The following is a 71053-nucleotide window of genomic DNA, read 5'->3' as shown; positions in this document are numbered from 1 at the left end:
TGTCTCTTACTTCACTGCCTATGGGATTCTGTCATGTTGTATATATGATTTACATGGGACAAAAATTCCAGTCCTAGTCACTACTCCGAAGTTCATACACAAAGGTGTGTATTTTTTGAATGCGTGCTGAGTGAGTAAATACCCTGAGCAACCTCTGTTTTCTGTCTTGTTTCAAAGAAAGAGCATTTAGGAAGTGTAAGCTCTTCCCTACATCTGAATGCTACTACTTTCATTCATTTTGTTTTCCATTTTCACCTAACATGTACATAATGAATTTCTACATGCTAGATCTTTATCACATCACCACCCCAATCCTTATGGGGGAGCTTGGTTTTTTTTGTATAACTGATGGCATATGCACTAACAAAATGCCCTTTCTGGAGAAACATAAGATTACACATTATGAGAAGGGTTTTTTTGTATAATGTTTATCTTCCATTCCTCTCTCTTACATACATTGCCTCCATTTCTTCCTTACACACTTTCTTCACATCTTGCTATTTCCCCCAGCCCATGGGCATCTTCTCCATCCTGGAAGAGGAGTGCATGTTCCCCAAGGCAACTGACACCTCTTTCAAGAACAAGCTCTATGACCAGCACCTGGGCAAGTCCAACAACTTCCAGAAGCCCAAGCCTGGCAAAGGCAAGGCTGAGGCCCACTTCTCCCTGGTGCACTACGCTGGCACAGTGGACTACAACATCACTGGGTGGCTGGAGAAGAACAAGGACCCCCTGAACGAAACGGTGGTGGGGCTGTATCAGAAATCATCCCTGAAGACCCTGGCCTTACTCTTTGCCTCTGTTGGTGGGGCAGAAGCAGGTGATTTCTTTAAAATCAGTTTTCCCATAATGTATAGGGGAAAAAAAAAAGTAATAATATTTTACAATAATACTTACATTTCTAAAATTGAAAACCCAAAACCTCATCTACTTTTTGGAACTCAGTATAACAAAGGATATTACAATTCCCTAGAGACCTTAATAGGTCTGTAGGTTTTAAAACCAGACCGCTCTACTACAACATTACCCAGACTAGCTGAGAAACCAGATTTATGCAGTATGGGCCATTCCCAAATACTTCAGGGAATACAATCAAATATATCAGCATGCTGCTGAATATATGCATACCCTTAGCTGTAAAGATACATGAATACTGCATTTGGTGTATTCACTAGCTATTAATTTAATTCCTTAAATGTCATTCTATACAAAATGTTACATGTTGTTTCCTGATTGCATTTTCTGAACTTCGGCTTTAAGTCACTGATTTTCATTCTTCTGCTATCTGAAAAAAATTGTCTCCCATTATAACTTTAACCACTGTATGCATTTGCAAATTTTGATCATATTATTACTTTTACTAGATTTTTTAAGATGAACACACAAGGTTTTTCAGATTCTTTGTGCTTTTGTTGTTCATTTCTTTCTAAAAAATATATTATTTTTTAGAGAGTGGTGGTGGTGGTGGCAAGAAGGGTGGCAAGAAGAAGGGTTCTTCTTTCCAGACCGTCTCAGCTCTTTTCCGGGTACTGTAGAATAATCATTCTAAATTTACCACATTGTGAAAAAAATACAGAAAATTTAATACAAAAAAGCTTTAGATTGATCTAATATACAAAATCTTTATGTTCAGAAGGATAAACACATGTGCTTCTAATAAAGGATTCTTACTGAATCCTTAGAAGTATTATTTCAGAACTGCCAAAAAGCTCTATAAAAAATATGCTTATCATGGTTTTATTGCAGTGTTTTTACTCCATCTAATATTGAGATTGTGTAAGTGACATTTTTAAACCTGTGGCTTTGTTCTTACTCCAAAGGAAAATTTAAACAAGCTGATGAGCAATTTGCGAAGCACACATCCCCATTTTGTGCGATGCCTTATTCCTAATGAAACAAAAACACCTGGTAAGTTGTTAAAATTCAAAGTTGTGATATACCTGTTCTTCTCTGTGCAGTAAAATGAAATACAGATTCATCCTGTGATTTATTAGGTGCCATGGAACATGAGCTGGTGCTGCATCAACTGCGCTGTAACGGTGTGTTGGAAGGGATCAGGATTTGCAGGAAAGGATTCCCCAGCAGAATACTCTATGCTGATTTCAAACAGAGGTCAGACTAAATATCATCCACCTTCCACCATATCCCCAAATGCTGAGTAATGTGCATTTCCTAATTGTTCTAAGTACTGTGAGGATTATGGGATCATTTATCATTTATACCTACCTTTAGGTATACAAAAGTTAATTGTCTAAGTTAGTCATCCAGTTTCTTTCTATAGCTAATGATAAAAGCAGATATTTTCAAAGGACAATTATTTATTCCTGTCCTTTATTCATATTCTGGTATGAGATAAAGTTTTTTTTAAGTAACTATCCAGAAATGAAGTTGACTATTTTAGACTTAAGCACCCGGAGAGCAAAGTAAGGTGACTTTCAGCCATCAGCACAGAAATATGAATAAAGACACTACGAGTCATTCTAGACTAACTTGTTGGAAAACCAACTAAAATGAAAGTATCTTGCTTCTTGTTCTATACCAGCTGGAAAATACTCAGATAACATGCGCTGCCACTATTTAGGATTGAGATTTTCTTCACCTCTCCACGTATTTTGTTCTTGCGCAAAAAGTTCTCATTTAGAGATTAGATAACATGAGAAATATGTCAGCATTTACCCACAGAAATCATTATCTGTTCTGTGTCAAAAAATCTCTGGACTAAGGGAAATGCAGAGTTTTTCCTAAAAACAAATTTAGCCATGAAAGTGTGATTTCTAGAGAATGGAAGTGTTCAGATTTATTCACCTCTCTTCCACTCTTGAACCCCCTTTAGAGAATTTTAACGATGGCATTGGTTGGTACAGGTTTAATTGAGCTTTCAGAAATCTGACCTCCATATTCAATTTCCTGCGATAGGTATAAGGTGCTTAATGCCAGTGCCATCCCAGAGGGACAGTTCATCGACAGCAAGAAGGCTTCCGAGAAGCTCCTTGGCTCAATCGATGTGGACCACACCCAGTACAAATTTGGACACACCAAGGTACAAACCCCCCATTCCCTCACTCACTCAGTGCCTGTGCTTTGCCCGGCCTGACAGTGATGTGCTGCAACATTCCCTCTCTAAGGTGTTCTTCAAAGCTGGGCTGCTGGGGCTCCTGGAGGAGATGAGGGATGAGAAGCTGGCACAGCTCATCACCCGCACACAGGCCATGTGCAGGGGTTACCTGATGAGGGTGGAGTTCAAGAAAATGATGGAGAGGAGGTAGATACTTAGCCTTCTGGGACGATTCTTATCAGATACTAATGGCATGTACAAAATTGAAAATAAGCTTCTTCACATCAAATCTTATTTATTTCCCTTTAATTCAGTTTACCAATACAGATGTATATCCTGAAAATAGATGAAACAGTGTAAAATCCCAATTTAGGGAAATAAATATTTTTTAAACACTTTGTACTAATTTTTGATGAATTCAGTAAGTGGTTACACTGTATGTATGTCCAGAAATTCAATATCTAGTGTAAGCTAACTATTTTAGGTCACTGCTTTAATCAAAGAAGAGAAACATATATTTCTATCACAAGAAAAGTATTCTCTTCCCTTTGATAACTTTCATGGAAGGGCCTGAGTAAAATTCTGTAGGTGTTCCTTTTCATTGGTCATGAAAGTGAAACAAACACCTGGACTCCAAAACTGTCCATATAAGTTGATACTTTACATAACACTAGAAAGTTTTCTGTGGAAATATATATATTATATATTAAATGTGCACTAAATATTATTAAGAAATATATATTTAATAATACTTGATAAATATTTTATGCAGAGATATATATGGGATGATAACTATAAAGTATTATATGTAGAACTTCACATTATCCATCTTAATATATACAATTAAATATGTTCTATAGATTTTAAAATATGTACCATAATATATTTTGTTATTACATTTCAGAGAGTCCATCTTCTGCATCCAGTACAATGTTCGTTCATTCATGAATGTCAAACACTGGCCCTGGATGAAGCTGTTCTTCAAGATCAAGCCCTTGCTGAAGAGTGCAGAGTCTGAGAAGGAGATGGCCAACATGAAGGAGGAGTTTGAGAAAACCAAGGAAGAGCTTGCAAAGTCTGAGGCAAAGCGGAAGGAACTGGAGGAGAAAATGGCTTCTCTAATGCAGGAGAAAAACGATCTGCAGCTCCAAGTGCAGGCTGTGAGCATTGCTCATGTTTTTGTCTTTTAGCAACCTATGCAAAATCATCCCAAATGTCTCAGTAATTGACACATTATCCAAAACCAGTATTTATTGTAGAAACATACATGTATTTTATAAAATAGGAAGGAAAACCACATAGAAAATCTGCATAATAATAATACATTTACAATGAACTCTTGCAGCTGCTTCCTTACACTTTTAAATTGAGAGAAATAATCAATTTCCAATGAGCAAATAGCACAGTTTACAGGATGTCATTTTAAATGGTACTTGTTGACTTACAGAAGCAATTATCACATCTTTATATATTATCACATTTGTATATATATATGTATATATATACATCTATACATGTATATAGATATGTATATACCTATATATACATATATATATAAATTATCACTTTATATATTACTTAATTGTGGTATGTTATCACCTGACCAATAAAGGTAGTCTGGAGGTCCTCTTAACACCTTCTATTTGGAGAATCACAAGTGGATTCAGGTGGAATAGGAGGGGCTGAAAATGTCAGAAATTTCTCTGGCATTTATGGTCCTTACCTCCTCAGGAAAAACAGTGATGAAAGTGGACTTTTTCCTTTTTTTTCTGGAAATAAAAAGGTAGCAACAATAATGCCCTTAAAACTGTATTTACAAGCTAGGATTTGGATTCATGTGATGACATTTTGATGTCTATAGCCTAAAAGAACATCTTCACCAGTACCTTCAGGTGCTCTTCATCTTCAGCACCAAGAAACTCATTCTTTTAGAGTATGGTACAATTAATCCAAAAATTAAAAATTTTTGCTTAAATGGACTGCAACTTGATATCATGGCAAATACCTAAATCTGCAGGAGACAAAACTCAACCTAGCTATTTTGCTGAGCTTTAAAAGTTCTTCTGCTCGGGTGGCATCACTGCTCTTTACTAGAGCAAAGACAAAAAGAACAGGTGGTATGTAGAAAACAGAGACTGCTTCTAAGTAGCTTACATCTTAGAATGCCTCTAAATGCAGGTGATTGGAACTGCCCTAAGTAAATATCTTTTGCCCTTCCAAACTTTTCTTCTTGACCACAAGTGCTAGAAACATGCCTGTGAAACAGTGATCTTATCACAAAATTTTGCCAAAACCAAAAATTTAATTCATGCTCAGAGAATCTTTTGGGAAGAGTTCAATAAGATTTTCTCAGACAATGTTTGAGGGTTTAACATTCAGTTTTTATACACCATAACTTAAAAAATGTGCCTACATGGCTCTCTGCAGTGGAGCTCTTTGCCAGTTTCCAGTCCACTAAAACGCAACAGAAGTGTAATGATGCAAGGATACAATGGACACACTGCCAGACCTGATTTTTGGCTCTATCTTCAAATGAATGTTGGCATTGAATGAGCAGTTAAAGACTTTAAAAATGTTTGATAATATATTCCTTCATTTCAGGGGATGGAGGCAGTGTAAAACAAATAGGTACTCTCAGAGTTTTGAGTTTTACCTACAAAGTAGATTGTAAAGCTGCTTTGAGAATATAATGTCACTGTTTGAAAATAAGTGAAAAAAATAAATTATTTGAAAATTTTTCCATTTAAATGAATCATGTAGGAAGCTGATGGTTTGGCTGATGCTGAGGAAAGGTGTGACCAACTCATCAAAACCAAAATCCAGCTGGAAGCCAAAATTAAAGAGGTGACTGAAAGAGCTGAGGATGAGGAGGAAATCAATGCTGAGCTGACAGCCAAGAAGAGAAAACTGGAGGATGAATGTTCAGAGCTGAAGAAAGATATCGATGACCTTGAGCTAACACTGGCCAAGGTGGAGAAGGAAAAGCACGCCACTGAAAACAAGGTACGAGGCAGAAAATGTCACCCACACTCCAGAAAAGAGCCCCGTGCTCTTCCAGGACTTCTGTATCTACTTCCTTGATTTACACTTGCTCCCTTCTTCCTAAAGGTGAAAAACCTCACAGAGGAGATGGCAGCCCTGGACGAGACCATCGCCAAGCTGACAAAAGAGAAGAAAGCCCTCCAAGAGGCCCATCAGCAGACCCTGGATGACCTGCAGGCAGAGGAGGACAAAGTCAATACACTGACCAAAGCCAAGACCAAGCTGGAGCAGCAAGTGGACGATGTAAGCCCACGGACACACAGCAGGAACAGACAGGCATGGAGTTTGAGCTGGCTGATGGAACACTGATGGCCTTGTTCTGTGTAGCTGGAAGGGTCCCTGGAGCAAGAGAAGAAACTGCGCATGGACCTGGAGAGAGCCAAGAGGAAACTGGAAGGAGACCTGAAGCTGGCCCAGGACAGCATCATGGATCTGGAGAATGATAAGCAGCAGCTGGATGAGAAACTGAAGAAGTGAGTGTGGCCCTGGGGCACCTCAGTGCTGGGCTGCAGCTCTTGTCTTTTTCCTTTGAGCTGTAACCCACTTTGCTTTGCCCAAAGGAAAGACTTTGAAATCAGCCAGATCCAGAGCAAAATCGAGGATGAACAAGCCCTGGGCATGCAACTACAGAAGAAGATCAAGGAGCTGCAGGCAAGTGTCTGCCCTTCCCCTGCCTGCCCCAGGCTCGGCTCAGGGAGGAGGAGGGCACGGGCGTGAAGGGTCCCTCGTGTTCTCCAGGCCCGTATTGAGGAACTGGAGGAGGAAATCGAGGCCGAGCGAACCTCTCGCGCTAAAGCAGAGAAGCATCGGGCTGACCTGTCCAGGGAGCTGGAGGAGATCAGCGAGCGCCTGGAAGAAGCAGGAGGGGCGACGGCAGCTCAGGTGGAGATGAACAAGAAGCGGGAGGCAGAATTCCAGAAGATGCGCCGGGACCTCGAAGAGGCCACGCTGCAGCACGAAGCCACGGCTGCCGCCCTGCGCAAGAAGCACGCGGACAGCACAGCTGAGCTGGGGGAGCAGATCGACAACCTGCAGCGCGTCAAGCAGAAGCTGGAGAAGGAGAAGAGCGAGCTCAAGATGGAGATTGATGACTTGGCCAGTAACATGGAGTCTGTCTCCAAAGCCAAGGTACACAAATATTTCTTCTCATTAATTCAAACATAATGAAGTACTTATATTTTAACATAGAAATTGAAGTCATACTTTAGAATAAATAATTGCACTTTGCAGCTTGACTTTGTGTTTATACTTTTCTGTGTTTTTATAATAATTTTTTAATCCTTTGGGTGAGATCTAAAAAACTGTAACACCTAATCTAAGGATCTGTGGGTTCTCATTTCTTAGTTCAGAATATTATAACAGAAATGAAAGACATTGACCTTATTGCTTTTTAATTTCCCCTAAAACAGAAATTGCTCCTAGAGTGGAAATTACCCTCTCCTTTTTATTCCTATGTTTCTTTTCCTCCCTTAAATACTTCAGTGACATAATTTTTAAACAGCGTATAGAATTTTAAATTCCTTCCTCATTTTACAGTGTCCCATCATCCTTTTTATCTGTTGAAAATAGATTATTGTATAATACTAGTACAGTAATAATATTAATAAAAATTTGCATATGTATTAAATATAGAATCACAGAATGGTTTGGGTTGGAAAGGACCTTAGTGATCATCTTATTTCATCCCCCCGCAAGGGGCAAGGCATATACAAATGTTGGAATCGAGGACATAAATTTCATAGAAATGTCTGTAATTTAACTGAGATATTTTGACTTCTAAATCATTGATTTCTTTTTTCATTTGTAAGATTTTGATGCCAATTTTGCCCCAAAAAAGGCGCAGAGAACTGCTCAGAGACAATTTTTAGTCTTTAAGCAGCAAGGTATATTTATTGAGCAACGTTGGAGAGCAGCCAGCTCGCATTGGACAAAAACTGCTCTGCCTCTCCAGTGAATTTACAGGTTTTTATACTATTTTTACAGGTGATTGCAACATGTTTACATACATATTCATATAATTGCAACATCTGATTATAATATTCATAATAGGCGGAGTCTAGGCAGAGAATTCAGGATGGTCGTTCCTGTTTTTTCATCCTCTGGTGGTCGTTTTTACTCCTCATCCTTGGCTGAACTTTTCAACTTTCTTGATTTTGGCAGACTTAATGGTGTATTGTGCAAGATTCTTGGACTCAGGCCCCACTTTGCCCCCTTATCTTACTTAGGTTGGGCGTGTGTGCATTTTTCTAGCATTTTTCTAGTGTACAGTACCATCTTTCCTCTATCTCTAAGTGCTGGCAGTGCATCCTAGCTAAGTTTTGGCAAGGTTCTTTGTGCTTTCATTTATTCCTATATTTTGACCTATATTTACATTTTATACCTATATTTTGATTCTACTTACTTTCTGGGCCTTGTCTGGCTTCAGTTTGAGATTCTGACTAACTTGAGTTGAATCATGTTTCCTTCTGTTCTTCATGCAAATAGACAAACCTGGAGAAGCTGTGTCGCTCCCTAGAAGATCAACTCAGTGAAATTAAGACAAAGGAGGAGGAACAGCAGCGCACAATTAATGACATTAGTGCTCAGAGAGCTCGGTTACAAACTGAATCTGGTAATATATTTGTGTTTTTAAGAGAATATTTGTGTTATATGACCTGGTTCCTTTAAAAAAGAGTCCAAATCACCTGGGCTCTTGAAAGATACTAAGTTGAACACGAGCCAGAAAAGCGTTCTTGTGATGCAGACAGCCAACAGAAACCTGAGAGAATCCTGAGCTGCATTAGGAGTATTGCCAGCAGATTAACAGAGGGTGATCCTTCCCTCTACTCAGCACAGGTGAGGCCATGCCTGGATTGCTGTGCTGAATATTGGGCTCCCCAGAACCAGAGAGATACAGTCATCCTGGAACAGGAACAATAATATGTTTAAGGGACTGGAACAACTAGTCCCTGGAATAACTCCCCAGGGGCTGGTTAAGTGATCACTAGGGGGTTTCAAGACACGACCAGACAGGATGCTAGATAATCTCATCTAGACTCCCTTTCCCGTCAAAGGTTGCACCAGATGACCTTTCAGGGTCCCTTTCAACCTGGACTGTTTTATGATTATATGACTGGTGTTTCAAAGAATTCATCTATCTCATAACCTTCTGCTTCCCAGGAGACATTCAGAAGAGGACAGTGATATACCTGAGCATGTACACCACATTGTAGAATCGTCAAATAGTTTAGGTAGAAAGGTCATCTAGTCCAACCTCCTTGCAGTGAGCAGGGACAACTTTAACTGTTTCAGGTTGCTCAGCGCCCCATCTAACCTGACCTTGAATGTTTCAATGATGGGGCATCCGCCACCTCCCTAAGCAAACCGTGCCACCCCTCTCATTTGAAAAATCTTATTTCTTGTATCTAATCTAAATTGAACCTCCTTCAGCTTGTCTTACCGCAACAGACCCTGATAAAAAGTTTGTCCCCATCTTTCTTATAGGCCTTCTCAAGTATTGAACAGTTGCAATAAGGTCTCCTCAGAGCCTTCTTTTCTCCAGGCTGAACAATCCTAATTTTCTCAGCCTTTCCTCATAGCAGAGGTGCTCCATCCCACTAAGAAGCTTCATGACCTCATCTGGACTCACTCCAAGAGGTCAATGTCCTTCCTGTGTTGGCTACCCCAGAGCTGGATGCAGTAGTCCTGGTGAAGTTTCAAAGAGCGGAGTAGCTGCATACCCTGTGGGATGAGGCCAGGACATGTTTGGTTTCTGAGCTCCCAGCACATATGGCCAGGACAGGGTGGCTCTTGATCTGTTCATCCCCCAGCCTGGATTGATACTAGAGGTTATCACAACCCAGGTGCAGCACCTTGCACTTGGCCTTGTTAAATCTCATGAGACTACTATGGGCCATAAGCCCTCTGGATGGCACTGTAGTACTCAATCTGTAAGCTCAACGCTTGAACACAGGGCTTAGTGCAAACAAAGAGTAAGACTAGCCGGATTTTACACACAGGGTCATTTCTTGCCTTTAAGTAAATACTATGGCATAGTAAGAGATGTGGGTAGATATCAGTGATTAGGAATACATGAAATAAATAAAATTTTGTTTTACTCAAAATATTTTATATGTGCATTTAATTACCAAGGTTAACACTTCTACATAAGTCATAACAAGGTTGTTTTACTCATCTGAACTCTCTCAGGTGAATATTTACGCCAGGTGGAGGAGAAAGATGCTCTGATTTCTCAGCTGTCAAGAGGCAAACAGGCTTTCACCCAACAGACTGAGGAACTCAAAAGGCATCTAGAGGAAGAGATAAAGGTGAGAAGGCTTTACAAATTTGAGTTATCCATTGGACTCCTTCTGTCTAGGAGGAGCTTCAGATACATATGAAATTGTAGAATCAACAAGATGAGAGGAAGGAAAAAAACACTTGTTTAATTCAGTCCAAGTCCTCCCATAGTAGTTTTGCTCCCCTTCCCTGTAGTCTATCCATAAATTCTTCTACAGATTCCCAGATTTTCCATTTTCATTCAGTAGTTCATCATCACTCACAACAGAATCAATGTCCATCAACATTTCAGTGAGGAAATTTTGCAGGATATTTCCATTCACTCTCACACTGCTGTTTTTCCCCAAGGCCAAGAACGCCCTGGCCCACGCCCTGCAGTCCGCTCGCCATGACTGTGACTTGCTCCGGGAACAATATGAGGAGGAGCAGGAAGCCAAGGGGGAGCTGCAGCGCGCCCTGTCCAAGGCCAACAGCGAAGTGGCCCAGTGGAGAACCAAATACGAGACGGACGCGATTCAGCGCACGGAGGAGCTCGAGGAGGCCAAGTACGTGGGGAGTGGGATGAGAAATGACTGCAGAAGACTGAGAGCGGTCAAGGGAAATGGGAGTCTCTGAGTGGGCTGAGATAGGGTTAGGATGAAGGCAGGGGTATACTGTCTTTGTGGTGAAGGGGAGAGAAGGGAGGAGAAAAAAAGTGTATATTGGAAGGGAAGGCATAGGCTTTAGGGCTAGAAGTGCAAAGATAGGCCTAATGCACACAGAAAGGACAGATCCTTTAGGATCTGTGAAAAGTGCTCAGCTCAAAACCCCCAAAGTGATCAACTGCCCTCTCATGGCAGTGCAGAACTGACTCTCTTCTAAGCTCTAAGCTGCCACTGTGCTTATCTCCTCCCAGGAAGAAGCTGGCACAGCGCCTGCAGGATGCAGAGGAACACGTCGAAGCTGTCAATGCCAAGTGTGCCTCCCTGGAAAAGACAAAGCAGAGGCTGCAGAATGAAGTGGAGGACCTGATGATTGATGTGGAGCGATCCAATGCTGCCTGCGCTGCTCTGGACAAGAAGCAGAAGAACTTTGACAAGGTCTTTTGGGCTCCAGCCCTGGGACTCCTGGGCAGAGCCTCCCCCCGGGATGGCCACATCCCTACTCACGCCCCGTTTCTCTTCAGATCCTGGCAGAATGGAAGCAGAAGTATGAGGAAACGCAGGCTGAGCTGGAGGCCTCCCAGAAGGAGTCTCGCTCCCTCAGCACGGAGCTGTTTAAGATGAAGAATGCCTATGAGGAGTCCTTGGACCACCTGGAAACAATGAAGCGGGAGAACAAGAACTTGCAGCGTAAGTCCCTGGCCCTCTGCTCCGGGATGGGCTTTCTCACCAGCTGAGCATTGCTGCGGGGTCTGTGCCTGCAGCTCTGCAAAGATGCCTGTCACCCTGGTGGGACAGGGCCCTTCCCATTCTGCTCTGGGCCTGAGCAAGCCATTGGTCTTTGTTCCCACAGAGGAGATTTCCGACCTCACGGAGCAGATTGCGGAGGGAGGAAAGGCAATTCATGAGCTGGAGAAAGTCAAGAAGCAAGTTGAGCAGGAGAAATCTGAAATCCAGGCTGCTCTGGAGGAAGCTGAGGTATACAGCATTATTTATTGCTCTCTTACGTGTCTTGGATTTCTATCTCGTTTATCTCTTTCCAGACAAAAGAGGAAAAGAGGTTGTATAAAAGTAGAGATATTATCTAATCACGGCATTCTTTTTTACTCAAAGCTTCAGGTTCAACATGTGTCACAAGAAAAGTATTCTGATTTATTTTTGTCCAGGCCTCCCTGGAACATGAAGAGGGGAAGATCCTGCGCCTGCAGCTGGAGCTCAACCAGGTGAAGTCTGAGATTGACAGGAAGATAGCAGAGAAAGATGAGGAGATCGACCAGCTGAAGAGAAACCATCTCAGAATTGTGGAGTCCATGCAAAGCACCCTGGATGCTGAGATCAGGAGCAGGAATGAAGCCCTGAGGCTAAAAAAGAAGATGGAGGGAGACCTGAATGAAATAGAGATCCAGCTCAGCCATGCCAACCGCCAGGCTGCCGAGGCACAAAAGAACCTGCGAAACACACAGGCTGTGCTCAAGGTCTGTTAAACAGAAATTGCCTAGGGAGAAACATTGTGGTTGATCATTTCAGTCCCCAACACCTCTAAATCTGCTTATAATTTCTTTCAATGGCTCTACAGGACACGCAGATCCATTTGGACGATGCTCTCAGGACCCAGGATGACCTGAAGGAGCAGGTGGCCATGGTGGAGCGCAGAGCAAACCTGCTGCAGGCTGAAGTTGAGGAGCTACGGGCAGCCCTGGAGCAGACGGAGCGGTCGAGGAAAGTGGCTGAGCAGGAACTGATGGATGCCAGTGAACGTGTGCAGCTCCTCCATACCCAGGTGAGGTCCTTTGGTGAAAAATGGCATTCTTGGTAAGTGGGAGAACACTTGTGTGCTTTATTTCAGTCACCACTGGAGGCTCAACTTCGAGAAAGAGCGTCCTGTTTTCTGAAGTATTCATTAAGTTACTAAAAGAGATCTCTGCTGGAAAAGTGTGTGCGCTGATTTTTTTCCCAAGCTGCATACGATGGCTCCCATGCTTCTACCTTACTTGTGTGCTCAGATAGTCTCCAGGGGAGACACTTTAGTCACAGGGACATTCCAAATGCTCTAAACAGTCAGGAAATTCTGAGACCACAGCAACATTGATATGATACTATATCAAGCAAGCTAAAAAAACCAAAACTGTGATGTTCATGCCCTTCAACAGAACACCAGCTTGATCAACACCAAGAAGAAGCTGGAGACAGACATTTCTCAGATTCAGAGCGAAATGGAGGATACGATCCAGGAGGCCCGCAATGCTGAAGAGAAGGCCAAGAAGGCCATCACAGATGTGAGTCGGGGCTCCTTTCATTGCTGATGGGGATGTATTCTCCCCAAAATGTCTCCAGCCCCACAAGGGCTTTGACCTTTTGCTCTGCTCAGGCAGCCATGATGGCAGAAGAGCTGAAGAAGGAGCAGGACACCAGTGCCCACCTGGAGAGGATGAAGAAGAACCTGGACCAGACGGTGAAGGACCTGCAGCTTCGTCTGGAAGAGGCCGAGCAGTTGGCTCTGAAGGGAGGCAAGAAGCAAATCCAGAAGCTGGAGGCGAGGGTGAGTAGGGCTGTGTTGGTGCATGAGTGACCCCATCTCTTGGAGAGACACCCCCAGGGAAGCTGCAGGGACGGGCTTCTCATTGCAGGTGCGGGAGCTGGAAGGGGAGGTTGATGCTGAGCAGAAGCGCAGCGCTGAAGCCGTGAAGGGTGTGCGCAAGTACGAGAGGAGGGTGAAGGAACTCACCTACCAGGTAAGGCTGGAGGCTTCTTTGCATTGCCTTCCTGGTAGAACAGTGTCTCAAAACGTTGGAACATTGCCTTCCAGAAGGATTTCTTTCTATACCTCAGACAATGACGGAGTTAACTGGATTTTGACACCTGTCCTTCTGGACTGCAGTGTTCCATAAACTATATTATTCCCTCTGTTTCACATTTATGAAATTTAGAGAATGATGTAAACAAGGTTTTCTGTTACTTGCCATTCTCTGTAGTCTGAGGAAGACCGGAAGAATGTTCTCAGGCTGCAGGATCTGGTGGACAAGCTGCAAATGAAGGTGAAAGCCTACAAGAGACAAGCTGAAGAGGCTGTGAGTATTGATGTGTGAAGTCAGTCTTTTTCTAGGTGGATGTGGAATTGTGTGTTGTTGTTTTCCCTTCTGTTCAAACCATGTTCAACATTGTGGGAGTAGGGCTCTGCTTCCTTTCATTTTCTTTATTTCATATTTCTGCCTAGCAGAAAACAAATCACCTTCAAAAATTGTAATATATAATTTTATGGCAGTAAATAACTGGAAAATGATTTAATGGAAATAACTGCAATTATATATAATAATTCAAAAATTCCACAGTGCACTAGCACTTCATATTTAGAGCTAGGTTTTTGGTATGTCTTACTAACCATCTAAACATTTAGCATTTAAGCTATTTCCTTGGATTCCTCTAGAAGTATTAGAGATAATTACGTACTAACTCATAGTCCTAGGGGTATTTTTCATTATTAAAAAGGAAAATGCCACAGCATGTTAAGGGCAGTGTTACAGTAGGACTATCATTAAATGTTTTAAAGCCTATTTTATGTTTCTTCATATCTCCAGGAGGAGCTCTCCAATGTCAACCTCTCCAAGTTCCGCAAGATCCAGCACGAGCTGGAGGAAGCCGAGGAACGGGCTGACATTGCAGAGTCACAGGTCAACAAGCTCCGAGTGAAGAGCCGGGAAATTGGCAAGAGGGCAGAAAGTGAAGAGTAAATGACGCCAGTGCTGTAAAGTGAGAGAATTGCAAAAATGTGACATTCTATCACTTTTATTTTGTAATCACTGCTTAGTCCTTCATCAATATCTAGATAAATAATGCCTAGAAAATAAAAATTGTAGAGCTTTTCCCATTTAAATAATGAGAAGTGTTGTATTTTAATCATTACCCCGAATTCTTATTTTTTATTCTTATTTTTTATTCTTATTCTTATTTCTTATTCTTATTCTATATTTACATTTTTCCTTACTTATTTAAACTTATTTATTCAATTAAAAATCTTGCTTCAGGTATTTTCAAAGTGTTTCAGCCACTGTCAAAGTGGTCTAATCCGACATCCTGCTTTGTTCTCACCATAGAATTTCATCTAATACTTCCTAATGTGGCAAGTCATTATTTCTTTGCAAGAGAATATAATAATCCCTTATAACAGTTGCTTTAGGAATACAATAGATATTAACTCAATTGCTCTGTCCAAAGAATAAGAATTTATTGCATCTTCCATTAATCCAGCTTAATCTTTGATCATTATTTCAAGTTAAGCTTTTTCAATCCTTCAAGCCACTTTGGAACATAGTTTAGAGTACATTTAAACCTAAAATGAGGTCTACTTTCATCTTTTGTTCATGAAAGTGATGTGCAAACCAACATTCCCAGGGCAGCACACCAGCACCCTTATATAGTCAGTCATTCCTTGTCTATATTCTGTTCCCAAAACTCCCCTGAATCTTCTAACTTGGCCAGGCAGACACTTACCTCCTATGTAGTCTACAGGATAATCCAGATAACTTTGCCCAGCCTGGCATCACTCAAAACATGTGTTTTCATTCTTTACAATATAAAGTAAAACATATGCAGGTATTCTTCCCAAAAATGTCAAGGCAGTGGACCAATTTAAAAAAAGGTTTATTTCAGATGCAAGGACCCTTTCTTAACATGCTGCATGCACCGGGCCCCCAGGGAAAAAAGCAATGCCCCACCTTCTTTTTGTATCTTCTCTCTCTCCTCCCTCACACTCTCTGGCTTGACGAGGCCTTGTACGTGTCTGCAAACATGTTATCTCCCTGCATACCAGGGAGATATCTTACAGCTTCTCCCTGTGACTTTCTCTGAAATACAGAAGGAAGGAAAAAAAACATTTAACCCATTTGAGAAGGCATTTTACAGTCTTCCTGAGAGAAATTGAGTTCTAGCTTTCCATCACGAATTCTTCCAAAATTGTACCTATCCCTACAACAAATATCATTAAACATCAGAGAAACCCATGGTCACCTCTTAAAAACAAGGAGAAATAGGTGTCACTTTCTCTGTCATAATCTAATATGTAGAGGACTTGTCCTTCCCCAGTCTGAAGATATTTGAACCAGTGAGACCTTCTCAAGATTTTTTCATATTCCACTTGGAAATAAGATACTTGAAGAAACCAAATCAACTACTCCTGTTGCAGATCCACAGCTATGCCTTCAAAAATAAAATCAGTTGTCTACAATGAAAAATGTCAAAATAGTCTCTGTAGAATACCAAAGAAAATGCTAATCTGGCAAAGGATGACTGCATTACTGAAGGGCTGGCAATTCACTGCTGTGACATGGGCCTGTCCCTCTCTTTGTTTGATTAGTTGATAAACCTGATGACTTGTCAGAGTTCACAAGCACCAAGAATATTCAATTATCTTCCTTTTGAGTTGGGCCATACCCTAAAACTTTCTTCTACATCTCTTCCTTTCATTCCTTAGTGTTAACTGGACAATGAGGCTATGGTGCTCTCTGCTGTGTCCAAAGACACAGGAGCTGAAGTCCAGAGCTGAAGGCTATGATAAACAACACAACTTTCCTCACAGTAGACATCTGTTTGTAGTTTCTTCATTTGGCTTTTTCTGAGAGAAGTGATCTAGCCCACAACACATCTGCATTTGCCATTGAGACACCGCTGTTTCAGACCAACATTAAAGCCATTGCACTTCTCAGTGAACTTTTCATCCTTCTTCATTTCATGGCCAGGCTTCGCGAACAAAGATTTAGGAAGGCTCTATCCACGTTTGTTACAAGCACGCTGGTGGCTTATGAGGCCAATACGAGATAGACATATCCAATTGCAAAAGGCACAGCAGAAAGACTCCTTAGGTGGAATATCCAGCAAGACACGATTCTTTCTGCATTGTCTTTTCTCCTCAAGAGTGATCCTGCGTGCGTTCTCACAGGAAGCAGCAGCGTTATAGATGGTGTGTCTCCAGGCCCCCCGATTAGAGGCCAGAGTAGACCAGTTATGATGACCAATATGGTTGAGGCTGAGATGTTGTTTCAGGGAGTCCTTGTATCTTTTCTTTGGGGCTCCTGTCTTGCGGCAGCCAGTGGCAAGTTTACCATAAAGCAAGATCTTAGGGAGGCGGTGGTTGGTCCTTCATCCTTGAGACGTGCCCTGCCCAGCGCAACTGTGTTCTCAGCAACATGGCCTCAATGCTTGTGACTGCTGCTTGTTCTAGAACAGAAGTATTAGTCACATAATCTGACCAGTGGATGTTTAGGATTGTACGGAGGCAGCATTGATGGAAGCGTTCTAGGAGTCGCAGGTGGTGGCGGTAGATGACCCATGATGGACTAAAGAGTATTGCAGGTCTCAGAACTGACCATCATTCCAAATAATTTGTCAGTCATTCATCACCCTCCTGTTTCCTATTTAAAAAAAAAAAGTTATTAAGCTTTCTAAGCATGGAGTGGTGAATAACAGAGAGAATTATGACTAGTGTTCAATTGACAGTCACTTCTGATTATGTATTAGTTTATATAACTTCTAGTTGTTTTCCGCAGTTCTGATTCTTAGTTTGACACATGAAAGAGAGCATTCAGTGACTGAGAGCTATTCAGTAATTTTTCCCCTTTAGTTTCTATTTAATGAGTATTATTCAAACTAGGATTGAAGATGGAAATACTAAATTCCTCATAGGCTTTCCAAGGTTTTAAGATAGATGTGTGAATTACTAGAATCACAGAATGGTTTGCGTTGGAAGGGGCCTTTGAAGGTCATCTTGTTCCACCCCCGCCATGGGCAGGGACACCTTCCACTAGCCCAGGTTGCTCCAAGCTCCATCCAACCTGGCCTTGGACACTTCCAGGGATGGGGCAACCACAGCTTTTCTGGGCAACCTATGCCAGGGCCTCTCCACCTGTCCCAGGGGAGTGGAAGGCTTAGACAAAGTTTTTTAGAGAAGCCCTCTTGTTGAGCTATGAGGTGCAGAAAGGACCCCTTTGCTTTCCAAACTCCTTCTCAGAGAGGAGCCTCGGTGTGTCTGGATCCAATCTCAGCCTCAGATTTTGTCCACAGTTTAAATTTAAGGAATTATAGAGTCACGATTAAACCACTTTTGTCCCACAGGTCTTAATGATGGCAAATCAGATATATTGATATAAAATGAATTATTTATTATGATAAATGAACAGATAAAATATCTTAATCAGAATTATTTACTACACAGTATAAAAGCAAAAAACTACTAGTAGAGTATAGTATAGCATAAAGTGATATAGTGCACTGTACCAAAGCAATTGTATTAAAGCAATTGTATCAAAGCTGGCAAAAAGAAATAATCAGTAAGTAGAGATTGATGTGACTCACCACGAAGAGGTATCTCTGCTTCACAGGAGAAGCTCCACACACTCAAAAAAAGTATATGGAAGAATCTACCATATGAAAGTTGGACTGGGCTTTTATAGTTATAAAGTAATTGACTGCCAGTCACATATTCCCAGGCCAGCCAGCAGCTTATCTGTTAAATCTTGCTTCAAAAAGCAGGGGGGTTGTTTGCAGTCTGGTGAACCAGGCTGGTTTTAACACAATTCAACACTAAAAGCAGTAACTCATCACAGACACTGTATTTTAGGCCCAAGGCAGATAAGACGTATCAAGGCAGAGCATCCCGGTACACCACTCTCACAGGGAATTTCTTCCCAATATCCAATCTAAACTTACACTCTTTCCATTGGAAGCCATTCTTCCTTGTTCTGTCACTCCTGGCCCTTGTCCAAAGTCCCTCTCCAGCTCTCTTGGAGCCTCTTTAGGCACTGAAAGGGGCTCTGAGGTCTCCCTGGAGACTTCACATCCCCAGGCTGAACACTCTCAGCTCTCCCAGCCTGGCTCCAGAGCAGAGGGGCTCCAGTTCTCTAAACATCTTTGTGGCCTCCTCAAGACTCGCTCCAGCAGCTCCACGTCCTTCCTGTGCTGGGCCCCCAGGGCTGGAGGCAGCTTTGCAGGAGGATCTCACCTGAGGGGGCAGAAAGGCAGAATCTCCCCCTCCCCTGCTGTCCACACTGGGGGATCAGCCCAGCACACAAGGGGTTTTCCAGCCTCACCCACCAGCATCCACAAGTTCTTCTCCCCAGGGCTGCTCTTGATTCATTTCCTGCCCAGCCTGTACATGTGCCCAGGATCACATACTGATGTATTTACTGAAGGCAATTCATGCATACATACACATACACACACTCATAATTTCCAAAACTATTTTTGTGAGCACCAAGCCAATAACATGAAAATGTAGGTTACTGTTTCATTACTGATATATAATCAAGGTCAAAAGTAGTCACTTTTCTTAGTATTCAATTTCAAGGCTTTGATATGGACTTTACAGCTGTACAGGACAGCTTGCCCTGAAGGAGTCCTCTAGTTAAGCATCACAATATCTCCAAACGTGTTCCCAGAGTCACATGTCAGACACCTGAGAAAGGACATTTGTGGGATTGATTGTCACCTGTGAAAAGGATTGCTATCGAGTTCCTTTTGGAGAAAGAAAAAGATGACAAATCAGCATGCAGCTTTTGTACCATGCAGACAAGTCCTGGTTTAATGCATCCCATGGAAAGAAAAGCAGTAGGAGCCTCTTTGCTCAGAAACCCTCTAATCTGCCAAGGAACCGTTCGAGCATTTGGGGTCCTTTTCACGATGTTTTTTTCCTGCCTGAGTCAAGCAGATAATTTTTTACCTCCACCTCCACCCCAGCCTGGCTCTGCCCCTGTGCACCACAGGCAGACTGACAGGGGCTGTTGGTCAAGACTCCCTGAAGAGAACACTGCAGGACAAGGCAGTACCTCGAGGTAAGTCTGGACAAACATTTCCAACAACAAACATTAAATAGCTAAAACCATTGCCCCACAACCAACATGCCTCAGCTAAGTCTGAAGGAAAGCAAAAGCAGTGAGTGGAAAAGGTTCAGTTCTACAAATGCTTTTACAGAAAAAAAGAAAATAAGGCTTCAATCTGCTTCAGCTGTGACATTTTCTTTGCCTGGCTGACTTTAGCTGAACCTCTGCAGACATGAGGCTGCAGCTAGGGTTCATCCCCACTGGTATGATGGGCTGCAGAGACTGGGATTGACTGAGGAGCTGATCCCACCCCTGGAATATCTTACACCATAGCATCACAGAATCATTTAAGTTGGAAAAGACCTCTAAGATAATTGAGTCCAACCATTAACCTAACGCTGCCAGGTCCACCACCATGATGTACCTAAGTGCCACACCTACATGTTTTTTTAACACTTCTGGGATGGTGACTCCACCACTTCCCTGGGTAGCCCATTCCAGTGCCTTCTAATGACCGCTCTTTCAGGGAAGAAATACTCCCTTATATCCAGTCTGAACCTCCCCTTGCACAACTCGAAGCTGCTTCCTCTTGTCACTTGTTTCCTGGAAGCAGAGCCCAACCCCCACCTGACTCCCCCCTCCTGTCAGGGAGCTGGAGAGAGTGAGAAGGTCCCCCCTGAGCCTCCTTTTCTCCAGGCAGAGCCCCCTCAGCTCCTTCAGGTGCTTCTTATCAGACCTGTGCTCCAGACCCTTCCCCAGCAACTTCTTATAGCAGGACAGTCAGAGGAATGAATCCCAAAATATCATGGAAGATCTATACGTGCCTCCTAAGGTCTCTCTTCCACCTCCATGCTGTGTTGTCCCCCAGAGGAATCCCAGCGAGCTTGGGGGCAACATCTGGGTGATCTGTGTTGGTTATGTGATAACAACTTGTCTGCACACCCACGAAGCAACACTGAAAGACCACGGCAAGAGGAGAAGCCCAAATAACACCTTGCCCAGCTACTCCCAGGCCCATCACAGGAGGCCATCAGCCCATCAAAGGCACTTCTGTAGTCCAGGGGAGCACAGGGTACAGTGGGGACTCCCAAGGAACAAGCACCCTGGCCAGGTCCCCAGGGATGTCCTGACGCAACACAAGGTGTGAAACCCACTCCCATGAGCCACAGGGAGCAGCTCTCCTTTCTGACTGAGGAGAGCTGCTGCCGAGGGGTGCAGGGGAAGAGACATTGGGAGCAGAAAGAGATAGTCATGGGACATTTTAGGGATAAACCAAAGGTTTGAAGAGGAGGAGGGTAGGTGATCTGGGCAGGAACAAATATACAAAACTAGAGGTGTAAGGAGATAAAAAGGACTGATGATGTGTAAGTAGAGGCTGGGCAGCATGCCTTTGTGACCATGCCCTGTGCCTGATCATTGCACTGTCCTCCACTTATTTATATATGTATATATTTCTTTTTATATAGATAGATGTATTTATGTATGCAAATGCACGTACAGGGCACATACATTTGCTCTGTGTGTGTTTGTGCCTCCTGAGAGCACATTTTGAGCCTTGCTACAGGGAACATGGAGTTCCTGAAGCCTAACCTCTCTCAGACTGTTGGATCTAGCATGATGTATTTTCCTTTAACATCTGGCACAGACAACAAGAGACAGCTGGGCTCTGAGTGTTTCCAAAACAGCAGATCCAGTATTCCCAATAGAGGAAGGCAATAGATCCTTTTTGAAATGTGTTCTATCTGTCAGAATTATTTGCCAAACCTTTGAAATATTGTGAGGGAAAATCCTGGATTAACCAGGGTGATGGACTGAGAAATACATGCACAATATTGTGTATGTGAAGATTGGTGTGGAAATTGGCTTTGCAATGAGTTGGTTTCTTTTGAAAAACTGTTGGCCCACCACAGATCAAGTCCTAAGTACCTTGACTACAAAGCAGGTAGAGATCAGAGAGCTGAGGCCAGGTTCTCTGCAAACCGTGTGTTGGAAGCTGAGTTACAGAGGTACTAACAATTGCCAATGAGTGTCCTCAACTTACAGAAGAGTTTCTAATTTCACAAAGTTCACAAATAGAGTAATAGGGCTTCAGTTCACATAGGGACACTATAGGAGGGACGAAAGGTGCAAATTTCATCATTACCTTCCTTATAAAGGATTTTGTGGCTTTTGCCTTTTTCTGACCTCCCTTGTCTCTACACCCTACCTTTTAAATTCTTTCTTTACAATTAAACTTGGAGCTGTAAGTACTGCAAATGTGGGGATAGTGCCTGTGAGCACTGGCAACAACGTGCGGAGTGTAGCTTTGCAATTGCCCCACGGGGTGTACACACATGCTCTGGGAAGACATCCACAGGACCCAAGGGCATGGAGCTGCACCAATTGTGTCACTCTCAGGCTGAGAGTGATGTTATATTTTGCATGAGCATGTTATATCTTTCTCCAAAATCCTGAGCTTGCTATATTGCTGCTACAAGAGTATCCAAGAGTCCTTTCAAAATACTTCAGCTGGGAAGACCAGGAAGGGATCTAAAAAGAGTTGGTGCAGGCTCTTCCCCATTAAATGTAGAAGGAAAGGACATTATGGAGTTTTCTGTTTGTTTTGAAAACTAGAAAAGTATAGCACATTTCACAAATGCCACTCTTTTTGATACCCATCCTCCCAGCTATTTTCATAGCAAGGAGAGTAGCAGTCCCAGAGGGAGCTGGGTTCAGCCTGGCTCCACAGAGATGCCTTGGAGAGCAGCTTTGGACTGGATGGTTGTCCAAGTGGCCAGGAGAACGGCAGGGCCTTGGTCTCAGCCCCGTGACCTGAGCAGCTGTGCACTGGCTGCTGTCACACTGAAGGGAGAGGTGAGGCAGGTGTGGGTGGTGAAAGAGCAACAGGGAGAATCAATCCTGCTGTGTCAGAAGGTCACTTCTCTACATTGCCTTTACTGCCTACTTTGAAACAGTTCAAGCAAAGCACAACATTGATGTCCCAGACGTAGAATATATTTTACAAAAAACAGAGGAGTCTTTAACACCAGTCAAGGTCCTTCTGACACCCTGGTAATCCTTACTCAGTACACAACGATATCTGTTTTCATAACTTGCTTGCAGGTCCTACGGAGAAGGACAGCAAGGGTATAGGGGACAGTACCTGGGAGGCCTGTGAGGTTAATTAAGGAGAGTGAGGACACCAAGCCCGTTGAGGGCAGGACAGGAGGACTGTGCTGGGCCCTAATGCAATATATGTATAAATAGAGCTGCTGGACCAAGCTTCCCCCATAGCTGCTCATGGGATTTGCTTCAGATCAAGCCACTTTGGACACTCAGAGACGATCCCCAGGGACACTGTCTGCAGCAGGATTATCAGCCTGTCCTTGTCCAGGATCACTGCTCAAAACTGTCTTATATAACAACACAGACACAAACTTAGCTTCTTTAAGAAAGGTGATATACCTTCTCATATGGCTAAAATTCATTAAGGCAGTACCAGCTGGTTTTCCCACCTACCCACATATTTGGATTCTCTACAAGCTTTGTAGAATACAACTCCCCTTTATAAATGCTATTTTTCTCAGTATGTTATAATTATCACTGTGTTTCAAATTCTACTCATTATAAGCTTCTACTCTTTTTCCAGTACTGGTACCAGGTTTACTCGGCCATAATTCTCTAAAACACTTTAAAAATTAGCATTCTACTAGACAAATTCCAGATCTCCAAAAGCAAGGCAGCTTCAGTAAAAGTTCACACATCACAGCCAACAGTTCAGATGTTACATTCCCATGCATTTTTTTGAAATCTTGCGTAAGTGCCCTCTGGTCTTGGCCACTTTTAACTATTCATGTTGTCTACTTGGCAACAGGCAGAATGTACAACCCTCATCATTCAAGTACCTGAAAAATTCTGGCATGGAAGTCAAGCCATTTTTATCTCAACACTGGTTGGGTTTTTTTCTGCTGCTACTACGAAACATCCCAAATATGAAATATAATTTGCTCTTAAAGAAGGAGACAGTACAGGTATGGGACCAACTGTAAGTGGGAGCAAACAACCTGTATTATTTCATTTGCTCCTGCCTCTACTTCTGCTTTTGTTGCCAGAATGGCCTGGAGGAAAAAAAAGTGTTTTCTTGACTTCACTGTGGCAAGGTACAAAGGATGGCTTGGTAATGAATTGTTTTCTAGTTTGGTTGCCTCAGAAAGGGCATAAGGAAGTAGAAGGTCTGTCATTTAAGGGGAAATAGCCCCACAGTTCACAGGGTAATAAACAGTTCTTGCCAGGAACTTGCATAGAATATAGATTGCTGCCAACTTTGCAACCGCTGAAACAATCTGAAGATATGATCATATCCCTGCTTTTGCTGGGGAAAAAAAAGATAGAAAAATTAATTTAGGATAGAGATCTCCTTTCTCCTCAAATAGACAGTATATATCATTTTGCAGTAGTAGCTGAAAGGCATCTTCAAAGTCCATGTTTCAGTATTACAAGAGCAGCTTTCCTAGGCTGGGGGTAGGTGACAACTGTGAAAAAACCTTGCAAATATATTTTTAGAAAGGAATGCCTCGAAGATTATCATTAATTCTACTTGGCCTTGGTGCAGTGTCAAACTCATGTTCAGTGATGCAGAAAATCAGCGTGCAATACCAGACACTTTTGACAAGTTGTCTTAGTTTAACAAGATTACAATTTAGAAATTAAGAAACTTCAGGTGGAAGTGTGGAAAAGGAAAAGAACAGCTTTTTATTAATAAATCTGAATAAACAACAAATAGTGCAATCAAAAACTTTCAGAAGAAACAAAACAAAGTCCCAATTCCCCGGGGGATGGCGGGGGGGAGGAGGGCGAGGGGGGAGAAACCCGCGGCAACCCGGGGAGGGGGGCGGAACTGAAGGCAAAATGTCCCGGGAGCTCAAGAGATGCTCACAGCCACGTGTGCCCGCAGCTGCCGATGGCTTCACAGCCAGCGATGGAGTCCTTTGTCCCACAGGCAGTCCCGAAGGCAGAATACATCGCTCTGAGATGGGTCGCTCTCTGTCTCTTAGTCATCCTCCGCGAGGTGTCCCGTGGGACAAAAAAACTTCCTCTCACGAAAAGAAAAAGAGGTGGCCGAAAACGGGCTCCCCGCTGTGCCCGGTCGGCGGACAAAGCCAAAAACCTCCCAGTAAAAGACTCCCTCGCCGTGCCCCCGGCAGCCGCCCTTCCAGGGAACCTCCCCGTTCCCCGCTCCCGCGCAGATGCGGCTTCGCCCTGTTCCATCCCACCCGACGCCCCCATTTCGGAAGAAACAGATGGGGGGGAGGGAACTCTAGGGAAAAATTCCAACAACTCTTTTCAAACCTGTGACACAAGTTTAGATTATCTTTCTGTTCCCTTTATATAAACTATCTTTGTACTTTCATTAGAAAAGAGTATCATTTAAAGTCACGCTCAAAATATGATTTTTTAACACATATTTTCAAAGCTCAAAACGTTTGTTTCTATTAAATTCAGGAACCCTTACTGAGATCAAAAATGTGTTTGAAGATGCATCTCTCCGTGTATATGCAGGTTTTCTGGTAACACTGATCATTTGAGCTTAAAAATCACACTCTAACCTGAGAAGAGCAATGGAGAAATTCTTTCTCTTTTGTCCATGGAATAGTACACTGAAGACCAAAAAGCTTTCAATAAAACAGAACATTACCCAATTAATCTGTGGGCTTACCATGGCAATAAATCACAGTGGGTCATGTCACAGTTTTGCATCTTGTGAATGAACCAGTCCCCTACAACTTTGCAGACACATAATTTAAAGCACATGGAACAGTCTTTATCCCATAATGAACATTAATAATGTGTATGAGAGAATATCTTTGTGGCTTTCAGAGACCAATATGAACAGTGAAGGATATGGTCCAAACTTACAGAATTACTAATACAGATTAATGATTTTGAAGGCCAGGCAACTTTGCATCACAGAGGATGTAAGAGAAGACTCCTACATGAAGGCTAAAGCCACAACAAAAATTACATTTTCAGAAGCTTTGTAAATTGATGGGGGACAACAAGAAGATAGTTTCCCCTCTTCCCCTTTCATTCTTCCTGGTGTACTGCAATAAAAGCAACACAATATTAAGACAAAAGGTCTGAAAGGTGATGCTATTGGGAACAAATATGTATCTGCCTAAAGGCCCAGGGAAAGGGTTGTGGGTATGAAACATGGAAATAGGTACACTAGTTTAGACCTAGATGTCTATCTGTCCCCGAAGTGTCAGACAGTTGGAGACACAGAAGCTTCTCAGTTAGTGGTTCAGGGACTTGGTATGGCAGGCTGGCTTCCCTGGCCACTTGTACCAGAAAAATGATCTCTTCATGAGCATCCCATGGAAAAGATCCTGGGTAACAGCCATGGGATCAAAGCTATTTAGTGCTATGAACAGGTGTGGTGTGCATCCTGCACTAACTGCAAGGAACTGAAGATTCCTGCCAGACACACAGGACAGAGAAAACAAAGACTCTTCTATCCACAAAGAGCAAAGAATTCCTAAGATAATCAAATGCAAAAATTTGTGAGGTTGTGCTTGACATGCTATCTAACCTTTCAGCTCCTGAAACAGACTGACATTTATGTATCATATATTGTTTGACAAAGCCAGAATTATGAGAACTTGTGAAGATGTTTGTGATTGGCCAACCTTTGCAAATAGCAGAATTTACAGAATTTCACGAATAGCAGAATTTACAGAAACCCTGCAGATGAATCAGTTGGTACAACGCATGTTTAGAGACTGCCACAATAAATGTTGCCCTTTCCTTGACAGAGAAATTGCTGTAAAAAAATCCATACTCATGCTTTTGATAAATTCACATCTACATAGCATATGAAGTTCAAAAAAGGAAAGTGCTGAATCCTGCCCCTGGTATGGGGCAACCCTGGAAGTACGGACAGACTGGAAAGCAGTGCCAGGAAAGGGCCCTGAGGGTCCTGGTCAGTGGCCAGTCGGCCCTGAGTCAGCAGTGCCCTGGCATCCAGGAGGGTCAACCCTGTCCTGGGGGCATCAGGCCCAGCATGGCCAGCCGGGCCAGGGAGGGGATTGTCCCGCTCTGCTCTGCCCTGGGGCGGCCTCACCTCAACATTGGGGCAGTTTAGGGGGACACAATGGAAGGAAGAGATGGAGCCATTAGAGAGTGTCCAAAGGAAGGAAGGAGGATGGGGAAGGGCCTTGATTTGAAGGTGTGTGAGGACACTGAGGGCACTTGGTGTGTTCAGCAGGAGAAGAGGAGACTGAGGGGAAACCTCACTGCAGTTCCACCTTCCTGGGGAGGGGCAGAGGAGGGGCAGGGACTGAGCTCTGCTCTGGGGGGACCAGGGACAGCAGCCAGGGAATGGCCTGGAGCTGTGTCACGGCAGGCTCAGGTTGGATCTCAGCAAAAGGTTCTTCCCCCAGAGGCTGGTTGGACACTGCCCAGGCTCCCCAGGGCAGTGGGCACAGCCCCAAGGCTGCCAGAGCTCCAGGAGGGTTTGGCTGATCCTCTGGGGCACAGGGTGTGACTCTTGGGGATGGTCCTGTGCAGGGCTGAGGGTTGGACTCAATGATCATTGTGGGTCCCTCCAACTCAGCATATTCTGTGATTCTGTGATACATATATATGAAGTAAGTAGTATCAACAATACATTAAACAAGATAGACAATAGACCAGTCACATCAATATCTTATCTATATCTGCTCATCCACTACTTCTAGAACTTACCTTGTGTGTTTACCTGAATTAAAATGCGCTTTCCAGAATTTTCCTGATACTAATGTTTTCCAAGTCTTTACATGCAGCAGGTTTGGTTGATTGTTTTTTCATCTTAAACTTTGTAGGTTCAGCTTATCTAACTAGAAGTGAAAATTTTTACTTGACCACAAGAGATGTCTTTTATATTTTGTTTGCCCAAAGGAGACATTATTCCCCCACTCATACAATGGGAAGCAAGGTAGACATTGAGATCCCTGAGTCATTTAGCTCCTCAGTGCCTTACTGGGATGGCCCCAAAAGTTAGCAAGCTCAAGGGCACACATACAGCCTTTCCCTGTCTTTGGAGTTGTTCTTACAAGATAATGGGCCATTGGGTGATTACCAAGAGGGGAAACTTCTTTGGGAGCAACACTGATGCCCACTTATATCCAGGAACTTGGGAGCAATCTTAAAAGACAACTATATGCTCTGGAAAACAAAAAGAAGCAGCAAATGTGGATCTGTCTTATCTAGAAAATAATTTTCCTCCTGAGATTGCTTCCGAGTTTGTTCATTGCTCTGTAATATACCGTGTAAGGAGAGTACCCCAAAACATGACTTCCCACATTCTCTCAGCATCACCAGATTTGAATTTCATCAGGACATGAATGACTAACCCTGGGTCAGAAGAGATACTGAGAAGTGCTGGAAAACCCTGCTTATGCTCTGCCAACCAGTTACAGAGTCCCTCACAAGGAGAGTCCCAAGAACAAGGAGGCTGCTGATTTCTGGGGCCACAGTGGAGTGTACAGCCCAGGCTGTTCTGTGCCTCCAGACCCCAACTCAATGTCCTGTGGCCATTTTGGACAAATGTGTTCCTATTGGTTTATTCTCTTTCCTTGCAGGATTCTTCTGGTTTTCCTGCTCTAGTTTTCAGACAAGAGTGTACCTAAGACAAAGACAGAAGATACAGTGTGCCCTGAAGATGTCATGGACCTGTCCCTACCATTCTAGTTTGGTGGAAGCACTTATGTTTTATTTTCTGTATTCTAGAAGCATAATAAATAGTGTGCAGAGGTATAGGACTGCTTTACAGACAGTAAAGCAGTCCTGTGAGAGACAGTGCCAGACATCACTTTTGAAGAAAAGAGAATGAATTTTTGTCAAAACAACAGAAGAGGTTCTATTTAAAGATTCTTTGTGTGTGCTGGCAGCAATCACAACTCTGGGACTGCCATCACCTGTAAGGGTAGTTCCTTTTGGCTGGGGGAGAAATGCACAATCTGTGGCTTGATAGTATCCCTGAAACTCATCATCTGCACCCCCTCCAGTCCCTTGCTTCTCATGAGCCCAGGTCCTCTCCCAAACACTTGTGACTTCTGAGACATGCTGGAGGATTATCCTTACTGCTTCTCCTTCATTCCCCCATTCTTTTGGGGAAGCCATTCTCACTGACCCTTGCAGTCAGATGCCCTGTGTAGGTGCCATCCATTATGCCTTCTGGTACAACTTTCACCTGCTTTGAACTGTCATCCTGCTTTCATTTGCCATTGCACAGTTCTTACATAAAAGAGACACTGAATATGACTATGGCACTCAGGATTTTTCAGATATTTCAGATATATTACTTTCTCCACTGAATCTTTTTCAGACTGGAAAGTGACTAAGTGTACTTAGTCATTCCTCAGGTGGAGCTTATTCCATTCAAGTCATTTCCTTCGGCATGCCTCTTCTGAAATAACTTGTTTCACAGCCTGGCAAGCAAACACTAAATTGCAGAAGCTTAACTGATAACAATTTTCAGTAAATCTTGAAATATTGGGAAAACCCCAGTAGGCAGCTAGCAATTTAAAATTCTACAAATAATATGCATATTTGCAACACTTATAACAGTGTTGTAAATAATAGACTAATCATATTGATGTCGATTTGAGACAAACACTGGAATACTTGATATGACAAACTAAATCCAGTAATTTGCACTGTCTTTAAGGTAGCTTTAAACTGTGTTGATATTTATGAGTTTATATCATCATGGTCAGGCTTTGTGAATGAAGATTTGGGAAGGGCTCTACCCACATTTGCTTCAAGTGCGCTGGTGGCTAAAAAGGCCAATGCGAGACAGACAAGTCCGGTTGCAAAAGGCACAGCAGAAGGACTCCTTGGATGGTATCGACAAGACACGATTCTTTCTGCGTTGTCTTTTCGATGGTGATCCTGCGTGCGTTCTCAAAGGAAGCAACAGTGTTACAGACAGTGTGTCTCCAGACCTCCCGACTGGAGGCCAGAGTAGACCAGCGATGAAGATCAGTGTGGCCAAGGCTGAGATGTTGCTTCAGGGACCCTCTTCGGGGCTCCTCTCTTGTGGCAGCCAGTGGCAAGTTCACCATAGAGCACGATCTTAGGGAGGCGGTGGTTGGTCCTCCATCCTGGAGATGTGCCCTGCCCAGCGCAGTTGTGTTCTCAGCAACATGGCCTCAATACTCATAATTGCTGCCTGTTCTAGAACAGATGTATTATTCGCATAATCTGACCAGTGGATGTTTAGGATTGTAGGCCCATAGTAAGACCTTAAACCATCTTGTCCAGGAGTTGCTTTACGCTGACGATGACGCCCTTGTTGCTCACACAGAAGCAGCTCTGTAGCATTTAACATCCTGCATTGCTGAGGCTGCTGAGCTCTTTGGGCTGGAAGTCAGCTTAAAGAAGACAGAAATCTTCTATCAACTGGCACCTCAGGAAGTCTTCCATCATCCCCATATCACCATTGGTGAATCAGAGCTCAAATCAGTCCAGCAGTTTAATTACCTAGGCAGCCTCATCTCCTTGGATGGTAAGATTGACGGGGAGATAGACAACAGGTTAGCAAAGGCATATAGTACTTTTGGAAAGCTTCATAAAAGAGTTTGGCGAAATAAACACTTGAAGAAAAGTACAAAGACCAGTGTTTACAGAGTCATTGTGCTGTCTACTCTTTTATATGGGTCTGAATCATGGGTCATTTACCACCACCACCTGAGTTTATATACTTTCTTGTTAAAAGCATTAATAATAATAACACATATATCTGCTACTAATTTTCATTTGTATGTATTTTGGTAAGCTGGAACATCACAAGACTAGATCAGCACACACTACACAGATTCAAATTTGCTGAACTGATAGGTGTCAAAATGATTCTGAATGTATAGGGTCACCAGTGCCTTTGGAAAGAATTGGTTCTTCATTACATACTGTTTTACTGGGTTTTTTACCCAGGAGAAAATGCAAAATCACTTTAATTACAAAAGAATCAGATATAAAAGACTAGATAGTCTCTGACAAAGAGCAATCATGGTTCCAGTATACTTAAGCTAAAGAGCACATAATTAAAATGCAAATGTAAGTGCGTGTAGCAAATAATGAAGAACACAGTCTGTAACACAGATGTGGGGTACCAAAACCAGGTCTTGAGACTGTTAAAAAGTAAAAAGTGCCTTTAATTTTGGTGCTGCAACTGGCACAGCTAATTTGAATGTTTGATACCCAATGATTGGTAAGAGAAATACAATAACAATATTTCCTCCACATCCAAGTGTGTCATTGTCATTTCAGACAGGGTCTGTGCTCACACTCCAGGTCAGACTGTGAGAGACTGAAAACAACTCTGTTTTAAAAAGAAAAAGTAATAAAAACATTGAAAAACACACTAAAAAAGACTCAAGAAGCAAGAGAAAAGGCCTAAATAGGATGCATCTCAACATTCCAGGAATCCATTTTCTACAGCAGAATCCAATATAGATGCTTTTGCTTCCTATACAGTGTAGCTAAATCATAGGCACCATGATCATTTCCAAAACAAACTGCCAACAAGAACTGTGTAAATGCAGCAAGGACATTCCCCAGATCCAGCCAACACAAAGCGATGACAACAATGCGTCTGACATTTCATTCTCTTTCTGGGTCATTCCAGAAAGAGGTGGTTAGATTTCATGGTCTCTAATGTTTAAACAATTTTCTGACAAATGTTTCCTCTGCCTTTAAAATAAAGAAGAGGTAATGATGACAAATCTACTTTCCAACCTCATCTCCTGTACAAAATAATCTAATGGTAAGAGTATTTTCCTAAGCTGTGAGTGTCCTGAAATCAACTCTTAATGTTGCTTGAGGAATGCAGATCCCAAGCGCTCATTCCTGTAGCCATAGGGCTCTCATCCTCTGCATGGGCCCAGGTGGGAACAGCTAAACATTCTCAACATGCCTGCTAATGTCCAAGAAAAAAAAAAAAAGTACTCTCCAGGAGTGCTTAGGACACAGGATGACTTGGCAACCTACTGTTCAGCTCTACATCCTAAACCTTATTCAAAGGCCTCTATGTATATTTTATAGCAAGCATCTGCAGATTAAATATCAGAAATGGACCTCCCTGGTGGTGATTCTACAGAGCCATGGTTATCTCCGGCTTTCTCATATTTGTTCTAACTCATAACACTATGGAATCTTTTTCTTCATATCAAAGCAGCTTCAAGAGAAAGGGAGGAGAGATTCATTCTTTGCTTTCTTCAATTTAACTATCTTTTAATTAAAGTTGCAGGCTAAATTAATAATAATAAACATGAAATTATGCCCATGAGAAAAAATTAATCCCACACAGACTTTATACACAGAAATGGGGTCCAAGTTGACTATCACTGGTCAGAAGAAATCATACAGATAAAATAGCTCTTCCTCTCAAAATATTAAGCCAAGTACTGCTTGTCTGGGGAGATTCCTCCATTCCTGACAATGGAATTTCCTCCTCTACAATTATGACTTGTCAGGCAGCACATCCTGACTCAAAAGCCATCACCATGTCTAACAAGCGCATTTCTGTGAATGAAGTCTCCACCTGAACACCCCTAACCCAGGAAGCTGCTACACAGCTGTGCTCCAGTAAATGCTTGTCAAAAGCATAAGTCTCCCACACATGCTCCCAAAACCATTGCATCTCTGTGATGAGGGATGCTAAGTGACATTAGAACACATAGCCACATCCTCCAGCCACTCCAGCCCATTAAACCTGCCTGGCCACTGGTGCCCATGGACCCAGTGATTCTGCTCAGGCTGAGGGACACAGCTGTCTCTTCAGTGGGTTCAAACAGTAGCAAAGCTGAGCAAGTGCCCCAGAGACACACACAGACTTAGACACACACACACACACACACACACACACACACACACAGGACACTGACACAAGCAGCCAAAGAGACTGTCACAGCCAGATGCTGCCAACAGCACCTACATCACACAGGCGCAGATACATCCCCTCCTCCTCAGGGACTGGCAGACACAGGAGTCACCAGCACAGTCACACAGACCTACTCACCAGGTTCCCAAGCACATGCACATTTGCAGCTCCTTTAGGTCCAGCACAGCACCTCTGTCCTGGCTCAGACCTCAGCCCTCTAACCCACCTTCCAGTTACCTATTTGCCTGCTGGTCCAGCTTGATGCTTACACACACAAGCACCCACAGTCATCCGACAGGCACCTCCTATTCACAGATTCCCCTGGACACACCAGCACAGGCTCCCCACCTGCCCGATACCCCAGCTCAGGCCCAAGGCTCCCCTACTGACCAGATGGTCCAGCTTAAGGTTTGCTGGTGAGTGCACACATACACACCAGGACTCAGGAGGAACAGATGCTCACCACCCATTCCCAGCAGCCAGCACCAGGCACTTGGGGTTGTTAGTTCTGGTCCCATTCCAGCCACGGCATTAAACCCCTCATTCACCTCAGTGCTTCCCAGTAAACTGGTTTTAGTAACACACCCACACAACTGCCCAGAGGTTAAAGACCCCCACTTGATCCAGTAGCTGATGCTGAGACCTCTCTGGCTCCAGCAGTTAACACCACATGCCATGGAGGTCCCCAGCCTGGCTCCAGCAGATAGCACCCGTTTTTACTCACACATACTCAGAGGCCTCACCAGTAGCCGGCACTTAGTTGATGCATGCACATGCAGGACAGAGAGTGAGATCATATGAAGAGATAGTTAAAAAAAGATTTATTGATATGTAAGAAGACAGGGCAGACCATGTTGATCAGGTATAGTGCTCAGACAAGTACACTGACTGGCTCCTGTTTACACCCTTCCTGTTTACTCCTCTCTTCCTTCCTTTCTGCTCCCCCTTGTCCTGCACATCCCCTCAGGGTTTATACAGTTCTGTCAGTTCCTGTACCCACACCACCCCTGTCTGGGATCTCCCCTCGTTCACAGTTTTATCAGTGGTGAAGCCCAGTTGACCTTTCTGGAAGTGGCATCTGTAGTTTCCTGATAGCCTATCAGTTAGTGTTACTGGTGAAGTTTGTTTCTTCTTGTTGTCTCCATATTTGTTTTGACAGACCTGTTCTGTCTTTATACTTTGTTTAGCATTTCCCCTTTTACCTTAGTTTCCCTACAGACAAGGTCCCAGATCTGATAAGCTTGCTGAAATAAACATTTTTACACTCCCACATGCCTTCATCAAGCAGTGTGACAGACCAGGTTTGGTCCACATCACCTCCTTCCTTACCATTTGTGAGGCAGGTTTGTATTCCAGTATGTTCTCAGTTATGGCTTCCTCCCTTTCTTACTGTCCTTTGTGGTGTCAAAAACCAGCCCTTCACCAGACACTCTCCTTCTACATCCCCTTACAGAGCAAGTTACTGTGATTTGACATTGAGCTTGCTCCATGATATCCTCTGCAGGATGGGGGAGTGGCACAGAAGTCAGGCTCCTTCCTGAAGGCTGAGACCTTGAGCATGTCTGCAGTCCCCAGATATTGCAAACCTACAGGCCAGAACTACAAGTCTGTCTTGTGGTCCATAAGCTGGCAGTTGTCTCACTTTGTTCCAAATTCAAGGCTTGTCAGTGCCTCACACAGTGGTATAAAAATGGAATGAGAGAAAAATTTTCCCTCACTAAATCTTCCTCCTTCTCTATCAGTGTAGATAGACAGAGAGGATAGGATGGGAACCGTTAAAATTATATCTGTAAAAAAATAATGGTGTACAATTAGAAAAACCCCATTCTGCTGGTTAAAGCAACCTCTGGCAGTGTGGACCCAAGTGTTGCCTTACTTGGCATTATCAAAGCTGTCTTTGGTGCCTCCATCCTCTGTCCTGGCACAGAGCAATGTGAAAAGAACAGGTCATGCAGCTGACTCAATACAACCTAAAACCAATCCTGTGTCTGAGTAATTAGCAGAGAGATCAGAGCTTCAACACGTTTACAACTAAAGAGTAAATTATTATTGACCAAAAATAGAGCACTCTAATGCTGCGTGGGCAGGAGGTTACATATAAAGAGCCACAGCTGAAGGCAGCTTTATCATTTGTTACCTCAGCATCTCAGGGTAAGTCCCATCCGCTTGCTTCATACTCTGACCATATCTCTAGAGCTCCACAAAGACATGGAATATGTAGGGGGATTTTCTTCTCATTCTTCACCTCTAACATTCCAGGTCATGCTTTTCATGCCATGTCAAGGTTATAAAACCCAAACCACTCCAGTGTGGCGGCACAAGCAGAAGCAGAAGAACCATAGCATGCCATTTCTTGGAAGGGCCTTCTAGACAAACTTTGAAAGTCCTATGAAAGGCACAGGAAAACTAACTCTGAAGGCAGATGAAATTGACTGGGATTATATATGTAAAGTAGTCATTCTTTTCCTGGACATTAGATTTGTTTTTAGCAGCTCACAGTTATGTGGGGAGGAAAATAAGATTTTTTGTGGGATTTTGCTCCAGCTAAGGAGCTGTAGGGTTCTGTGTGCAGTTCAGCTGTCTGGAGAGACTACAGAGGGTGTAGAAATGTTTGATACAGCATACGCTTAAGACTACAGACTGGTTTTGATGTAACTCTCTCTGTCCTTTCTTTAACCATTCCACACAGGTACTGAGGCATATTTCCTCGTGGGCTCTCTGAAGGTAAGGGTTTAACAAATAACACATACCTTTGCTAATTGATCCTGAGCAATGAGTGAAGCTCACCCAGACAACGGCAAGAGCAGGTGCAAAAGAGAGTGACATAGAACCACGGTCACTGAAAAGATTACATGTTATTTTAATCAATATATTCACAGTTCTAGGTAGGAATACTCCATTTATTGGGAAAGAAAAGTTACAGATGGTCAAGCTTAGCCAAGAGGGCATGGGAGACAGAGACAGCAATATCTTCTTGCATTCTGGGATTTATAGATGATTAAAATTCATCCCCTTCCCTCTACACAACAGCTGGAAGCCTGAAACTGGGGCTGTGTTCAAAGAGGAGGCTCAAAGTACAATTCAAGTGTTAGTTGCCTCTGAGGGAAGATCTAGAACATTATTTACTGATTTTGACTTATCATGCAAGCACCAAACCAGAACAAAGTTCAGAATTATCTTGTCTCCTTCCTGATAGACAGATCCATTTATGTCGAAAGAGTAACCTTTACAGAGAACTTAGTATGCCCATTTCCTTCTAGGTTTCCTGGGGAAGATTAGTAACTTGGTGACAGGGAGAGTTCAGCAGAGCACAGAAGGAACCCTCCACACAAGTGCGTTCTATCCTAAAACCAAAAAGTGTTCACTGAAATTGGAGCTGAAAGGGATGGAGTATGCATTATTCTCCCAGAGAATGCCACCTTCTCTGTTCAGGAGAAAGATTAAATTTTACACTATCTCTTGTCAAAGACATTCAGTAGTTTAACAGACTGTGCCCCTTGAGGAATTTTCTGATAATGTATTGGCATTTTCTGATGCTTTGCTTCACCTTTGCATGGACATTGTGAAATGACTTCTCTCTCTCTTTCATGTTGCTTTCCTTGAGCCCCTCAGAGGCAGGCTCAAATAGGCAAAGACTCTGGACTCTGTATACATAGAATAATACTTCCAAAGTAAGCTAAAGTTTCTGGATTTTGTGCTTTGAAATTCCTAGATGCTAAAAGCTCTTGTGAGAGGCAGTCCCTCAAAGTCATTGCAGGGTGTAGATCCATAGCAGATAGCTTTTGCTGAGAGAGATCAACACTTCTACAACATGTCCAGAAGTAGCATTACAAATGCCTTCATATTCCTTTCATCATTTTCTTACACATAAAACCACTCCATGTTGACAGTTTCAGTACTGTAATGCGATGCCAACACGTCAGAGTTGTTCAATTCTATCCTTTTTCTTCTTTAGTCTCACAGTGCATCAGACAGCATATGAAGTAGCAGGAGTTTGGAATTTTTGTATTACTTTTTTTCTAGCCTGTATATTAGACTGCTTATGCTTCTGTTTAAGCTAGTTCCTGCCCACATTATTTCTGTTTTTGCTATTTCTAGTTTTTTACTAGGTATTTAAAAAAAGGTAAAATAAAACTGACCATAAAGCAGTTTTTGAAATATTTCTACTAGACAAATCCATGATAATGTCTGACACATATTGGTACACATTAATTATCTTTTAGTGATTCATAACTAATATTAGTCTATATAATATGTTAAAACTAAAAGGTACTTTGTAATTTAAATTCTTTGAAATGTCATATCACATATTTACCTAGATATTGTGTTAATTACCTAATACTATGTTATGATTATTGCTAATTATAACTAATTATTATTGTAATATATGATATTCCTTTATTGGCTAATTTTGCAACAGATCTGAAAAAATGTTTTATATTTCGTATATATGATAAACAGGTTTGTCTTTCTAGATTGGCAATGACTGATCTTCACAATTTGTTCCTGCTTGGTATAGACAGAAACCAGTTGAATTTCCCCTGAGTGGTATTACAACATAAAAACCAGAAGGGTGTTAGGAATATCTCCACTTGGAAATCTCGTGTGAGAGACAATCTGTGCAACTTACAGATCTTACTTGCATCTAAATTTTTAGATGTCTAATGAAACAATCTCAGTGGCCCTGTGTGTGTGGCTTTGAGAAGGATGTGGCTGTGCAGCTTTCTGAGTAGCAGATGAAGATAGAACAGGCCAGCTCTTGAAGACTTCTAGCTTGATATTCTCTCTGCCCTCTCTTGGGCACACAGGCATCCCATCTAAGGGGGATGTCTCCAAAGATAATACACCTCTGTCTACAAAAGGAACTTTCTTTATTAGCACTTCTTCAGCAGATACTTAAAACTGAGGCAGAAGTTAAGTGCCTGATTAGCCCTCCTCTGTCTATTAGTCACTCAGCATGACTGGATAAATATAAATTACAAATGCACAGGCACTGATGCTTTTCTGTATTCTTCCAGAGCAACTGCAGCCATGAGCTCGGATGCAGAGATGGCAGTCTTTGGAGAAGCTGCTCCCTATTTACGGAAGTCGGAGAAGGAGAGAATTGAAGCCCAGAACCGCCCATTTGATGCTAAGACAGCCTGTTTTGTAGTGGATGATAAGCAAATGTATGTGAAAGCTACCATACAGAGCAGAGAAGGTGGCAAAGTCACAGTTAAAACATGTGATGACACGGTAAGTGATACCAACAGTAACTCATACGTGATCATTCAGTTGAGGTACTTCCCTGTTTCAGATTTCTCCTCCTCTTGTTCCCTTCTATTTTTGTCAGACTGTGACTGTAAAGGATGATGAAGTCTTTCCCATGAACCCTCCCAAATTTGATAAAATCGAGGACATGGCCATGATGACCCACCTCCACGAACCCGCTGTGCTGTACAACCTCAAAGAGCGTTACGCAGCCTGGATGATCTACGTAAGTGGCAGCAGCAGCTTCCTCTGGGCAGCTGGAGGAACTGCTCTGCCAGGCCCAGGGGAAGCCAACGTGCTGTGTCCCTTCCTCGCAGACCTACTCGGGTCTCTTCTGCGTCACTGTCAACCCCTACAAGTGGCTGCCCGTGTACAACCCGGAGGTGGTGACTGGCTACCGAGGCAAGAAGCGCCAGGAGGCCCCTCCACACATCTTCTCCATCTCTGACAATGCCTATCAGTTCATGCTGACTGGTGAGTCTTTTGGCAAGAGTGGAAAAACCTGATATGCATTTGGTCAAGGAACACTTGATATTTTAGGCCTCTTAGAGTCTACTCAGTGGTCCCATAGTCCTCCAACACAACTCAAGATCAGACTGCCTGTGACATCTTAAGGACCTCTGAGCTGTCAGATAATGAAGGAAAAGCAGTAGCTGGCTGTATGGCTTTGTGCCACCTCTCCTTGTAAGGAACATAAAGAAATGGTAAAGAAGAAACACAGCAAACAATTTGATTTCAAGTAAATAAGCCAAGGTCTATATATAAAAAAACCAAAGATTAAGTGGGAAGCCTTATAAACAATCATTGCTTGAAGTTAAATGTTGAGCTGCTTCACCTTTTCTGAACAAAAAGAAATCCAGATGCACATTAATGCAGAATTTACCTTACCATGTAACAAAGTGATAAATACAGATACAATATAGTTCTTTCCCTTGAAGTGAGTTAGTTGTACCAGAGGAACAGAAGCCCTCCACATCTCATTTGAACAGCTCTTTCTGCGATTTTGATTTCAGATCATCACAACCAGTCAGTCCTTATCACGTGAGTATATTTTGGTATGAGTGACAGAGTTGACAGAAAAGTGAAAATATTTCCTGTAATAATTAATATTTTTACTTCAACAGCGGAGAATCCGGTGCCGGGAAGACTGTGAACACAAAGCGTGTCATCCAGTACTTTGCAACAATTGCAGTTACTGGTGAGAAGAAGAAAGATCCACAGCCCGGCAAAATGCAGGTATGACATCAGCTCCCCCTTCTAGCATTTGCCCACACTGTGCCCACAGGCAAAAAGTACCAATGTGTATTTTGGGGCTGCAGGACTGTCAAAAGCCAGAAAGTGTGTGCAGCTTAGTCAGGATGCACAGCCTGAGCATACCTACGCTTGCTTACCCCTGCTACCCAACCTCCATCCCTCTGAACTCTACTTATAAGATCATTTTGTCAACGTAGGAAAGGCCAAAGCCTCAGTTTCTCTCCAGTCTCCATTTACACACAGGAGTCTTCACCAGGGAGAGAAAGACAATGTTAGACAGCAACTTTCGCTGTGCGCTGTCCATCTATGTACCTACCCATCAGCATCCTCTGAGATCAGCCACATCCACAGCACTTGAGTGGCTGCAGGTGTAGAGAGAGCAGTCAGTTCCCACTGACACATAGTTGTGTCATTCCTGGGCCTTGGTTCATTTCTTTTGACAAGGGAAGTACAGGAACTCTGGACTCCAGAGTGATTGTGCTGAAGTTAAGAATCATTTCAATTGCATCAGGTGGTAGTTTCCACAGTCTTGTTTTCCTGCCTGCGGTCAATGGAACAGCCCTGAAGGGCAGCATAAGAAAAGGGACAGATTTGGGACAGCTGGGACTACTTGCCTGACAGTTAGAAAGTAACCTCAGAAAGAACCCTTGCAAGAAAGCAAGCACAGCTGCTGCAATCTGAGCCCACTGGTACATTTGCAAGGCTTCATTCCCCCGCACCGAGCAAGTAACAAACACCCTTATGGCACAAGTGTATGACCCCACAGCCTGTGAGATGGTATGTGCATCAAAGGGGGTGACACGTGTCAGCACATTATTTGAGTACCCAAGGGCATAGCGGAACTTAAGGAGATTCCAAGGCTGAATGTTCTTTTCGCACTCAAAGACAGGTGTCTGTGATTGATGGGTTGTTATGGCCAAGGCAAGTTCATCACAAGAAGTCTTTCCATCAGCAGCATGTTAGAATCTCCTGGGCTCAGCTTTCATCAGCTGCTCACTATGCCAGGACTGATCTCAGAAAAGCTTTGAGACAGCTGAGAGATGTGCAGACCATGTCTGATATAAGGAATATCACCTAGCTCTCAGACTGACAGCAACCTGTTCTGTCCTCTTCTGAGTTAATTCACAGAATACTCTATTATTTTTTAGTATTCCAATCTCGGTGACAATAGTACGTTCCTCTTCATAAGAACATTAAACAAAACACTCAGGTTATTGTTCTTTGTAGCCCAGCATTCTATCACAGATAGAGGCTGAAATCAGATGCTGGGCAGGGGTATAGGAATAAGGGATGCATGTAACAGCATTTCCCCAGAATACTGCCTCAGCCTCCAGCATATCATCACACAGGACTCCAGAATGAAATTGTGTAAAGAATTGCCATGTCTTCTTCCATGCTGTTATCCACTTACAATTCTCCCATGGTAGTTCCCTGGTTAACAGCTGTGAACTAAAAAGAGGTTTGATGTTGGTGTAGTCATCTGCACTGACACACATCTCTCCTCTCCCTCTCCCTCTCCCGAGAAAGTTCACTTAGAAAGCTGAAATTAACTCTATGGATTTAGGATTTTTTTATCGGGGAAAAAAAAAGATACAGAGCTTCATATTCTACTGTGTTGCCTTAATTCTATAGTTCCCATCTTCACGGTGAACTAACAAAAACTAATTTAAACCTGCTGTGCCATCTGCAGACAGTGCTGAGAATGGCACTCCCTCTCCACTGCAACTTGTTCAAGGCTGCACTGAGCAGTACACTCACAAAGATGCAGTAACTGCAGCAGTGCCTCTTTCATCTGGATAAAAACCGATTTATCTTTTTTTTCCTCATTCTTTTTTTCCATATGTTTCAGAAATTATCCCTGGCAACACTTTCATGCTGTGACTATGTAGGATCAATCATGACTTTGCTAGAGACACTCTAGTGCCTGTGGCACTAATGCCTGTAGCAATAGTGTGACTAAGCACACCAGTGACTCTGCTTCCTGGACTGTATCTCACAAAAAAGGAGAGACATAATGTCACAGAAGCTTTTTTTTTCCACCCATATTTTTGCAGTTAGCAAAGAGAGATACAATAGAGTATCAAAACTTTACATATTGAACATTCCTTCAGAAGTAACACGGGGAGGGGGGGGGGCGGAATCAAAGAGTCCCTGTTCTCTACTTATCTAAGTTTGGTGTTTGAGTGTCAGGCTTTGTCCATATCTCACTGTTTTCAAAGCATTCTGAGATATGTATTGCTGCATCCTGAAAGGCTGCTGTTGTTTGAATGCAATTGCAAAACTTCACATTCTCCTTGGTAGATGCTTCCTACCAAAGGATGTACCTCTTTCTGTGTGTCCTGGGCTCAAATAACCTTAAAAAAAATTTCCAGAATCTTCACATTTTCTTTAGCTGTCATGGCCCTGAGCTGCACTGCAGTGACTCTGTATGTGATATCCAACATCTGATATCAGGTACAAGAAGCAAATAAAACACAGATCTTTCTTTCAGCAGTCTTTACTTTGAAACCAATGGCAATATTCACGAGTGTTGGCTGATGAGTGCTTAAAAACTCTGCTAATTTTTAGGTTAAAATCACATGTGATATGTAAAAATTATCTGTTTGTAATATCTCTTTTGCAATATTCGTTATTAACCAGTAGTAAAGTTGGTAAGAAGCATTTTGTCCTGTAACTAGGGAACTCTGGAGGATCAGATCATCCAGGCCAACCCACTGTTGGAGGCTTTTGGCAATGCCAAGACTGTGAGGAATGACAACTCCTCACGCTTTGTGAGTTCATTTCAGATTTGTTGGAATACAGATATTTAATACAAGTCTCATTCCTTGGTTGTCATAACCAATGGGTTGATCTGCACTGCTTCATAGGGAAAATTCATCCGGATTCACTTTGGAGCAACTGGCAAGCTGGCCTCTGCGGATATTGAAACCTGTGAGTTCAAGCAAGTCAGTGCAAGCAGAACTTGTGCACTTACAATCTCAAATTTATCAGGAGACTAATGGCACTTCTCTTTTGGTTAGATCTCCTGGAGAAATCCAGAGTGACTTTTCAGCTGGCCAGTGAAAGGAGCTACCATATTTTTTACCAGATAATGTCCAACAAGAAGCCAGAGCTCATTGGTGAGTGCTAGCAGTGCTGGACATGGCTCAGTGAGTGCTTTCTCTTTCTACTGTGACCTGCCCCAGTTCCACTAAAGGTGCCCATATCCCTGCAGATCTCCTCCTTATCTCCACCAACCCCTATGACTTCCCCTACGTGAGCCAAGGAGAAATCACAGTTGCCAGTATTGACGACAGTGAGGAGCTGCTGGCAACAGATGTGAGTTCAGCCAAGCACCCTCCACCAGCACAGCAGCCAGGCAGGCCTGGCCAGCTGGGGCCCAGTGCCTACATCCCAGTGCTGTGGGACTGGGATGGTGCTGGACGCTCGGTGTGGGCAGGGAGAGAAACCCCACCTGTGCATCAGCCTTTGTGCTTTCCCAATTTGCCCATTGCCTCTGCAGAGAGCCGCGGACATCCTGGGCTTCAGCCCCGATGAGAAGGTGGGGATGTACAAGCTGACAGGGGCTGTCATGCACTATGGGAACATGAAATTCAAGCAGAAGCAGCGGGAGGAGCAGGCAGAACCAGACAGCACAGAAGGTAGAGCTGACTGCAGAGTTTGCTTGTGACCTGCTCCAGGAGAGAGCTAGTAACACAGTCCCATAAAGTGCCCAACACTTTGAAAGATATTTTCCCTTCCAGAAACTAGTTTTTTTAGGTTTATTGCAAGTTCCACAAAGTCAATGATTTAATTTATCCTCTACAAGGAAACAGAGAGACATAAAGCGTAAGCATTGCTGCAGGCTTCCAGGCATGGAACAGGAGTGATCTGCAGCTTATACACTGCCTTTGGAGCAGGGAGAATATTCTCCATTGGACTGGAGAGGAGCTTCTCTTGACAATAGGTGCATTTGAGTAGTGCCAAAAGTAGACTTCTTGTGACAGAAACATCCCAGCAGACCACAACACCTTTCTTTGTCTCTTTTGAATGCATTTGCTGTCTCTAATCCTAGTGGCTGACAAAGCTGCCTACCTGATGGGTCTGAATTCTGCTGATTTGCTCAAGGCTTTATGCTATCCCAGGGTGAAAGTCGGGAATGAATATGTAACTAAAGGGCAAAATGTCCAACAGGTACATAAACACCTGATCGGTTTCTCAATTTCTTCACACAGTTCTTTCAACTTCAAAGCTAACTCAACATTTGTAACTGCCATGGCTGCACTTCTTACAGGTGTACAACTCAGTGGGTGCATTGGCTAAATCAGTCTATGAGAAGATGTTCCTGTGGATGGTTGTTCGCATTAACCAACAGCTGGATACGAAGCAGCCCAGGCAGCACTTCATTGGTGTCCTGGACATTGCTGGCTTTGAAATTTTTGATGTGAGTTACCCTAGGTACCCTTGCCTATTGAGGACTGCTTGAAACTAACTGGCTTTTCTTTATATTTTGAATTTGCAGTTCAACAGCCTGGAGCAGCTGTGCATCAACTTCACCAATGAGAAACTGCAACAGTTCTTCAACCACCACATGTTCGTGCTGGAGCAGGAGGAGTACAAGAAGGAGGGAATTGAGTGGGAGTTCATTGACTTTGGGATGGACCTGGCTGCCTGCATTGAGCTCATTGAGAAGGTAGAAGTAATCTTTTCATTGTAGGAGAACACACTTCTTTTATGATCATTGCTGGGTTGGAAGGAAGAGGGGCTACACAATGTTAATTTGGAGCCTTTAATGACTGCCTTTAACAGTAAGGTGAACCTCAACCCTTACTCCTTGCAATAATGGCTCCCCTCCCCAACCCTTATTTGCTTCATGTATTCATGTTTCTCCCAGCCCATGGGTATCTTCTCCATCCTGGAAGAGGAGTGCATGTTCCCCAAGGCAACTGACACCTCTTTCAAGAACAAGCTCTATGACCAGCACCTGGGCAAGTCCAACAACTTCCAGAAGCCCAAACCTGCCAAAGGCAAGGCTGAGGCCCACTTCTCCCTGGTGCACTACGCTGGCACAGTGGACTACAACATCTGTGGCTGGCTTGACAAGAACAAGGACCCCCTGAACGAAACGGTGGTGGGGCTGTATCAGAAATCATCCTTGAAGCTGCTGTCTTTCCTTTTTTCTAATTATGCTGGTGCAGAAACAGGTAAGTGATTTTTCAGTGATGACCAATAAGGGAAGAATCAACTAAAGTCTTCTCTCTTGATATACCATAGGCTACCATCCCCTAATGTGACCTTGTTCTGGTGTCTATCCAAATATGCCAACACTAAGACACCAGCTGTGCTGCAGAGAAGTAAAGTGTAGCAAGTCCGACGCCAAGTGACAGGAGGTGTATGTTTCCTGACTGCATTGTGAATCACATCATGTTTACCCAGCCACTAGACAGGTGCAAAATACATGTGCAGAGTGCAAGCACTTTATAGTCTTTGGAGACAGAGTTTTGTTTCTTGAGGTGAGCTGGAAGAACTAAAAGGAGACCATGGAACTATTTCATATCCAGTTGAGCAGTCCTGGTTTTGCAAGGGAAAATGAGAGACAGGGAATATAATTTAGAAGTTCTCTATGGGCATAAGAAAGCAGTCCAATATCTTGCCTTTTTTTTTTGTTTTAGAAGACTATCAAGTCGGACAGTCAGTAAGCATTACCAAAAATGGCCACCCAGATTTCTACAACAAAATCCCAATATTCTGGCAGCCTGGATGCTGAGCAAAAAGTCAGGCACAGGTACAGCAGGGTTTGAGACTCAAGACAACAGTGCATGGAGGCTTCCCTGGGGACAGCTTGGCTGACATATAGTGTGCCTGAGCGAGCCCCTAGGGGATACTGGGGACGAGTCAGCTCTGAACCTTGCAGGTACCATCAGTATCAGGAAGACAAGAACATAGGTTGTACAGATAAAATTTTGGATAAGGTGTGAAATTCAGAGCAGAAAGATTCCATTAAATCTCAATTTAATTGGCTTCAAGGGTGTAGCAAATATGAGATGCTTGGACTTGAATTGCTGAGACTTGGACTTGAATTCCTGAGACTATAATTTGCTTCCCATCTCGGGTCTGCCATAACTCACAATAGAACTGTATTCTTCACCTGGAACATTGGATTAGCAGATTTTTCTAAAGAAGACTTCACTGCACTAATAAATGAATGTCCACTGCTGAGTCACATTCTTGTGGTCTTTCACCTAATCAAAAAAAAATTTAAAAATGGGGCTATGGGTAATAGTAAAAGCAATGTGACTAGTAGCACAGAGTACACTGTTAGAAAACTTATGTCAGGCCGCACTGTTCCATACCAGCAAAGCCATATACACTGTGGTGCAACATAAATCTTACATTGAAATCTAATACACCATACACTGATCAACAACTAGCTAGCACTGGTTCACTAAACTCTCATGTAGCAATGTTTCAGTATTTAAAATTAGAGTATTTTATCAGCCTATGGCCAAAGACAGAAAGGTGAGGCCTACAAAACATGCTGCTAATTCTAACTGTTCACCTCCCATCTACTTCTTCCAAGGTGATACTGCTGGTGGTGGCAAGAAAGGTGCTAAGAAGAAAGGAGGTTCTTTCCAGACAGTGTCTGCTGTGTTCAGAGTATGTGAATTTCCTTTTATATGAGCCATGATTCCACAAAATGATCTGAGGGCTAGAACATCTGTCCTTTAAAGAAAGCTGAGAGTTGGGGTTGCTCAGCCTGGGGAAGAGAAGATTCCAGGGACACTTTATTCTGGATTTTCAACATATAATGGAGCTTATCAGAATGACAGAGAAAGACTTTTTTCCAGGGGCTGTAGTGGCAGAACAAAAGGCAATGATTTTAAACTGGAAGAGGATAAGTTTAAATTGGATAGAAGGAAGATATTTTTTTTACTATCAGGGTGGTAAGGCACTGGTACAGGGTGCCCAGAGAAGCTGTGGCTGCCCCTGGATCCCTGGAAGTGTCCAAGGCCAGGTTGGATGGGGTTTGGAACAACCTCGGATAGTGGACAATGTCCCTGCCTAGGACAGTGATGTTGGTCTTGATGACCTTCAAAGGCCCCTTCCAATCCAAACCATTCTGTGATGCTATAACTCCTTGACATTTGAATAAGAATGCAAAAGCTCTGTAGCTTGAAGCTGAAACCCTTGTTTTGTGCTATCACAGGAAAATCTAAACAAGTTGATGACTAACCTGAGAAGCACCCATCCTCATTTTGTGCGTTGCCTGATTCCTAATGAGACCAAGACACCTGGTAAGTCCATCATTATACTCTGAAATGTGGGACTGATGGGAAATAGCCTGGTTAGCTTCCAAATCAACTTCTGAACAGCTTCCTTTGCATGTGAAGTCCTTGTGGGGGTTGGCCTGTGAGACAGTAACCAATGGAACTTTCTTGTGTTGTCTACTGTGACTGTAAAATTTTGGTCCACAACACTTAGCCATCTTTACTAGTGTGTGTACAGAACTGAAGGTGATAAAGATGGGCTTGATTACAACTGATAAAATTGTCTATTGTGGGTAACAGTGTTAGAAAATCCCTAACAAATGCCTAGTTTAAGGGACCACTGTATCATTCAGAACTGTTGGGTTCAGCCCAAGACCACTTAACAGTTCCTAATTATCCAGTGTTAGGATCTGATTCACTGAACAGGAGAACTGTCAAAGAAATCATATGTCATTTGTAGAATTCCATGTACAAGCTGCTGTGTGCTGCTAGCACTTGGAAAGCATTTTGATATAAAGTTATTTTTTTTTTAACTCACAAATAATTTAGTTTCTGAGAATAGTCAAGTTTGGGAGTATTGTCATGTGGTTCAATAAATTGAAGTACTTGCAAAGAGTTTGCCAGGGTGAGTTATAGGAGCCTAACCATTATGAGACCTGATAGTGTTAGAATGATAAGGTAGACACTGTTAGAATGTAGTGGATGCAACAGGAGTAGCCCGAAACAGGAGCTTAGCATCTGCTCAGGAAACAAAAAATGAATTTGAGAATATCTACCTTTCTTGTTTATGTCTCTCTTTGTAACCCTGAACACCACAAGCAGGTTTAAGCAACACACATGTGTAACATTCACATTTCAGATATTCATACAAACTCAGTGGAGAGAAGCTGGCCTTTTAAATTGGCATTTTAAAGTATGACTCATCTGGCTGCTTATATACATCTATCTTAGGATGAGATGAATCACATTCTAGAAGAAACTGTTTCACTCCACTGACAACAAATGAGCCCTAATGGAAACGTCCACACTTCATATCCAAAAGTGAAGAAAGAGGAATCCCACTAGGGTCTTGACGGGCAAGAAGGTGCAAGGAGGGAATTAAGGAAACCAACTACAATAGAAAAGCATATTTGAATGGATGATGGTGCCAGATATATCTATCATTTTAATGTTGGGTTGGTTGTTTTGACAGATGTGACTCAAAGGGAATCTTGACTTTTGCCTTTTAAAAGAAAAGTAGTACTATCTGATTCAAATTAGGGATGGTGACATGAAGGAAAGAAAACTGGACATCTTCTGATTTTTGCCTGTTTTTAGTCTGCTTATGATTGACTTCTCTAACAGCTTCTTTGGGTAAAACTTTATTGATTACACAGAAAAGATAAAGTTAAGTGTATGGACCATTCTGTAATAATGAAGCTGGTGGGAATTTCTACATAACAAAGTGATTCTGAGAGTTTATTCTGCCAGTTGTACTTTGTAATACACTTGATTATTATATTCAATAGATCTTTTAGCAGAAGGAACTTTATTCCATTTTTAAAGTCCACAGAAGGACTAAGAGCTTTAAGTAACCTATTTCTCCACTCCTGTGTGGGAATCTAGCTGTAAAATCTTAAAGAACATGAAGAGCCAATTGTCCGGAGGGCACTACACTACGCGGTGCCATCTTTGCCTACATCCAGTGAGAAGGCTGATGCTGCTGAAGATTTTTCAGCTGGTCTCCTAAAGCACTGTCATACCATTTTTAAAAAATGTGGCCTTATGCTTTTACACAGGCACTGGTAGCCCTCACATTCTTAGTAAAGTTCAGTGAAGCAACTCTCTGCAACTTATATGAATTGAAGGCATGTTCTGTCTGCACTTCCTGCATCTTTAACCAAGAGCTGCTTGAATTTTATTAAAAAAAAAAAGAAAGGTCATTCTGGAATGCTAATACGTATGAAGATTTTTTGGAAGCAAAAGGGAATTATGATGGATGTATTTTGTTTAAGGTCAAATGGACCATTATCTGGTGATGCATCAGCTGCGGTGCAATGGGGTTCTAGAAGGCATCCGAATTTGCAGGAAGGGTTTTCCAAGCAGAATCCTTTATGCGGACTTTAAGCAACGGTAGGTCTTCAGTTATTACTGCCTGTTAAGATAAGGCCTGAGTAAACACACAGCTCAGGTGACATGATAGGAGAGACACCCTCTGAATCAGACTAGATCAGTGGCATTGGAGGGAACCAAGTTGTTAATACTGTCAGAGGTCACTCCAGCGTTTCCCTCTCTGACCAGACTAGAGATTTCTTGATACGTCAGAACCAGTAGAATTTCTAAACTGAAGGCAATGCCCTATGATTCAAAGAGATGCAAAACAATTGCAGTGTAAAGAATAAAGTGCCATTATAGGCTGCTCTTTGAAGTCTCACAGAATGCAGATACAATATCAATACATGTCAGTGTAGCCTCCTCTCACCCCACTGACTGAGCATTCAGAAACCCAAGGCTTTGCCGGTGCTGTGTCCCTGGCCTGCATCCCGTGCCTTGTTTTCCTCGTCTTTAAAATGGAGACAACTAAACAGGTTCGTGTGGGCTCAGTTGCTATAAAGTGCTAAATCAGAACTGACTGCTGTTATAATTAAATGTAACAGTAGAATCTTCTATGCTGCACTGGTGTGAAAAGGACCCAAGATCTCTCTGAAAATGCCCTCACCCTGATATTTAGTAAGGGATTAGCTGGTCTCAACTGTCAAATCTCAATTTGATGTGATAAATGAAGGAATCTATCCATAATGGCTGTGGTCCAGAATGACAAAGTACTTTAGGAATGACAATGGAAGCCTAAAATGGAGAATAAACTCACCGCACTATTATCCTTGTCGTGATTTTACATATTTTTTCAAGGTAGACTTGAGAATAAGTGCTCCCATGTACAGTCACAAATCCATACTGATGTATCTGAGAAACCCCTTTAAAAGGATTAGGTGGTCCTGTCTATGACACAGGATTACCTTAATCATTAAGTTACCTTGCAAAATGCTAAGACTGCTGTTAGCATTTAGAAAACAATACTGTGTCATTTTCAGTCCACTCAAGGATTCATTGGTACAACTGTAGAGGCTGTGAGATGTGCAAATCTGCATTCTCTTTGCAATATAGTTGATTTTTGTCAGTAATTTTAATTCATCTTCAACTCTAATTTGAGTAGCATTCCTCTGATTAATAAAACAAGTTGAGAAGAGGTTGACTAGTTCTCACTAATTTCTTCCTAATTGGATCTGCAGACACTTTTAAGTATGTGCCTTAATTTTATATGTAACAGCATACACACCCAACAGATTCCTCTATAGATGTGTCCCCTTTTCATCACGTTCTGTTTAGCCAGCAAACACGGTCTAGATTTCAGATGACATATTCAGCTGCTTTGAGATAGCTCAGTTTCCATATATTTCATGCTATACAATGAATCCTATTTTCCTCACCCCGTTTGCAACCAATTCTTGCAACCTTTCTCATTATAGGTACAGGATCCTTAATGCCTCAGCCATTCCAGAAGGCCAATTCATTGACAGCAAAAAGGCTTCAGAAAAGCTTCTTTCCTCCATTGATGTTGACCACAACCAATATAAATTTGGCCACACCAAGGTAAAGCCCTTGTTGAAGAGTAGGTATAATTAATGGCAAAATATTTTGTTTGTTGAAAGTATTTATTGAATACAAAACCAGCCTTCATGATGATTATAAACAAAGTACACCACTAGCAAGAAGGAGTACAGAAAACCTGTCTGGTTCCTGTGTGAGAGGCAGTAATGCCAGCCCTCGGAAACACACTACCAGAATGATCCAGCATGGCTGCAACTAGATTTTCCCCTGCCAGTTGAACACATTTATATCAGTGCATGTTAGACAGGCTCAGACAAGTTTGGACAGTCCTATTTTTCAGGGGATTTAGGTACACAAAGTCTATCTTCCATATCCAAAGCAGTGTTAGGTGAGACACTGATTCTCTCGTCAGCACAACCAAGGCAGTGCTATCTCTGGACACAAACCCAACCACCTCCGCTACTAAACACACACAGAATCATAGAATGGTTTGGGTTGGAAGGGACCTTAAAGGTCATCTGGTTCCATCCCCTCTGCCATGGGCAGGGACACCTTCCACTAGACCAGGTTGCTCCAAGCCCTGTCCAACCTGGCCTCAAACACTTCCAGGGAAGGGGCAGCCACAGCTTCCCTTGGGAACCTGTGTCAGTGTTTCATCATGCTCAGAGGAAAGAATTTCTTCCTAATATCGACTCTAAAGCTACTCTTTTTCAGTTTGAAGCCATTCCCCCCTTGTCCTGTCACTCCAGGCCCTTGTAAAAAGTCCTTCTCTATCTTTTTTGTAGGCTCCTTTCAGGTCCTGGAAGGCCACAATTAGGTTACCCAATTCTGTGAACCTTTCCTCAAAGCAGAGGTGTTCCACCCCTCTGATCATCTCAGTGTCTCCTCTGGCCTCACTCCAAAAGTCGATGTCCTTCTTGTGCTGTTCCCCAGGGCTGGAGCAGCTCTGCAGGGGGGTCTCACCTGAGGGGCAGAGGGGCAGAATCCCCCCCTCCCCTGCTGCCCACACTGCGGGATCAGCCCAGGGCATGGAGGGTTTCTGGGCTGGGCCATGTCCAGCCTCTCTCCCCCCAGCACCCCCAAGTCCTTCTCCCAGGGCTGGGCTCCATCTGTTCATCCCCCAGCCTGGATTGATCCCGGGGGTTGCTCCAACCCCAGTGCAGCACCAGCAGGTGGTCTTGTTAGACTGCATGAAATTCCCATAGGCCACTGCTTGAGCTTGTCCAGATCCCTCTAGATGGCATCACCATGTATGCTTCTCAAGCCAGTTCTAAGAAAGTTACAGACCAAATCTTAAGCCTGACAGAGAAGGGTGGAGTACAGCAAAGAGACAGAGTAGGATATAGTACTAAGTTGAAAGTTGACTCTTTAATTTAATAACTATTGATGAGCTAGATCTTCATGACTTACACTGGAGCAGCCACTAAACAACACTGCAATAATGTGATTAGATCATACAGAGCGATTTGTCATGAATCACAGGAACACTGAGGATTTGAATACTGACACAAAATTTCTCCAGCTGTTAAACCTTTACTTTTCCAAAACTGACTTGTACTACCCTGCATCAGCTGTCAATAGCCACGTATCCACCTAAGCCTCAAACTATTTGACTCTCTTTTATGTTATAGGTGTTTTTCAAGGCAGGTCTTCTGGGACTCCTAGAAGAGATGAGAGATGAGAAGCTCGTGAGCCTGATCACTCACACACAAGCTATGTGCAGAGGGTACCTCATGAGAATTGAATTTAAAAAGATGAATTCAAGAAGGTAATATAAGAAAACACTAACGATCATACTGTGTCAGACCAAGGGTCCATCAATGCAGTGTATGGTCTCAGACAAAAAACTGTCATTGGAGAAGAACCTTAGAAAGTGGGAACAAAGCAATTATAAACTAACAGCTTCCTCACAACAGCCTCACAAATTCTAGCAGTGGCTGTTTAGCAATTAGATCATGCAGCTGGACCATGATACTTAGTATTTAACTAGAAACCTTTTCTCCAGAAATGCACTTACTGTTTTCAACATTTAAAGAACCCTGTGACAGAAACAGACAACTGAACAAGGGCTAAGGTTTGTCTGATTTGAACATGTTGTCTCATCATTTCACTGGATCACATTGGTTTTGTAAGGAATGACATACAACCACTCTGCTCTACTTTTCTTTAATTTCCTTTCCTGTCTCCATCATCTAAGATGAACAATTCTACCTTGTACAGAGAAGGTACTTCATCCTTTCAATTCCATACTTTCAGCTATTCCACATGCAAAATTTAGAGTGCAGGAGCGGCAGCACTAGGCAAGTCAAGCAAACTTTCTCAAATGTTGTCGACAAGTGAAAGCTTTAGGGGGAGCAAGGCTTGCGTAAATGTACAGGATGCTCTGCCAACCAGCTGCTTTTATTTGTAATACTGTGCAGCATATATTTAGCTCAGATGTTTCTTGAGCCACACATAGTTTCTAAGATTTCAATAACTTACTGAATTTCCCTGCAAGGATTTGTCAAATCTCCCTTTGAACTTTGAGCATCAACATCTTTTTGCATTCAATACCATTAAAAAATTTCTTTTTTTCAGTTTCTGTTAATAATTTCTAATATGACATTTGCTATTTTGAGTAACCCCAAAAGCATCAAGCTACTGTTTCTACAATTGACAGAAACTGCTAGATTTGTAATCTCAGCAGGAGTACTTCAAGGATTCAGTTTTCACTCTGGTATATACCTGAGCACTTGCATTTTCCTTAAGACTGAGGAAAGTCTCAGAGACTGCCAGCCAATATGCCAGAGAAGTTTGTCTGTTTTGGAGTATTTCTCCTTCATGTATCATGACATAGTTGTCATTCAAGTTACCAAACCAGCCATTCTGCAGTAAGGGCCTAGAAATGACTCTTTAATAAAAGCGAGGGAGGTGACGAAGAAAAGTCTTTGTGGTAAATAATGAGAGTATGTTTCCAGTTAAAGTCTCACACTCTCATGAACTGTTTTCATGTGTTTTCAGAGAATCCATTTACATCATTCAGTACAACATTCGTGCATTCATGAATGTCAAACACTGGCCCTGGATGAAGCTGTACTTCAAGATCAAGCCCTTGCTGAAGAGTGCAGAGTCTGAGAAGGAGATGGCCAACATGAAGGAGGAGTTTGAGAAAACCAAGGAGGAGCTTGCAAAGTCTGAGGCAAAAAGGAAAGAACTGGAGGAAAAAATGGTGACCCTGTTGCAAGAGAAAAATGATCTACAGCTTCAGGTCCAGTCTGTGAGTAACTTCCATTTTCAGATTCACCCCATTTCCTCTTACTCTGCTGCTCTTTCCCTTCCCTTTTCCATTGTCCTTCATAAATAGACATGTAAAAGGAACAATGCTTTGTATCTGGTCTTTTCACTTACATCTAAGCAAAGTGAGCACAAAGCACATAAATTAACACCAGTTACAGGAAGTTCCAACTGGACTCCTAGATAAACCTACTTTACCATTAAGCAATCACCAGTGGAAGAATCAGACGTCCCACAGTATATACAATGTGATTCTCACAGTGGTGTCTGATTCTGGATGAAATATATGCTGTTTCCACATCTGCTGATCATTAAACATGGAGCCAGGACAGGGGTGCTTTTCTGTCAAAGGCAGGACTGAATCTGTGCAAACTGCTTTTCTCTGGAATACTGCTTGACAGAGACTGAAATTGCACATGTCAGGTTCTAATAGGTAATACCAAGGCCAAAGGCAGTCTGGTGCAAGTGGACCTGTCACTTGTTGTCATGTGCTTTTGAATCAGTTGAGTTTCAGCAAGAGTCCTATATTGTTTCACATGTCAAAGCTTTTACCTGTATCTGCTAAACATCAGATTCATTATCTGAATCCTTCTTCAGAACTTAACCTCACTGAGTTTTCTGAGTTTCTTTGTACCTTTCCTGGTACTCAGTGCTCTGTTCTCCCAAACCCACCCAGTTTACAAGCATTTGGGACTTCAATTTAACACCTTAATTCATAGAATTGTTGAGGTTGGAAAAGACCTGTAAGATCATCAAATAAGTCCATCAATAGTAAGTCCAGCACTGCCATGTTCAACCCTAAACCATGTCCCTCAGTGTCACATCCACACAAGTTTTGAACACCTCCAGAAATGGTGATTCTACCACTTCCCTGGGCAGTCTGTCCCAATGCTGACCACCCCATTGAAGAAATTCTTCCTAAGATCCAGTCTGAACCTTCCCTGGCGCAACTTGAGGCTTGTTTCCTCTTGTCCTGTCACTTAGGAGCAGAGCCCAACCCTCCCTGGCTCCCCTCTCCTATCAGGGAGCTGGAGAGAGAAATAAGGTCCACCCTGAGCCTCCTTTTCCTCAGGTTGAGCCCCCTCAGCTGCTCCTGGTGCTCCAGACCCTTTCCTAGCTCTATTCCCTTCTCTGGACATGCTCCAGCCCCTCAATGCCTTTCTTGTCGTGAGAGGCTCAAAACTGACCCCAGGATCTGAGATGCCTCAGCAGTGCCAGCACAGGGGTCAGTCACTGCCCTGGTCCTGTTGGCCACGCTATTGCTGACACAAGCCAGGTGCTCCTGGCCTTCATACCCATCTGGGCACACCTGGGCTCACGTTAAGCTCCTGTCACTAACACCTTCAGGTCCTTTTCCAGCTTTCCAGCCCCTCTGCCCCTAGCCTGGAGCACTCTGTGGGGTTGTTGTGACCCAAGAACAGGACCGGGCACTCGGCCTTGTTGAAGCTCACGCCTTGGCCCCTCGATCCACCCTGTCAAGATCCCTCTGCAGAGCCTTCCTGCCCTCCAGCAGCTCAACACTCCCACACAACTTGATATCATCTGTGACCTTGCTGCAGGTGCCCTCTGTCGTCCTAGGAGACAGCAGATACCTGTCCTCGTATTCTGCCTAGAATACATCAAAGTAGCATTAATTTAGACAAAATTTTATCTGTTAATCATGTGTCACAAAATGTTAGCTATAGTGAAAGTTGCAGGCTACAATCTAGGTTGAGCTTGACCCATCTTGGCTGAGAGATTAAAGAATGATGGGAACCAGATTAGGCTCATGTGAATAAACTGGGGAAAGACAGTCTGACATATCATTAGAGTTAAAGGAGCTTATTAAAGACAGACTCATCTACTGTTCTATGAAAGTTGACTTTGAATGCTGTATGTTATACAAATCCACATCTAAGACGATGGTTCCATGATGGTAGTATTCCAGTTTTCTGTCCACCTATTTATCTTACTAATTCCTTGCAAGCTCCTTGTTACGACTGAACCCTGTGAGTCTATTGTATGATATTGTAGTCAAACTATTTGACCAGCTAAAAGGAAGTGTCTCTACCATGGGATTATACTCCTCTTTCCTAGCCATGGCTGAACAGGATAATTTCCTCATGATTGAATCACAGGCATTACTGCCCTGACTTGTGCAATCAATTTTGTGGATATGGAACTTGAACTTGTTGCCTTTTGTCATTGTTATGATAAATATAATGAGCATTCAATATGTTCTGACAGGAGAGTGAAAATCTAGCTGATGCTGAAGAGAGATGTGAAGGACTCATTAAAAGTAAAATCCAGCTGGAAGCTAAAATTAAAGAACTGAATGAAAGATTGGAAGATGAAGAGGAGACAAATGCTGAACTGACAGCAAAGAAGAGGAAACTTGAAGATGAGTGCTCCGAGCTGAAGAAAGATATTGATGATCTTGAAATGACTCTGGCCAAAGTGGAAAAGGAGAAGCATGCAACAGAGAATAAGGTGACAGAGAAATTGGGGAATTATTCTTCCCCAGACAGTTTTCACAGACAGTTGTCAGTTTTGTGGAAAGTTGCAGTCATTCTTAAGTGTTCTGAACAGAAGTGAGATGCGCCCAAGGCATGGGTGAGAGGTATTCTCACTAAATCAGCTGCCAGAATTTTTTCTGTTAAAATTTTAATTTTTTCTTAGGAACAATGTATTTTCTGTGACAGTTCAAAAAGAGTTAAGAGGTTGTTATGGTGCTTTATAGAGAATTTTCATATTTGCCTATTTGCAGTCTTAAGGAATCAGTATATTTGTGTCTCCTGTGCATAATGGAGGACTACAATGCTTGTGAGCAACTCAGCATAGAACAGCTATGCTGGTTCTTTCTCACATGCACAAGAACTGATTTTGCAGATGTTAAATGTTTTCTTATGATGTATTTAAGAAGACCAGGTTTCAGCTAGGATATCCTTCCCTTCCATTGACCTGATGATACAACGAGAGTCCTTCCTGATTTGTGGTGTTCATACTGTCAGTGTAGCAAGGACGGTCTATATCAAGTGGTCATTAACTCACTTATCTCCCAGGAAATGCACATGTACATCTCTACAATCAATATGAAGAAACAGAATTGAGTTATATATGTTAGAATTCAAAAGTCCATGTGTGTGGGGACAGTGTTCTGCCCTGCTGTAGAAACAATGATGGCAGAGCTGTAGCTACAATGTTGAGTTCCCTCCACTGCCATTACTGAGATCAATACCAGATCTTGTTTGCAATTACAGATGTGTTGAACATTGCTACACTAATGCCTAGAGAAAATCTAGCTAGTGGTGTGTATTAGGATGAGGGAGTGTCCTATAGGATATCAGGGCCATTTCCACACTTAGCAGCATGGATTTTCCTTATCTTTACTGTCAGGCTTTCCCATTCAAATGTGACAAATGGGAAGCAAGGATTAGGCAGGCTAATGCACAGACCTGATGCATTTGAGATAAGGTTGCTGATATGCAAGGCTCTATTGAAGTACAAGGAATTTCCAAGATAAAGCTAGCAAAGCCCAGTTAGAAGCCCCTCCCCTAAACATGTGATTGCTTGTTCCACAGGCATAAGGGTTTTTGTCACGTCATTGTGTTTCTTTCAGTTTTACAGAAAACTTAACATATCTTTGGTTATGTTTGCCACTTGATCATATCTTTTTAAAGAACCTGACTTGCTGAGAATTTACAGCTGTTTTCATAGCAAAATATCACATGCAGGAGAGACATTTCTTGAGCAAGAGCAATTCAGAGGGCTTTTGTAAATCCCAGTGGGAAATGCTTTCAGAGGCAAGTGAAGATCCAGAACATGTTCCACTACAGAATTCAGTAGGATAGGGCTGGGAGTCAAAAATAACTAAAGCAAGAATTCCTACAAGCAGAACCAGAGAGGTCAGACCCTCAGGCATGACACTTGCTGCTGCCCTCATCACAATCAATATAAACATACTGTGGAGAGTTGACTACATTCATGCAAGAGCTTGCAAGGATGCACTCACTGTGTTCTTGGTGTGCCATTTCTCAAGGCATCCCTTCATAGTATGGATGCTGGCTGTCTGACAGGTTAAGAATCTTACTGAAGAGATGGCAACTCTGGATGAAAATATTTCTAAACTCACTAAGGAGAAAAAGGCCTTGCAGGAAGCCCACCAGCAGACGCTGGATGACTTGCAAGTTGAGGAAGACAAAATCAGCACACTCACCAAAGCCAAGACCAAACTGGAGCAGCAAGTAGATGATGTAAGTAAAAGTTTTCAACTCCTGTATATAGATGCTCTAACATATTAGAAGAGACTAGAAATCTGTAATTGGGAGTATAAGCAACACCTAAAGTAATTGAGCCAGCTCTAATAATTTCAGCTAATTAACAGGGAATTGTAGAATGCAGTACATTTTTCATGTTCATCACTGGGCATTTCAGCATTGTAGACTTCTGTAACCTGATTTAAACCATTAGCTGGAGCAGGACACCTGTGACAGTTTGAAAGTTGCTACACAGTTATTTGTGTGTGCATATACTCCAGGAAGTTATGAATACTGGGAATTCGTCCATATTTAGCGGTCTGTATGCTAGAGACTGCAGCCACTGGAAAATTTTAATTTCTGTTTTTTTAAAAAACTTTTATTTCTACTGTGCACAGCCAAGCTGTGGACAGCTCAATGACTGAAATCAAATCACCATGGCAGCTCTGATCTCACAATGAGAGTGTAGCACAGGTGGAGATAATCTGATTGTTTTCTCTATGCATCGATTTCCAACTTAGTTAGATTATTAAAACAAGAATAGTTACTTTCAAAGTAAAATTTATGTGTTTCAAAGTATATTATATGTGTTTTAGCTTGAAGCATCTCTGGAACAAGAGAAGAAACTGCGAATGGACCTTGAGAGAGCAAAGAGAAAACTGGAGGGTGATCTGAAAATGTTTCAGGATTCCGTCATGGATCTGGAAAATGACAAGCAACAGATGGATGACAGGCTAAAAAAGTATTGCACTGACTTCTTATGCTCTGAATTCTGAAATTCAGGTTTTATCTTAACTGTATTGCATTTGCCCTCTTGTTCTTTAACAGAAAAGATTTTGAAATTAGCCAGTTGCAAAGTAAAATTGAAGATGAACAGGCTCAAAGTTCTCAGCTGCAAAAGAAAATTAAGGAGCTTCAGGTAAAGTCTAAAGAGTTATTAATACTTCTAATAGCAAGAACAAGTTTCTTAGAATTAATTGATATTTATTCTTACACCATTCTACAAAAATATTTTCTCTCAAATGAATAACCATTAATATGGACTCTGTGTGCTGTTCCCATCTCAGGGCACTTTTACAGTGACTCTGGCCTCTAATCATACATAAATAGGTAGGAAATGTTTTAGGTGAAGACTGTTATAGGCTTTAAAAATGCCACTGAGAATGGCTTTTCTAAGGAAACAACAGATTGTGACATAATGTGTCATGATCAGGACAAAGATCACCTTCTAAATGCAGAGCCAGAAGACAGCTCTCTTCAGTGCTATTATGCCATGACTGCTCATCTCAAAGTCTCTTCCATCCTGTTTGCTGATGGAGAAGGGACACTGTTTTGTTCTGGCTTGCCCTTTGGAAAATTTTCAAGAAATTTGCATTGGTTTACATTTTCCAGTGACACCACATCTATTTCTTCAGAAAAGTGCAATTCTAATTTCTTCACAAAACAATAAATCCATTCTGAGCTGTAACATAAAATGAAGTATCAGATTTTACATTCACTGTTGTTCCAAAGCTGAATATTGCATGTCCTAGGACCCAATTCAGTGAAGTTTCTAATGGTGCTTTTCTTTCTACGCTTCTATAAATGGATGTGAATGTTTGCTCTTTATTCCTTAATAATAATTTCAAATCTGTTTATTCAGAAGTCCTCTTTTAACCAATTAACTCTCTCAGGCCCGTATTGAGGAACTGGAGGAGGAAATCGAGGCCGAGCGAACCTCTCGCGCTAAAGCAGAGAAGCATCGGGCTGACCTGTCCAGGGAGCTGGAGGAGATCAGCGAGCGCCTGGAAGAAGCAGGAGGGGCGACGGCAGCTCAGGTGGAGATGAACAAGAAGCGGGAGGCAGAATTCCAGAAGATGCGCCGGGACCTCGAAGAGGCCACGCTGCAGCACGAAGCCACGGCTGCCGCCCTGCGCAAGAAGCACGCGGACAGCACAGCTGAGCTGGGGGAGCAGATCGACAACCTGCAGCGCGTCAAGCAGAAGCTGGAGAAGGAGAAGAGCGAGCTCAAGATGGAGATTGATGACTTGGCCAGTAACGTGGAGTCTGTCTCCAAAGCCAAGGTTGCTGCACGGGAAGAAATGTTTCTCATCATTACCATTGTTGTTCTGAACAACTGGATGAGCTGAAGGAGATGCTTTCTGTCTCTTCACAGAGCAATCTGGAAAAGATGTGCCGAGCTCTCGAAGACCAGTTCAGTGAAGTCAGAACAAAAGATGACGAACATGTGCGACTAATTAATGATCTGAACACACAGAAAACACGCCTACAGACTGAGAATGGTATGTCCCCTGATGAGATGTAATACTCCCGTGTCAAGTACTTAAATATGCTGCCTGAATGCCTGTGTATTTTGTAACATGTTCATTACTCAGTGATCTGAACAAAACTCACAATGTAGAATTTCCTCCTGGTGGCAGTCATACAAATGCCACCCAAGGAAACATAAAACCAAACCAAAAGAAGAACTGTCAATCAAAATGAATGTGTGAGTTTGTGATCAGTTTATCTTCTTTCCTCTGATGCCAGCACAGCATTTCTCTTTGACAGATTCTCCTATCGGTGGGAATGATATTGCTTCTAACCCTTCAATTTACCACATTATATCTTGTAATCACTTTCCACACGGCTAGCTGCTCTCATTCATTTGTTTTATGTCTCATATCTCTGTCTAAAAAAATCAACTTTTTCTCGTTAGGTGAACTTACTCGGCAACTGGAGGAGAAGGAGTCCTTGATTTCTCAGTTGACTCGAGGCAAACATGCTTTCACTCAGCAGATTGAAGAGCTGAAGAGGCAACTAGAGGAAGAAAATAAGGTGACTTGCTTTCATTTGGACTGACAACTTGTAAAATAAATAAATGCACTAAAAAAACAAATTAGATTTCTCCTCAGAGAAAGGTGGTGACATCAGAACAGTGAAAATTTTGAACTGTGCCTTGTGGTATAATATAGAGAAGAGACATCAGAAATTAAATAAGGAAGAAAGTTTAAGTCCTTCTCATCAAGACTTCTGAAGTTCAAAAACATGAGAGAAGTGAATAAAATCAGCTCTGTGTGCCTGCCTTACTGCTACTGGAAAATCCTTGAGGCAAAGCAAACAGCAGCAGCCAAAAAAAGGAAATAGAGCAGGAGTGCTTTCACCTTATCTGTCGCTGGATTTATTCTATCTTTTCCTGAAGCATTTGGTGCAGATATGTTTGAGAGGTGGTGTCCCAGGAAAAGATGGACAAGCATCTGACCTTGTTTAATAGCATCAAGTTTGAAACACAGAGTCCCTAATGCTATTCATGTTGTTCCTTCTGTTGCTCTAGCAACTGTAGCAGGGAGATATGAAGCGAAGCTTTGATCAAACTGTAGTAAAAAAAATGCAGTCACACATTGTTAGCGTTTTGACAATTTGTATCATTTTAACTATCAAGGCCAAGAACGCCCTGGCCCACGCCCTGCAGTCTGCTCGCCACGACTGTGACTTGCTCCGGGAACAATATGAGGAGGAGCAGGAAGCCAAGGGGGAGCTGCAGCGCGCCCTGTCCAAGGCCAACAGCGAAGTGGCCCAGTGGAGAACCAAATACGAGACGGACGCGATTCAGCGCACGGAGGAGCTCGAGGAGGCCAAGTACGTGGGGAGTGGGATGGCCTGGAACAAGTAGAAGGATATTTAAGTATAAATGAGTATAACTGAAGGAAATACAGAATACACCTGTAGTGGGAATATGTAGAGCAGTGTGCTTTGTAATGTATTAGGAGTGAAAAGCAGAGTGAGTAGACATTTAAGGGAGGAGTAGAGGTCGAGGCTCAAGAGTGTCTACATAAGAGAATTCCAATGCATTAACTATTGAACTAACCATAGTAGTTGAAAAATCACATTCTTTACACTGCCAATATCGAAAGTGTATTTCTGGTCCCTCTCCACATTGGTACAGTATGTACTTGGGTACGTTTTCTCCCTTCCTATGCACCACTCCAGAGTGCTGTGTCACCCCAGGCTCTTAGCACCACAGCGTTCTATGTTGCTCTCCCATTTCCAATGCCTTTCATGTCCATTTTCTGAGGTCAGAATTTTCCTTTTCTCAGTGGTGATTTTCTCGTTCTGCAGGAAGATGCTGGCCCAGCGCCTGCAGGACTCAGAGGAACAGATTGAGGCTGTCAATGCAAAGTGTGCTTCACTGGAGAAGACAAAGCAGAGGCTGCAGGGGGAAGTGGATGACCTGATGATTGACCTGGAGAGGTCAAATGCAGTCTGTGCAGCATTTGATAAAAAGCAGAAGAATTTTGACAAGGTTCATTCAAAAGACCATGCCAGATCTGAACATCATTAGATATTTGATAGGCCAGGACAAATTCTGAAATTATCAAAGTTCTACACTAACAGTAAGATAAATTGCATCTTACCCAAAGCAAAGTTATGGTAAGGACCACATAATATGACATATGGTAAAGATAAAGTCACTGTGTAAGTAAACCCAGATGACTGCAACAAATGATGAAGTAGCCTTCTGATAGCTTTTTGAAAGCATGAAATCTTTGCAAGGGAGACTGGCAGGATCCATATGTAGTCTTTGGTCAAGCAGACTGAGCAAGTACTCACACGTCAGCTATCAAGCCCTGACTTTTGCCTGGTGCTAGTCTGCCAGCCTTGTATTTGGGTGAGGCAGAGCTTCAGTCATGTAATGTTCCAGCCTGCATTGCCTTTACTAATATTTAAAAGAATCTACACTGTTGGACCAAGTTACGGATGTTGCATACCCCTGTGCCTTGGTCTAGCCTTGTGTGAGAGAATTAAGTGACTGTACTAAAAAGGATGTCTTACAGAGCCATGGTATCAAACTCAGGAGAGAACCAGTAGACTCCAGCCTTTCTTGTTGGAGTCTTCTCCTGAGTACAGGACCACTGGCTCCTGCAGTAATACAAAGGCTCACACATCCTTATTCAGACCAACCACAGTGTCCAGTCTGGTGTCCCATCAAACTCCTGCCTGAGAGTCTGGGGCATGCACTAGTGCTGGATGAAGAGGCACATTTAAGTAGATTCCACCAAAACAGCCAGAGTATGTATCACAGTGAGTTGATTGTCACAGGCAGAGAACAGTCTAAAGCCAAAGACTGCAAGATAGGTCATGCCTCTTGAGTTCTTGTAAAGGTGCAGAGACAGGAGTGTTGCAGAACAGGTCATTCTTATGCTTCTGTTACTCCAGGTCGTGGCTGAATGGAAGCAGAAGTACCAGGAGAGTCAGGCTGAGCTGGAAGCTGCCCAGAAGGAGTCTCGCTCTCTCAGCACTGAGATTTTTCGGATGAAGAATGCCTATGAAGAAATGCTTGACCAGGCTGAGACTGTCAGACGAGAGAACAAGAACCTCCAGCGTAAGTTCAGATATCTGTCACCAGGAATTCACCATGAGCCCTAAGGTGCTTCCACATCTCTGGACTACCAGAACTCTGCCTCTTCCCAAGGTTTTGTTCCTTATAATTTTCCATAAAGGTAGCAAGTTTCTTTCTTGTTCAGTTGATCATAAAGTCACCTGCAAACACATGCCTACAGCTCATTACAGCATCCTACTTCCTCCTCCTTCACACCGTCATGATCCCACACATGGATAGGGACCAAATTAACTGAATAGACAGAAATTATGATGATTCTAAGTTTTTTCAGATTACTTCAGTCAGTCACTGCCACTAGAAAAAATCTGGAGGGCTGTTATCTGTCTCCTGATTATTGGAGGTTTATGCAGCTGTGGCACAGGGGATTGGCATTTAATAAGCAAACTATACAAAGGAAATACAACTCAGATCCTTTTTGTGAGCTGAATGGTCACTGGGGACTGTCTCTGGAGATGTAATTTCACTACCCAGAGGAAGTTGACATTATTTTCTGAGCTCATTCCAGTTGGTCCCTCTCATTTTCAAACTGCACACTGAACTGTGTTCAAATTGCACACTGAGCAGGTTATCAGAAATAAAGATTGCACATGAGAGAAGTGTGCAATTAGCTCGGTTGGTTAAATCTTGGAGCTAATAATTCTAAGGTCACAGGTTCAATACCCTACCCATTCACTGAAGAGTTGGACTCGATCCTTGTAGGTCCCTTCCAACTCAGAATATTCTGTGATTTCATGATTCTGTGATTTCTCCTCACTGCTTCATCCCATTACATCAGCTCTCTTCTGTCACTCCCGTTGCCAAAGAACAATTGCAGGTGCCACTGATAACATTATCTAAGATGAGATGAGTATGTGTTTTCTGGTTGCAGAGGAAATTTCTGATCTGACTGAACAGATTGCTGAGTCTGGAAAAGCAAATCATGGGCTGGAGAAAGCAAAGAAGCAAATTGAGCAAGAAAAGTGTGACCTACAAGCAGCATTAGAAGAAGCAGAGGTAAGTGTCCTCAATAAGGTGCTTGCTTTCAAAGAAATCAAGAATGGGGAAAATTTAAATATATATTTTATATTCCTGATATCCTTAAACTGTCCCAAAGGTGCAGCAAGAAAGCACAGACAGACCAAATAGCTCAGGATCTGCTTCTCTTCCATATTAATGTGGCATTCCTTGCTGTACTACCATGCACAAAAAACCTCAGTCCCAGTCTAAAATTGAGTTCATTTTACATCATCTGTTTGAATTTGCTCCCATAGAAAGCTGAAGAAAAGTAATTTGTACTTCAAAACACTGATAATTTTTGTTTTCTAGTCAGATTAATCAAGGATGTATTCCAAGAAGGTCTAACCAATACTCAGGTTTTCTCAATGTCACCCCCTGCTCAAAGCAAGCTGAATGTTGAAGAAAATTAAGACAATATTTCTTGAGCTCCTCCACTTCGAATGAGTGGGAGTCAGTAACATGTTTAAAGAGGAGTCAGTTCACAGGACATGCGTTCTGATGAACATGAAGAGGTTGCTGGGGATCAGCTGAATCTTGGAGTACACTGGTACACTGTCATGCTTTGCTGGCACAGGCTGTATGCCAGGTCCCACAATTCCATGATTTCTGTCTTCCTTACTGTCTTTGGCTATCCCTCAGTTCTCCATTGCTTCAAATCTTACTTTTTTTTGCCATTCCAGGTCACATTGTAGCTCCTTCAGTTCCCTCTTGTCTGGGTTCTGCCTTCTATTCCCTATCTGCCCTGCCTGTCTCTTGGAAAACATTTTATACTTCTGCATGACCACATCTGATTCTCCACAAAATGTCTTTGAGAGCACTTCATGAGCTGTCCACGGTATGCCTACGGCATACCTCAAAAACAGAATTAACTTAAGTTGGACAGGATCTCTGGAGGTCTTTAGTCCAACTTCCTGGTCAAAACATGGCCCACTTTGAATTTACATTAGGTTGCTCAAAGCCTTGTGTAATTGATCTTTATAATTTTTAAGGATGAATATGTCATACTATTGCTGGACAGCCTTCTCCAGTGCAACACCATTCTCATGGGAAAACACTTTTATCCTCATATGCAGTCAGGATTTCCCTTGTACCAACTGTTGACTGTTGCCTTTTGTCATTTTGCTGTCCACCACTAAGAAGAGCCTCACTTTATTTTCTCTGTAACTTCCCTTAGGTAGAAAAAGAAGTATAAAACAACTGGCACATCTCTAGATCTCACTAGATGGGCGGGCAGTAGGAGAAAGAGGTATTGGGCATGAAATCCATCTGCTCTAATTTATGCATCTAAATGTCATCAATCTAATCCTGAATTAGTCACCATAGGCTGATTCTAGAAGCAAAAAGGAGAAACAGGCATCTCTGGAGAGTTTCTTCTTAAAAGGGATGCCAGGGCTACATCAACTGTTTCGTTCTCTGGATGTCTTATTTCTGTCCACTGGTTGTAAAGAGCCAGTTTTAGGCTTTTAACTCCTTTTAGCTGAAGCTAGATGACACCAGTACCAGAGGGAAAAGGCTGTGTGGAAGGGGAACATGCCCACACAGTCACTGGAATGGGACTAAGGGTAGAGTCCCTAAGCAGAATTCATCATGGAGGTGCAAGAGAAGGCAAGCTGCTTCTGGCAGGAGGCTTGGCTGTCCTATTTTATGTTTTCATACGATTTGTTATCTCTGCAGTGTCAAAATAGCCCTCAGTGCCCAGACCTTGTGGTATTGGAGGCATTTCCCTAAGGAGTATTATTCCTAAATTACCATTTAATATCCAGATGAGGTACAGTGACTCTTGAGTATGTGATAGCAGTTTTTTCAGTACTTGGCCTTTTCTAAAGGTCCACAGTAAGGCAAATACACCTGCCCTGCTGGCTGCAAAGAGTCACATTTCTGCAAGGGCATTTCCCACCAATGGACACTGCAGAGACAAATGATATTTCAACCCTGACAGGGCTCTTTAGAGCACGAAGAGGGAAAAATCTTACGTGTTCAGCTGGAGCTGAACCAGGTGAAGTCAGATATTGATAGAAGGATTGCAGAGAAAGATGAGGAAATTCAACAGCTGAAGAGGAATCACCAGAGGGTATTAGAGTCTATGCAGACCACGCTGGATGCTGAGATCAGAAGCAGAAATGATGCTTTGAGGCTGAAAAAGAAGATGGAGGGAGATCTGAATGACATGGAAATACAGCTGAGGCATGCCAACTGTCAGGTAGCAGAGACACAGAAGCACCTTAAAGCCGTGCAAGGGCAACTCAAGGTAGGGATCACAAGGCTTCTGTCCCACAGGTCTTTGCCATTCACTCTGCTTGCCTCTCAGTCTCATGGTGCTTTCCCCTCCGAAGGATTCCCAGCTCCATTTAGATGATGCTTTGAGAGAGAATGATGACCTGAAAGAGCAGCTTGCCATGGTGGAGCGTAGGAACAATCTGATGACAACAGAAATGGAGGAGATGAGAGCTGCTATGGAGCAGACCGAGCGAGCCCGGAAGGTTTCTGAGCAGGAGCTGACAGATGCCAGTGAGCGAGTGCAGCTGCTCCACTCGCAGGTATTTGGCATCTCCTAGTAAAGGAGATTACCATAGGCATATGGGAGTGGCACAAATGGGGTGGGAATGACCTGTCTTCTGACTGTCCCAACAGAACACAAGCCTCCTCAACACCAAGAAAAGACTGGAAGTGGACATTACTCATTTACAGAATGAAGTCGAAGACAGCATTCAGGAAGCCAGAAATGCAGAGGAGAAAGCAAAGAAAGCGATCACAGATGTGAGTCCTCTTGCTTGCCTCCCTTTCATTTTATACTACCATAGTCACTTTTACACTTTAGAAAGGTATGAATCACGTGGAGGAGAACCAATTCTTCAACAGAAAGTATCTGTGACACACAATTCCTCCCACATGGACCTCAGACAGCCCTGCCCCACTGCTTGCCACAGAACATCCCTTCAGAAATGGTCCTCATGTCCTGCTAGCAGTCTGTATTGAAGAGGCATCTCCTCTCCCCTTCCCCAAACCCATTCACTTTTGCTTCCAGAATAAATGTAATAGACAGGATAGAACAGATGGTGGCAAAATTGCAATAGGAAAAGAGTTATTTGGACTGAGGCCTGTTTAGACACAGTACAGAAAAGCAGAAATTAAGACAAAAATCATACACACTTCTATACAAATGCTAGACATGTAAGAAATAAAAAGAGAGAATATAAATGTTTCATTTAAATAAGACTACAGTTTCACAGCATCAGAACTACCAACGTTTAGGACCATCTAGGACAGGTATATGAAAATGAAACAGAAAATAGTGACACTATTGCATCAAGTCCTGGTGCACCAGTGTCTAGTCCTGCAGTGCTGCATGTCCCCCTGACCTCTCTGCTCTGCCACACTGGGAACAGCTACCCATCCTGGGTCCTGAGGATCTCAGCAGGCACAAGCTTTTCAGTGCAGTTTGAGGTACTCAGGGTCATTTCATTGGCAAAAACTGCTTAGTAGTCTGCCTCTGGCAAATTTAGGCACCAAATAGCCAGACACTCATAATCACTTGGGAGCCCAGAGACACAGAGTGCTAGCTGGTGATACTTCACAAAATCCCTAATTTTCAATGACTTAAAAAATAAAACTTTGGTACCAAGCCATTTGCATGCCTTAATTAATTTTTTCTTTATGTCAACCCTGCCTTTCTCCAAGGTGAAGTGGTTTTAGACTTTGAGGAACAATGATCCTCTTTGTATGACAGATCCTTAGCACAGCTGTGGGCCCTGACTGAGAACTTGCAGGGCCACACACCAGTGAGAAGCTGGGTCTTGCTTCCAGGGACACAGAACTGCCAGGATGGGGAGGCGTATTTGTAACACAACTGTGCCCTACAACCAGGCGGCCATGATGGCAGAAGAGCTGAAGAAGGAGCAGGACACCAGTGCCCACCTGGAGAGGATGAAGAGGAATCTGGAACAGACAGTGAAGGACCTGCAGCACCGTCTGGATGAAGCCGAGCAGTTGGCTCTGAAGGGTGGAAAGAAGCAACTCCAGAAACTAGAAGCAAGGGTATGGTGAAGACTTGGGTAGCCTGAGGTGAAGTTTCTGACTGGGCTTTTGATTGCTGGAACCTCTTGTGAGGGTGGCAACAGGGACAGCCCCAGGTATTCCCAGCAGGTTTGATGAGAGCTACGCCGAGTAGAAAAACATTGCACTGTGGGCAAGGAACTTGAGAATGACCTCATAAACACTGAGTGGGCAAAAATGGGGGCAGATAAATATAAGGTGGACATAGACAGTAACTTTTGTCTAGGGAAAAATAATTTAAAGCATACTTACTTGGGGATGAACTTGGAACTAAAAAATACTGCCCAGACAGGAAGGAGATTGCAGTCTCATCCAAGACAGGTCTCAGAAACTGTTCAATGTGCAGTAGAAGCAAAGACCTAAAAGAGAAAATAATTTGGGCTTCATTAGGAAAGGTGCTGAGAACAAGACAGAGAGCATCCTTGCCACTATATTAAATATACCATGTGTAGTTTTGTTCTCTGCAGCTCAAGAAGGATCTGGGGGTGAAGCCTTATGAGTATTGACAAACAAGACTAGGACTGCTATTTGAAGAGACCAGGACATCTTCACCTGGAGATTAGTTTAAAATAAAAAAAAAGGAAGTACTTTACAAAGTAGGCAGTGAAATTCTGGAATGTGCTGCCATGAGAGCCTATAGAGGCAGGTGGTAAAAGGCTCAAAAAGGGAGTAGAAATCAGCAGGTTTACAGACATACTTAAGGGAACAGGCATAGATATGCCACACTTTACACTTCTAATCTAACGGCTACGGAAACTGGACAAGTGTGAAGGGAGTAGACAGCAGCCAGGTTCCCATGCTGTCCCTAAATAGTATATGCTGCTGCCACTCTCAGAAGTAGAGCATTAGGCTAGGTGGACTACTTGCCTGACCCACTTATTGTGCTCTTCAGCTGTTTCTGTTTCAAAATATAGCACAACTGATTGGGAATTTGGTGCTCTTGGCTTTGAAAGGAAACATCCACACAGAAATAAAAACACTGGAATTCAGGTTTTTCTCATACACATTGCAGAAGAGGGATGGAGCATTGGGAGGTTGTTAAGGACTATTCATGAGGATGAGCTGGAGTCAAAGATAACAAATGAAACAGATTTTCACCATTTACCTGGTGAATATTGATAGATCCTCCCTTCTCTGTTTCAATTTCCTCTTCTCTGACAGATTTAAGCCTAATTCTGATTATAAATGCTCTAAGTATGCACAATTTACCTTTCTATATCCTTTTATAAATAACTATGGATTCATACACTATGTCACAACTAACATAGCATGGTGAGCATTTTTTAGCTAGTCTAGACCCAAGAAGCAATTATGGGAATCTGCCCTGCTCTGTCTGCCACTTTCTCTGCAGCCTTCATCTGCAAAACTCTGGTTCCCAGGATTCTGCAGCAGGATCAGCAGCCATTCTCGGCAGCTTGCTATCTTCACCATAATTCTGTGTTTCAGATTAATGAGTTAGAAAATGAGCTTCATGCTGAGCAGAAACGAGGAATAGAGTCTCTGAAAGGAGCTCGCAAGTACGAACGAAGGCTGAAGGAGCTCACTTACCAGGTATTGCAAATCCTCTGCCCTCTTATGTGGATGACCTCGGTCCATGTTCCAAAGCTGACATGATTTTCACTTCCTACAGTCTGAAGAGGATAAGAAAAATATTCTCCGGCTCCAGGACCTGGTGGACAAGCTGCAGTTAAAAGTGAAAGCATACAAGAAACAGGCTGAGGAAGCTGTGAGTGCAGGTCTTTTTTCAGTGGCCTTGGGTACAGATTTCCAAAAGGTCTGGGCTCTCTAGCTCATTAAAATAATTGAATACTCAGTTTGACAGGGCAACAATGGCCACTGCCTTTGAATATCCTTTATTTTATAAAGACAGCTCAGAACAGAGTGGGCGTAGCTATAATTATCTTGGAACTCTTGCACCTTTGGAGCCACACAAGCCAATTTTCCCAGCTGGAACTGAGCAGGACTAATTGCCTGCCCTCCAACGGGTACTACATAGAAATGCACAGGGTACTGGCCATGCAGGTATGTACCTGTGAGGCTAAACCAGGTGACATTTCTGTGGCACAGCCACGGGTGTTAATGGTAACAAGGCAATGTCATTTGTGTCTGTGTCACCGACAGTGCTGTCTGACTTCCAGGAAGAACAGGCAAACGTCAATCTCTCGCGATGCCGCAAGGCCCAGCACGAGCTGGAAGAGGCCGAAGAACGAGCTGATATTGCCGAATGTCAGGTTAACAAGTTACGAGCCAAAAGTCGTGACATTGAAGGCCCGGTGAGTTGTAGAGATGCAGAAAGGGACCATTCCTATGCAGCCAGTGTCACAAAGGCCTCTGCCCAAACACCTTGAATGCAGCCATAGCTGTATTCCTCCCACTCTTTCACTGGAGTGACCTCAAGGCCAAAAACTGGCACTTATTCAAAACCAGTGTGTTTTGAAAGTCCTTTTGGTGACTCCCAAGAGTCAGACCAAATATGATCACCTCTAAGAATTCAGGTCTTTCAGCAGAATTGGGAGATAATAGCTCTTCATCAGGAAAATGGTAGTACATTTGCAATAGCCACAAACCTGAAACAAGTCCACAAATAATTCAGTTGCTCCAATATCCTCTACATTATTTTCCTTTTTTTATATTTAGAAATCAGAGAAATGAGGTCCATGACCAGAGCTGTGGCAGGCTCCCTCCCGATATGGACTTCTGTGTATCCAGCAGATACCCATTACTTTCTTCAAGTAATTCACTACTTTCTTCAAGTAACCAGGTGTGTGTGTAGCTAATACATTTAGCCAACCCTAAGTAGAAGTTGTGAGAAATAAAAATAAACCCGAGTAATGCTCAGGTGACTGTAAGGAGTATTGATTCACTACAAGATGGACAGTGAGAGTTTGTGACTGGATGCAGCAGGATTGCCAGTGGTTCACTAGGGCATGGGGAGCCCATTCCTGGTTTTTTTCCTCAGTTTTGACTCTCCTGGTTGAGGGAAGCTAACGGTGAATTAGGGAAAACACAGAGAAGATCTCTGTCAAGCTGTAACCAGGGTCTTGAGCTGCTCTGTC

General features: G+C 42.8%; 2 protein-coding genes across 2 annotated transcripts in view; both read left to right on the top strand.

The window, feature by feature from the left end:
• Positions 1-14887, top strand: part of LOC103766650 (myosin-1B) — a 19379-nt gene extending 4492 nt beyond the window's left edge. The window contains exons 14-38 of the mRNA XM_018073091.1: positions 511-820; positions 1450-1526; positions 1821-1908; positions 1995-2112; positions 2917-3040; positions 3126-3262; positions 3960-4215; positions 5816-6058; positions 6164-6340; positions 6425-6570; positions 6658-6748; positions 6836-7225; positions 8582-8708; positions 10286-10404; positions 10724-10920; positions 11271-11454; positions 11541-11706; positions 11870-11994; positions 12183-12491; positions 12593-12796; positions 13167-13292; positions 13385-13555; positions 13644-13748; positions 13989-14084; positions 14592-14887. Coding sequence (XP_017928580.1) covers positions 511-820; positions 1450-1526; positions 1821-1908; positions 1995-2112; positions 2917-3040; positions 3126-3262; positions 3960-4215; positions 5816-6058; positions 6164-6340; positions 6425-6570; positions 6658-6748; positions 6836-7225; positions 8582-8708; positions 10286-10404; positions 10724-10920; positions 11271-11454; positions 11541-11706; positions 11870-11994; positions 12183-12491; positions 12593-12796; positions 13167-13292; positions 13385-13555; positions 13644-13748; positions 13989-14084; positions 14592-14744 — 4239 coding nt within the window. The 3' untranslated portion in view covers positions 14745-14887. The remainder of the gene's footprint in view (positions 1-510; positions 821-1449; positions 1527-1820; positions 1909-1994; positions 2113-2916; positions 3041-3125; positions 3263-3959; positions 4216-5815; positions 6059-6163; positions 6341-6424; positions 6571-6657; positions 6749-6835; positions 7226-8581; positions 8709-10285; positions 10405-10723; positions 10921-11270; positions 11455-11540; positions 11707-11869; positions 11995-12182; positions 12492-12592; positions 12797-13166; positions 13293-13384; positions 13556-13643; positions 13749-13988; positions 14085-14591) is intronic.
• A 22865-nt stretch (positions 14888-37752) lies between these two features.
• Positions 37753-70744, top strand: LOC103766649 (myosin-1B). Its single transcript, XM_018073096.2, has 39 exons — positions 37753-37956; positions 38054-38197; positions 38289-38445; positions 38985-39012; positions 39096-39207; positions 41904-41996; positions 42093-42156; positions 42246-42344; positions 42440-42543; positions 42728-42866; positions 43280-43398; positions 43499-43648; positions 43727-43897; positions 44099-44408; positions 45785-45861; positions 46412-46499; positions 48467-48584; positions 49979-50102; positions 51692-51828; positions 53061-53316; positions 55560-55802; positions 57389-57565; positions 58165-58310; positions 58397-58487; positions 59242-59631; positions 59724-59850; positions 60267-60385; positions 60990-61186; positions 61667-61850; positions 62765-62930; positions 63817-63941; positions 65884-66192; positions 66278-66481; positions 66576-66701; positions 67809-67979; positions 69444-69548; positions 69628-69723; positions 70136-70270; positions 70635-70744. Exons 1-39 carry the CDS (start codon positions 37753-37755, stop codon positions 70647-70649), a joined length of 5820 nt encoding a protein of 1939 aa, XP_017928585.1. The 3' UTR covers positions 70650-70744.
• The last annotated feature ends 309 nt before the right edge of the window (positions 70745-71053 follow it).

This window comes from Manacus vitellinus, unplaced genomic scaffold (genome assembly GCF_001715985.3).
Source record: "Manacus vitellinus isolate BGI_N305 unplaced genomic scaffold, ASM171598v3 scaffold_24_pilon, whole genome shotgun sequence".
NCBI classification, from domain to species: Eukaryota; Metazoa; Chordata; class Aves; order Passeriformes; family Pipridae; genus Manacus; species Manacus vitellinus.
Note: the sequence above shows the minus strand (reverse complement) of the source record. Positions and strands in the feature narration are given on the sequence as shown.

Excerpts from the sequence above, each read along its gene's own strand:
- LOC103766649 (XM_018073096.2), top strand. The coding sequence starts at position 37,753 with ATGAGCTCGGATGCAGAGATGGCAGTCTTTGGAGAAGCTGCTCCCTAT. Across the intron at positions 42,867-43,279 it reads AGAACCAGACAGCACAGAAG|TGGCTGACAAAGCTGCCTAC; the intron begins GTAGAGCTGACT and ends CTCTAATCCTAG. Across the intron at positions 61,851-62,764 it reads AGCAGAAGAATTTTGACAAG|GTCGTGGCTGAATGGAAGCA; the intron begins GTTCATTCAAAA and ends CTGTTACTCCAG.